At 38.0% G+C, this 72,089-nt stretch overlaps 1 protein-coding gene across 1 annotated transcript; it reads right to left on the bottom strand.

The window, feature by feature from the left end:
- Window positions 1-25,585: 25,585 nt before the first annotated feature.
- On the bottom strand, window positions 25,586-52,232 carry BMP3 (bone morphogenetic protein 3). Its single transcript, XM_011941745.1, has 3 exons — window positions 51,591-52,232; window positions 36,482-37,392; window positions 25,586-29,791 (listed from the first exon to the last, which is right to left on the bottom strand). Exons 1-3 carry the CDS (start codon window positions 51,910-51,912, stop codon window positions 29,600-29,602), a joined length of 1,425 nt encoding a protein of 474 aa, XP_011797135.1. The 5' UTR covers window positions 51,913-52,232; the 3' UTR covers window positions 25,586-29,599.
- Window positions 52,233-72,089: the final 19,857 nt, after the last annotated feature.

The raw sequence follows: 72,089 nt of genomic DNA, 5'->3' as shown, positions 1-72,089 counted from the left end.
TTATTATTATGTAATTTATTCAGTTTGATTTGGTAATGAGATTTGCCTTCCCTCTTTCTACCCAATAATCTTTGAAATATATTTAGGGCATGGGACACATGACTCAATCAAAATCAGTGATAACAATTTGTCTCAAGTGATTTACAAGCAAGCTATAAACTGAATTAGAGCTGGAGCATTTTCAATTCTGAAAGACATAAAACCAAGATATTTTTGTTTATTTAATTGTTGGTTGCTAAATTAAAAGTGGTACAATGAAAAGTAACATGGAATTTGTTTTGATAAGTATAAACTTCCTCAGTAAGGGAAACACAAATAGACAGGCATTTTGGGGGAAGAAGCAGAAGATGATGTGATAATAGAACAAATGGGACCTACTCTTCAGGCAGATGAAAGCAAGCTAGGAGTCACACTGGAACACAAGCTGATATGAGCCAGCCATCCAATTCTGCTGCTTAAAATTCAGAAGGATCCTCAGATTGCTAAGTGGATCATAACATGCAAAAGCTCTAACATTGTGCTCTTCTGAATTCTGCCTGTTCAGCCTCTTTTCCTTTGATACAGGGCCTTGCTCTGTGTTCCAGGCTGGGGTGCAGTGGCACAATCACAGCTCACTGCAGCCTTGACCTCCCTGGCTCCAGCAATCCTCCCACCTCAGTCTCCCTACTTGTAGCTGGGACTACCAGCTACCCCCCCCCCAAAAAAAAAAACCAAACCAAAACAACAACAGCAAAACAAAACCCCCAAAACACAACTTTATTTTGTACTTTTTGTAGAGATTGAGTTTCACCACGTTGTTCAGGCTGGTCTTGAAATCCTAGGCTCAAGCAATGCACCCACCTCAGCCTCCCAAAGGGGCTACAGGCATGAGCCACTGTACCTGGCCTTAGCCTCTCTGAAGGTCTTGTGCTCAGTTTTGCTTTTGGGAAAGATAGTCAAAATATTAAAGTGTGCCTTTTCTCTTTGAGGGCTCATAAGGATTGAGAGTAAGGGAGACCTGTTATTCAAATGGGTGCTGAATGCAAAGAAAATTATTACATACATGTCTTAACTGATTCACTCAACAATTATGAATTTGAGCACTTATGTTCCAGGCATTGTTCTAGGTATTGAGAACACAGCAGGATAAAATTGTAGTTCTAGTAAATGCTTATATTTATTATATAACTATGTTAACAGTAATGATCTCCAGGTGGTATAATCATGCATACTTTTTCTATTATCTATATTTTCTTTGTTCCATACATTGAAATTTTATAATACAAAAAAACTTCATTAAAAAAAGAAATTTGAATCAGAAATGTAGGTTATCTATCAGATATATTATTTTTAAAAAGGGGGGACTGTTGAACATCTATAAATTTTACTACATCACATCAGTTTATTGGCAGCAGACTGGCATAGTCTTTCTCAGTCCTCAACAGCATTCAGCACCTTTATTCACTTGAATCTTTGAGTTAAACTTTTACAGACTTCCTGGTTATGCTCTGTATTAGTCCGTTTCATGCTGCTGACAACGGCATACCCAAGACTGGGTAATTTATACAGGAAAAAGCATTTAATGAACCTATAGTTCCACGTGGCTGGGGAGGCCTCACAATCATGGCAGAAGGCAAGGAGGAGCAAGTCATCTCTTACATGGATGGCAGCAGGCAAAGAGAGAGCTTGTGCAGGGAAACTCCACCTTTTAAAGCTATCAGATCTCATGAGACTTACTCATATCATGAGATCATCATGGAAAAGACCTGCCCCCTTGATTCAACTGCCTCCCACCAGGTCCCTCCCACATGTGGGAGTCAAGATAAGATTTGGGTAAGGACAGAGCCAAACCATATGATTCCACCCCTGGCCCCTCCAAAGTCTCATGTCCTCATATTTCAAAACCAATAATGCCTTCCCAACAGTCTCCCAAAGTCTGAACTCATTTCAGCATTAACTCAATAATCCACAGTCCAATGTCTCATCTGAGACAAGGCAAGTCCCTTCTGCTTGTGAGCTTGTAAAATCAAAAGCAAATTAGTTACTTCCCAGATACAATGGGGGTACAAGCATTGGGTAAATACAGCCATTTCAAATGGGAGAAATTAACCAAAATGAAGGGGCTATAGGCCCCATGCAAGTCTGAAATCCAGCAGGGCAGTCAAATCTTAAAGCTCCAAAATGATCTCCTTTGATTTCATGTCTCACATCCAAGTCATGCCAATGCAAGAGGTGGGTTCCCATGGTCTTCGGTAGCTCTACCCCTGTGACTTTGAAGGTACAGCCTCCCTCCCAGCTGTCTTCATGGACTGGTGTTGAGTGTCTGCAGCTTTTCCAAGCACATGGTGCAAGCTGTCAGTGGATCTACCATTCTGAGGTCTGGAGGATGGTGGCCCTCTTCTCATAGCTGCACTAGGTGGTGCCCCGGTAGGGACTCTGTGTGGGGGCTCCGACCTCACATTTCCCTTCTGCACTGCCCTAGCAGAGGTTCTCCATGAGAGCCCCACCCCTGCAGCAAACTTCTGCCTGGACATCCAGGCGTTCCTATATATCCTCGGAAATCTATGTGGAGGTTCCCAAACCTCAATCCTTGACTTCTGTGCACTTGCAGGCTCAACACCATGTGGAAGCTGCCAAGGCTTGGGTCTTGCACTCTCTTAAGCTATGACCTGAGCTGTACCTTGGTCCCTATTAGTCACTGCTGGAGTGGCTGGGACACAAGGCACCAAGTTCCTAGACTGCACACAGCATGGGAAGCCTGCACTAAGCCCATGAAACCATCTTTTATTCCTAGGTCTCTAGCCTGTGATGGGAGGGCCTGCTGTGAAGACCTCTGATGTGCCCTGGAGACATTTTCCCCATTGTCTTGGGGATTAACGTTCAGTTCCTCATTACTTATGTAAATTTCTACAGCCACTTGAATTTTTTCTCAGAAAATATAATTTTCTTTTCTATCACTGTCAGGCTGCAAATTTTCCAAACTTTTGGGCTCTGTTTCCCTTTTAAAACTGAATGCCTTTAACAGCACCCAAGTCTCTTCTTGAATGCTTTGCTGCTTTGAAATTTTTTTCACAAGATACTCTAAATTATCTCTCTCTAGTTCAAACTTCCACAAATCTCTAGAGCAGGGTCAAAATGCTGCCAGTCTCTGCTAAAACATAGCAAGAGTCACCTTTGCTCCAGTTCCCAACAAGTTCCTCATTTCCATCTGAAACCACCTCAGCCAGGACTTTATTATCCATATTGCTATTAGCATTTTGGGCAAAGCCATTCAACAGTTCCAAAGTCACTTTTTGGGTATATTCTCAGCAGTGCCACACTCTACTATTACCAATTTAATGTATTTAGTCTGTTTTCATGCTGCTGATAAAGACCTGGCCAAGAGTGGGTAATGGATACAGGAAAAAGCATTTAATGGACTTACAGTTCCATGTGGCTGGGGAGGTCTCACAATCATGGCAGAAGACAAGGAAGAGCAAGTCACATCTTATATGGGTGGCAGCAAGAAAAGAGAAAGCTTGTGCAGGGAAACTCTGCCTTATAAAGATATCAGATTTGCTAAGCCTTATTCACTATCATGAGAACAGCATAGGAAAGACCTGCCCCATGATTCAATTGCCTCCCACCGAGTCCCTCCGACAACAGGTGGGAATTCTCCAGTATTTGTTTTTCTGTTCCCACCTTAATTTACTTAGGATATTGGCCTCTGTTTCCATCCATGTTACTGCAAACACGAATGGACATGATCCTGCTCTTTCTTATGGCTGCATAGTATTCCATTACGTATAGGTATCACATTTCCTTTATCTAGTCCACCATTGCTGGGAATTTAGGGTGATTCCATATCTTTGCTGTTGTAAATAATGCAGTGATGAATGTATGCCTGCATGTGTCTTTATGGTAGAATGATTTGTATTCCTTTGGGTATATACCACATAATGAGATTGCTGGATCAAATAGTAACTCTGTTTTAAGTTTTTTGGGAAATCTCTAAATTGCTTTCCATAGTGGCTGAACTAATTTGTGTTCCCACCAACAGTGTATAAGTGTTCTCTTTTCTCCTCAACCTCACCAGTATCTGTTATTTTTTGCCTTTTTAATAATAGCTATTCTGGCTGGTGTGAGATGACATCTCACTGTGGTTTTGATTTGTGTTTGTCTAATGATTAGTGATGTTGAGCATTTTTTCGTACGCTTTTTGGCTGTTTGTATGTCTTCTTTTGAGAAGTGTGTGTTTACGGTCTTTGCCCGTTTAAAAAAAATATTTTTTCTTCTGGACATAGGGTCTCACTCTGTCACCCAGGCTGGAGGGCAATGATGCAACCTCAACTGATTACAAACTTGGCCTGCTGGGATCAAATGATTCTCCCGCCTTAGCCTCCTGAATAGCTGAGACTACAGGCATATGCCACCACACCTGGCTAATTTTTGTATTTTTAGTAGAGATGGGGTTTCACTATGTTGGCCAGGCTGGTCTCAAACTCCTGACCTCAAGTGATCCACCCTCCTTGGCCTCCCGAAGTGTTGGGATTACAGGTGTGAACCACTGTGCCCAGCCTGCCCATTTTTTAATGGGGTTGTTTGTTTTTCACTTGTTAATTTGTTTAAGTTCCTGATAGATTCTGGATATTAGACCTTTGTCGGTTGCATAGTTTACAGATATCTTCTCCTATTGTGTACGCTGTTTACTTTTTTGCTAGTTTATTTTGTGGTGCAGAAGCTCTTTAGTTAAATTTTTGACTGTTTCAAAAAAATGTTTAGTCCTACTTCTACCAGACTTCGTATGCCTTGTTCCCTCACCTTTTCCCTCACCACCAGGCAGAGTATCTCCTGACAATAATTCTCTGTGCCAAATGGATACATATTAATTAATTAATTACTTGACTGATAGAGTCCCTCAAGTAACATTTTTGCGACTACTCTGTGCCAGGCACAATTCCAGCACTGGTGTTCAGCAATAAACAATATACACGTTCATCATAAAACACATAATCTAATTACATGACAATGACAGTAAATAATGAAAAACAGAAGGTATTACAAAATTTATCTCAACGTACAACTTGTGCATAAAAACTTTAAAAGTAGTATCTGTAGCTTATCTCATCTCTTTTGAGCTTTTAGCCGGTAGGAAGGGGAAATGAAAAGTCTCATTCAGTTTAAAGTTGATCTAATCGAATATTTTAAGCAGTCCCCCTAGGGCAGTGGTTTTCAGATTTTGGTGTGGAACTTGATACACGCATTAAGAATCAGGCCACACCCTTTAAGGATCCTGGTTCTCTCTGAGCTTTCTTAACAACCCAGGTGGATCTGACAAGCAGCAAAGTATGAGAATCTTTGCTTTATGAAAATTTGAGTCCCTCTTAAACAAAAATGCTCAGATTATCATTTAGCATCTCTTCTAAATATGTTCCTTACCAAGATGAAGCCAATGTCAGTGCTCTAAGGCAGGATATCTACTTGGTTGCTGTTTGGCTGATACTCAAGGTCAAAGTCTATGGCTAGGGAAGCTCATCATTTGTCTCTCTGGGCTGGGACAGGGCCCAAAGCCTCCTTCATTGACTCAGATTCTGATTGGTTATGCTAGCACTAGAGACCTTCAGGGTTTGACTATGGTGTCTTGCAATTCTAGGCAAGATTTGCTCTGGATAATTCACTACAAACCTACCTCCTCACTACTAAGGGAATCCCCTCTGATCAGCTCCCTAGCTGCACATTCAGCTTTATAGATTCTGTTTTCACAATGTAAAAGCCAAAAGGATTCATGATAATTATAGCTCAGGGCCTCCTGCTGCTCCGCTATGCTGCACCCTTAATGTTACTGTGCTACAGTTGCCTCAGGGAAGCCTGTGAGGAGCCACAAACACAGGAAAGTGGGGATTTTTTTTCCTTTCCCTTTCCATAGTTTCCCGAGGGTAGAAAAATGCAGGCTTTCTCCTCTTTCTGCTATGTCTGGACTTCCCTTACATACATAAACTCTCTTGTCTCTTCCACAAAGCCTGATCCTTTATAAGCTGAAGGAGGAGATATAGGAATTTAGATAACCCTTTCTGAGGACCAAAGCTTGTCCTTTGAATTTTAAAAGCTAAATGTTTCCTAGGACTTTCTCAGAGCATTCCTACTGGAACTAATCCTGTCGGCAGGTGGATGATTCCAGAAAAGAGCCAAGATTTATTCTTGGTAAGCAAAGGCAAGATCACATTAATAATTTAAAAAGAGAATTATTTCCCCTTTGCAAAAATAAATAAAGCAGAAACTTTCATCACTGTGATAAATGCTATTAATACAATTAAACAGGATCGTGGGATAGAATGCTGCTGAGAAGAGGTGAGAATGGCTCTGAATAAGTGGTAAAGAAATGCCTTCCTGAGTCAGTGACATTTGAGCTGAAACCTGAATGATGAAAAAGAAATAGGCTTGAGACAGTCTAGGATAAAGTGTTCCAGGCAGAGAAATCAAATGCAAAAGCTGTGGGGTATTAATGAATTTGGCATGTTTCAGAAACAGAAAGCAGTCCTGTAAGTTTCCAGAATTGTGAGAGCTCAGAGAGGTAGACAGGCCCAGATTGTGAGTCTCATAGGCCACAGTAAAGAGTTTGGTTTTATCCCAAATGAAATATGAAGCCATTTGATCTTTCTTTTTTTCTTTTGGAGCAGAGGAGGGATCTGATTTATGGTTTTGAATGATCACTCTGGTAGCCATGCTAGGATGAAACATAGATTGAAGAATGAAGGAAGCAGGCAGTTGAATTACTTAATTCAGGGGAAAACTGATGAGGGCTGGCTCAGACGAGAGTGTCAGGTGGGTCATGGACAAAGAATACTGGGTAGACTGCAAGTGTGTTTGGAGAGAGAGGTGACGAGATTGGATGTGAGAGTGATGGAGAGAGAGGAAATAAGCAAGGACAATCCTTGGGGTTTTCAAGGTCTTAGCTTGGTATTCGAATGTACACAAATATGTATGTATGTACATATGTATGTGTGTGTGTGTGTCCTGTGTATGTGTGTGTAAAATATCCTTACTTCTAGTAACGTTTGCGAACTGTGGTCTCAGTTATTTTTCAAGTAGAGTTGCAGATATCGGTGATTACAATTTTAAGAGGTAAAACAAAAAGAAAGAAGAATCACATTTTAAGTACTTCTGTGACAGCAGGGCGCTGAGTACTTTATATACGTTATCTCACTTGACATTTTTGCCTCCATTTTATGTAGTTATTATTATTACCATATGTTAAGTTGGTGCAAAACTAATTGCGGATTTTGTCATTAATTTCAATGGCAAAAGCCGCAGTTACTTTTGCACCAACTTAATAATAGATGTAGAAGTTGGAAAAAAATTAGCACATTTCAAGGACTTATTCAACTAACATTTTTAAAGGACCTACTGTGTGCATGATATTTATTGTTGTTACTCAGAATGGGTAACATCATTTCTATCACTATGACCATTTATGGGGAATAAAAGAGTTTTAAATTATCATTGTTGTGTGGTATATTTTTGGAGTCAAAATTGCTTAAAACAAAAGACCTTGCATTTCATGAACTAACTATAATATGTAATAGCTATGATCAAAAATATTCTCACGTATGCATCATACTGGGGCATCAGTCAAAATATTTATATTATGTACAAGCAGTGCTGTTAAGGTTTTAGATGATGGAATGTGATCAGAGTGGGAGAGTTTTGAACTTAGCTATTTATCTCTCTTCATTCAAAGTTCAACTTCTGCTACGTTTCAAGTTTAACAGAGTTGGGAATACTAGCTCTTTCTTTTTTATCCTTTAGCCTATTTTCATTTAATTTTTTCTTACATTGAAATTCAACATTCACTCAATAAACATGTTTGAGCACCTATAGTACATACAATAATCCATAGAGCAACTGAAATCAAATACCACAAAGAATTTCTTGGTTATGGTTGTGATTTCATATTACATATTAATGACTTGGCCTTGATTCAGTACACTTTTTATATTACAGGGGAATATTGGATATCATATAAAAAGAATGATTGTTTAATATTAAGGGGAATAGAATAAAATTTAAACTTTACGGTTGCTACAAATGTTAAATATATTTGCATACAAAAAGAGAAAAAAGACCAAAAGAAAATAACAAAAAAAAAAATGTTGACCTCTGAGCTGCAGAAAAATAGATTATTTTCCATGCTTCCTACCTTCTCAATATTTCTCTAAATTATTGAAAACATATGCAATAAAAATTTTGGTCATGAGAAAGATTTCTTTTTGTGTGTGGTAAGAACACTTAACCTGATATCTACCTTCTCAAGTTGTTAAGTACATAATACAGCAATATTAACTATAAGCACCTTGTCGTACAGCAGATCTCTAGAAGGTATTCGTCTTGCAAAACTGAGACTTTACATTTGTTGAATAGCAACTACTCGTTTCCTCCTTGCCCCAGCCCACGTAACCACCATTCTACTGTTTCTTTGAGTTCAACTATTTTAGATACTTCCTATGAGTGGAACCACGCAGTTTTTGTCCATCTGTGACTGTCTTATTTAATTTACCATAGTGTCTTCCAGATTCATCAGTGTTGTCACGTGTAGCAAACTTTTCTTCTTTCATAAGGCGGAATGATTTTCCATTATATGTACATACCACATTTTCTTTATCCATCCATTCCTCAGTGGACATTTAGGTGGTTTCCCTATCCTGGCTATTGTGAATAATGCTGAAAGGAGCATGGAAATGGAGATATCTCTTTCAGATCCTGATTTTAATTCTTTTGGATGCATATCTGGAAGGGTACTGCTGGATCATGTAGTAATTCTATTTTTTTTTTTTTGAGATATCTCTATGTTGTTTTTCATAGCAACGGCACCATTTTACATTCCCAACAATGGTATACAAAGGTTCACATTTCTCCATATCCTCACCAACAATGGTTATTATTATTTTTTGATAATAGCCATCCTAAAAGGTGTGAGGTGATTTCTCATTGTGGATTTGACTTGTATTTATCTGATGATTAGTGATGTTGAGTATCTTTTCATATACCTGTTAGCCATTTGGATGTCTTCCTTAGAGAAATATCAATTCCAGTCTTGCCCACTTTTCATTGGGTTGTTTGTTTTTTTCCTATTGAGTTGTAGGATTCAAATAAATAAAATCGGCAATAAAAAAGTGGACATTACGATTCATGACACAGAAATAAAAAGGACCACAAAACTACTGTAAACAATTATGCACCAAAAAACCGGTAATCTAGAAGAAACAGATAAATTCCTAGACTCATACAGCTTACTGGAACTGAACCATGAAGAATCAGAAAATATGAACAGACTAATAAGCAAGGAGACTGATTCATCAATCAAAACTTCCAAACACAGAAAACCACAGAACCACATGTCTTCACTGGTGATTCTACCAAACATTTAAAGAAGAGCAAACACCAATCTTTTCCACGACTCCAAAATAATTGAAGAAAAGGGAACATTTACAAATGTATTTTGAGTCCGTCATTACGCTGATACCAAATCCAGACAAAAACCTCACAAGAAAAGATCATCACAGGCCCAAATGTCCTTGATTAACAAAACTCCTCAACAGACTACTGGCAAATCAAATTTGACAGTACTTTAAAAGGATGGTACACCATGACTAGGACCATACATCACGTACCACACATCATGGGGTTCATCTTTGGCGTGCAAGGATGGTATGATATGCAAATCAATTAATGTGAAGCACTACATTAAAATAATGAAGAATAAAAATCACATGATCATTTTCATGATGCAGAAAAGGGGTTTGACAAAACTTAATAGTCTTTCACTATAAAAACTGATAAAACTAGATGTAGAAGGAATTTACCTCTACATAATAAAGGTCACATATGATAAACTCACAGCTCACATTATGGTAGATGACAAAAAACTGAAAGTTTTCCTCTAAGATTAGGAAAAAGATGAAGATTCTCACCCTCACCACTTCTATTTCATATAGTATTGGAAGTACTAGCCAGATCATTTAGGCAAGAAAAATAAATGAAAGGCACATAAATTGAAATAGAAGAAGTAAAATTGTCTCTGTACATGACTTGATCTCATATAGAAAAGCTTAAAGACTCTACAAAACAAACAAAACAAAACAGAAAAACAAAAAACCTGTTAGAAGTAATTTAAAAAGTAAGTATAATTATGATATACAAAATCAAGACATAAAAATCAGTTGTGTGTTTATACACTAATAACAAACTCTCTGAAAAGGCAAATAAGAAAACAATCTTATTTATAAAAGCATCAAAAAGACAAAAATGTTTAGGAATACATTTCACCAAGGAGATGAAAGATTTGTACACTGAAAAAATAGAAAACATTGATGAAAGAAATGGAAGAAGACATAAATGAATAGAAAGAAATTCCACATAAATGGGTTAAAAGATTTAAAATGCCCATACTAGCCAAAACAATCTACAGATTCAGTGCAGTCCCTATCAAAATCCAATGGCATTATTTGCAGAAATAGAAATGAACACTTATAAAATGTATATGGAAGTACAAAAGATCTTGAATAGCCAAAGTAATCTTAAGAAAGAGCAAACCTAGAGGCATCACACTTTCTGATTTCAAGATCTATTACAATGCTACAATGATGAAAACAGTACAATATTAACATAAAACAGACATACTGACCCATGGAACAGAACAAAGAGCCCAGAAATAAAACCATACTTAATAGATTAATTGATTTCTGACATGCTTCATAAGGGTACCAAGCATGAACAAAGGGGAAGAATAGTCTCTTCAACAAATGATGTTGAGAAAACTGGATATCCACATTGAAAATAATAAAACTGGATATAGGGAAACAAATTAGAAATCCATATAAGCCATTCTGAGAAATCAGACTACCAGGAAAATCCTGTTAAATATAAGCCAATCATATCACTTCTCTCTACAAAATCCTGTGATGACTTCCCTTCTCACTCAAGAGGAAAAGCCAAAATAATTCGTATCTAATAGCCTAGCCCATCCACTCTGTTACCTGTCTGACTTGATGTCCTACTTTTCTCTCTCACTCACTCCATTCCAATCACATTGGTCCCCTTGCTCTTCCTCAAACATGGCAGGTATACTCTCATTTTGCATGCACTTCTTTCTCTTCCAGGAATTTAAGTATTTACCTCCAGGTATTTACCTCTTTTTAAGTTTTGACTCAAATCTAACCGTCTTAGTGTGTTTTTTCTTGATGACCTATTTAAAATTGCAACCCCTCTAGTACTCTTTATCCTTCTTCTCCTTGTTTCTTTTTCCATAGCATGTATGACTCTCTAATGTAACATAATATACATTTTATATATTTATCTACATATTTTTCTTATTTTCTGTCTCCCTCCAGTAGAGTGTAACTTTGATAAGGACAGGGTGCTGTATCCCTGGTGTGTAGAAAAATGCTTCACATATTATGGGCAATTAGCAAACATTCTTGGATGAATGAATGAATTTTAGGTGAGGTAACTGAACCTAGAAGAGTTAAACAACTTCACCCAGTGTTGGCAAACTTCATTACAGCCTCCATCTTCTGATTCTATTGTCCAATATATCTTTCAGCATATGGTTTTACTCTTATAATATCTACATACTAAATTAAATATGAATTTTTTGTGGTTGTCTGCTACTTATAAATGCTTACAAATGAATAGATTTGTTTTCTTATACAAAGACCACAGAATTTAGAGTACGGCTTTGACTTGTTGATTTCTCGAATAATCCCTTTGTAGGATTTGACTGTTTGCTTTTTCTTTTTTTTTTTTTTTTTTGAGATGGAGTCTCGCTCTGTCGCTCAGGCTAGAATGGAATGCAATGGCACGATTTCAGCTCACTGCAACCTCCACCTCCCGGGTTCAAGCAATTCTCCCGCCTCGGCCTCCCAAGTAGCTGGGACTACAGGTGTATGCCACCACACCTGGGTAATTTTTGTATTTTTAATAAAGACAGGTTCACCATGTTGGGCAGGCTGGTCTTGAACTCCTGACCTCAAATGATCCACCCACCTCAGCCTCCCAAAGTGCTGGGATTACAGGTGTGAGCCACTGCACCGGGCTGTTTTCGTTTTTTAAATAAATCAATGCTAGAACCTAACATAGGTCCTAAAAATTTCAAATTAGCATGTTAAGCAGAAGAGCACATCAGACCAAATTGTGCACAGATATACAGAACTTCACTTTCATGTATTTAATGTAAATGTCCAATTTACAGCAAATTTAGGGAATGTTTGATAAAAATTTTCAGTGAGACCATTAACATTATCTAACATTCTGACTTTCACTTCAAGCTGCAAGGTCCAACCTGTCCTCATACAATTTTGCCTGAGAATTTTAGTGTTTATCAAGGTATTAGGGAGGGAGAAAATAAAGTGTTAGACTATTTTCCTACCTGAACTGTGTATGTCAAGATGAAACCTATAGGGGTAGGCAACATTATATAATTTTATAAGTATCAAAAATATACAAGGTGACTTAACCTGAGAGCTTACTGTTTTGCAGGTCAAATTCATGGGACCCTATGACTAATTGGTTACATGATGGGCTATTTCCCCAAATCTGTGTTTTAAATATCTCAGTCATTCTCAAGTGAACTGATGAACCAATGTGACTATTGATTCAGGGGAGCCCTGTAACATTTGTTACAAACTTGAGCTGTTTAAAGGAGACAATATTTAGACATATTAGTATGTATCTATAAGGTATTTTCTCTGTTTCAAAATGAGAATTAGGTTTACTTGATTGACGGTAAGCATCCTGGTGAAGTTTGGCAATTCATTTTTTGTGCAAGTGATAAGGAATGAATTTAATTTTAAACAGTGAGTGCTCAGCAATTTTTTAAATTATAAAATGCTGTTCCTTGTTCTCTCTTACTTTCAACCATGTCTCACTCACGTTTATATCTGATGAATTTGCATGGGTTTGTCTTTCTCTTTGCTGTGAATGAATTATCTGTTTGTGAGGCTCTTCAGTGGAATTTTGAAGCTGCACTTAGATAATGATAGACTCTCTCTGTCTCTTTCTCCTTTATCTTTATTGCTTTTAAAGAGAAAGAGTGTTCTAAACATTCCTGTCCTCAGTCAAATATTTCTGGGTTCGATGAGTTTGATGGATTTGTTACAAGCTGTGTAAATTCAAGAAGTATTCAAAGCATAGGAAAATATGACAAATGCTAAATTTCCTATGTCCTCTGTGACTGAACAACAAATAATGTGACAAAAGGTACCCCTGAATCTATTTCCTGAAAAAGTTTTAATGGAACATAAGATCAAAAGGAACTTCATTCTAGATCCACTTGGCATTTAATACTTTAGATTAAAGAGTAAAGCTATTTCTTGATGTTTCCTATTTCAGTGTAGCAACAGCCGTCACCAGACAAATGCAATCGTTCAGAATTCTTTTTGGGCAGAAATAAATGACGCCGAGAACAGGGATGTGCAGATTATTTTCTCTCAGAAAACAATAAAAAAGGAGAGAGAGAGAGAGAGAGAGAGAGAGAGAGAGAGAAATTATATGAACATCTAAATGTAACTTCAAAATTCCACTGAAGAGCCTCACTAATGGATAGTTCACAGTAAAGAGAAAGACAAAACTCTATGATCTTCAACCTTGTCTGGAATCATTGGCAGAGAGGGCTGCCTAAAAACTATTTCTGCACAGTAGCAAGGTCACATTCTGGTTAACCTGGGAGGGGTCACTGGGTCCACGCAGAAGCTAGGATGTAATAAGCAAGCAGTCTTGTCTCTTCAGGCTAATAGCTGCGCTCCCTCTAGTGGTCACAATAATGAACTGAGATCTAGAGGCTTGAATACCTTAAACCAAGGTAGATAGACTGGCACTGTTCTCTAGATGTGGCTGCTGCTTCTGGCAGAGCATCTGAGAGTGACTAAACACAGAGCCTCTGGGCCTCTCTATATCAGATACTTTGACACCTCCCGTTTTGTCAAGCAAGAGTCTGTTGTGGCTGAGGTCTTTGTAGGCCAGGAGTGCTTTTGCTCAGTTGAAGCCAGTCTCACACTGACATCTGCCGTATGGTGCATTTTATTATTAATATTATTTAAAACAAGAGAAAATAGTGGAAAGTGTACTGAATGGAGTGTCAGGAATATTGCCTCTGCTTTGTGACCTCGGCCAGGTCCATGAGACTCAATCTCTGTGTGACAGTTTTTTTCATGTCTAAGACTCCAGGGTGAAATGCAAAGCTTTTCTTCATTCGTTTATTTCATACTAACCAGGTGCTAGGCTGAGCGCTTTGTGGGGCTCAAAGGGTTTCAAGCTCAAGGGAAAAGATAAAATTGTAATGTAAATATCTAAAAGACATCATAGCAAGTACTAAATTTCATACCAGAAGGCCACAAGAGAATACTAAGGGTATGATAAGTACCTGAAGGTGGTAGGCCTGAGGAGGTGTCATGAATATTGATCTGTATCTATGTGAATATTGTCTCTCTGTCTATTCTCTGTTTGTGTATACACGTTTAAACACAATATATAATTATATTAATGTATGCATATATAATATATGCATGCATAGTCAATAAAATGAAACCTATAATTGATAAAAAGATAAATGACCACTTGGAGGAAGAGGTTTAGCAACATGAACAGCAGATAAAACTTCTGTATTGTTACTGTAAAAGTAACTCTTACAAATGAATAAAAAAGCTCAAATGTTTTGGTGACAAAATGAGAAATGGATGTAAACATGCCCTTCTCAAAAAAAGAACTACAGATTCCCAAAAATATGTAGCAAATACATCTAAGCATACTAGGAAATAGATGATTTAAATTAAATTTTAGTTAAATTATTTTAAAATATTTATTATTCAATTGAATAGATTTAATTGTAACTAACAATAAAATTAAAAATTCTGATTAAAGCAGTAATATTTGAAAAGTTTGATGATCACTAGTATTGGCAAGGCTATGGAGTAAACAGGCTTTTAGACACTGATGAAGGGCGTATATATTGGTACTTCATCTGGAGAAAAGGCTGGTGATGAGTCAAAATGTGAAAGATTTGATTTTTAGGGGTATATCTAAAAAAAAAAACAAACAAACCTGAAAGAACAATTACACAGAACTGTATGCGTAATCATCTTCATTTTAGCAGTTTGTATAATAGCAACAGAAACAGAAAACCACCAACCAACCCTAAATAACTTGCTCTTTGGCAGTGGTGAAGTAATTGGGGAAGGGCCACATGATAGAGCACTTCACTATAAAGAAAATTTCTGTAGATCTACATTTATAACATAAAAATACTTATAATATGTTATGGAGAAAATAGCTTATAAAAGATATGTATAATATGCCACTATTTTATTAAAATAGTAAACTGTGTGTGCATGTGAATTAGCATGGAAAAACATCCAGAAAAATACACTTTAAAAAACATTATTACATTGCTCACTCAGTGCTGAGATTACAGGCAATTTTTACTTTCTTTTTACACATTTCTCTCTTGTCTGTATTATCTACAATTATGAAAAATTACTTTTATTACTAGGCAAACCAATTAAGCAAATTTTATTGAGGATGAGAAAGCCTGAGTAACTGGGGCAAATTCCCATGAAAATCCCTAACTACATCTTCCACGGTGCAGTGTTTCCTAATCTGAAAGTACAATTTCCTGCTTCAGTTTATAGCACTGCAGAGGTAAATAAAGGGACTAACAAAAGAGATGCATCTTTTCACAGACCATAAAAGTTCCATTTCATTGGTGAAAAATTCTCTTTTCACGTCCCTTAGGCACTATATTAAGTCTCCATATGGATGAAGGTAAAAAGGACACTTGCAAACACACAAAGACCCTCCCTGAAGGAAGTATAATGACAGAGAGCTTACCTGGTCAGGACACATTGCCCTCTGCCAATAGTCAGCCCCCTTGCCCTCTGCCAATAGTCAGCCCCCTATAAGCCTGGTGTGTGTGCTGTCATCAGCATCAAGGTGTGAGAGCTAAAGAAATGGCCAGTGAGAGTTAAGCCTAGGGGAACTGGGTATGACTGGCGACTGTGCAGGCGTTTCATGGGCTCAATGACGGTCATGACCGCTTATCTTAGAGCTCACATCCTGATGTCTCCCCACTAGGCAGGTAGCACATTATCCACAGCCCCTGTAAGGATGCCCTTCTCTACTCTTGAATGTTGTTGTCAAACTTACTCTATCTGCTGCCACAGCGGAGGAGCCAGACAGCCTTGTGCTTGAATCCTAGCATTACCATTATGTGATCCTTGGGCAAGAAACTGAACTCTCTAAAACCTCAGTTTCCTCACCTATAGAGCAGAGATAATCCCATTGCATTAACTTCTTGTGAAGATGAGGGGACATAAAGTATAGTGCCTAGCACACAGTGTTCCAGAAATGAAAATGAAGCCATTTCCTGTATATTAAAGCAAAGTGGTTATCTACTTCCATTAGTCATAAGTTGAGTGACCAAATAATTTATTAAACAAATGAGATCACCTGTGACAGTGAAAAGGTGTGCTTTGGTTATGCTGAGGCAAAGTGTAATCTGAAGCTGGCGTGGGCAAATTGAGCTGGATGGTCATTCTAGTTATAAGGTTCTTCATTTGATTTTCTGAAATTGTACAATGTTTACAGCAGTCGTGCTTTATTATCAGCACTGAATCTACGTGACTTCTCTAGGGGACAGAGGTTGTGAGAACGTGAGAATTCCCTGAGTACATATCCACAGTGCACTTTATTGCTTTACTATTATTTGCAAACACAGCAATGTTTCCATGGTATGTTATTTGACTTTGTGTCTCTAGTGCCTAGCATACTGTACATGCTAAATAAATGTTTAGTGAATTCATGACCAGATGCCCTGGAAATATTAGGCTCAGATGCCAGGAAATGGCCCCAGCACTTTCTGGGTGGTTCGTAGCAGTGAGCCCAGCTTTCTGGTGGCTGGATAATTGTACTCTTATGATCAGCCTAAGGCAGCAACAATCATCGTGGCTGTCTCTTCCGTGAAGAATAGAGGTTGCTGATTGCTGCTTTTCTTAAGATATTCTGGGGATTTCCAAAGGGACTGGGAGATCGCCTGGCTTCCTTGACATCCTGTGGTGTCACTCTGCTCTGCTTGTTGAATCACGTTATGGGTACTGGGCTGTGAATTCTTTGAGAGCAAGCATCAAAATTGTTTTGTTTATGCTTGTGTTCCCAGCCCAGTTAGCATACTGAACACGGAACTTAATAAATATTTGTGGAAAAAAATAAATAAAAATGGTAATCATGAAATAATTATGAACTAAAAAATCAAAAAATAAATGGGCAGAGCATTGTAATTTTTCCTATAAATTCACTTATCTTTAGGCATCATTTTCTTATCTATAAAATGGGAAAAATAAGCTCACAGAATAACATAATGCATGTCTATCACCATGAGTCATTAGCACTATTAATAGTGGCTATGCTATTAGCTTTGGATTCAGAAGACTGGAGTTTGACTATAACTTTTATTAACTGTTAGATCTTGAAAGTTACTTAGCTTTTCTAAGTCTCAGTTTCTGCTGCTGTAAAGATTAAACTAGATGTTATGAAAAAATTAGTATTATCTATTGCTCAATAAGTGGAAGACATCAATATTGTTATTCATGTCTAAAGTTGTTTTAAGGTCTTAGAATTTCATATTTTTGTTTCTATTATTTACATAACATCTGTAAAATAAAAGAGTACCATTAACATTCTTATTCACAATGAGAAAGCCAGGAAGATTTATTAAGTTTGGATTATTGGGAATTGAGAGTGAATTGATAGATATGATGCGTAGAAACAAACAGTAACTGAAAGTTGTATTGTATTTTAAGGTGCACAAAATATTTTCACAACCACAAGGTTCACAACACAGGAATAAGCTATCTGGTGTTGGTATGTTTGTGTGCATGACCATGGATTGCATTTGTTCCTCATCACATTATTAGGGAGCTCCCATGAACACTAGAAGCCATGTGTAACTCATTTACCTGGCTGACTTAAGAGGAATTTGATAGCTTCCAAAAGTTTCCACTCTCCTCTCTAGCCAGGAAATCAGAATGCAGGTGCATCAGAGAGACTGAAGAAAGTGTAATGTAGATTTGTCAGGTGTAGGGGGGAATATTTGGAGAGAAAATTTCTGTAACTGTGTGTGTGTGTGTGTGTGTGCATGCTCTTTCTGCATTCAATGACAAATGCTCTTTCTGCATTCAATGAGAGAGACAGTGGAGAAAAAAATTGTAATGACTCATTCTGAGCCATGGAAGAATTTCGAAGCAAGTGCTAGAACTCTTTACTCTCCCGTCTTTAGAAGTCTCTCATTTATTTATTTACTGGTTTCTCAAACAGAATTTCTGAACACTTGTCAACTCTAACACTTTGTGTATCATCTTCTTGATTACTTATTGCTCACAGTTTCCATTTCAAACATCTTATTTCAGTTATTAAGTTTCTACTTAAAACTAGGTTGGAAGCAAGAATGAATAATTCAGTACTCATGTTCTTTATCCATTTCTTTCTGTAGATAAGATATTGAGAAGAAAATTCTAAAGCATCCTACACATTTTGAAAAACATAACTAAGATATATTTCATGCACATGATCTGTGAGTTCCATTCTAAGTGCCAGATACATTAACACTTCTGGTCAGTTGGCAGACACTTCTGTATCTTGAAAAGCTAAAAAAATTTGTTTTTAATGTTTTAGAGGAACCCAAGTTCTTCAGAATACAGAAAGCAAGTATATCCTGTGAGCTATAGAGACTAAATATTTCCCTTCTGAAACTGAAGCTTTTCCAGACAAACATTCATCAAACAGAGAAGTAGCTGGAGAGGCTAAAACTGACTGCTTTTGTTCAGTTTATACCCACAACTTCCTATGTTAGCCTTGAAAATGGTGACCTTTCTGACTTAATCATGTTTAAATATTTATTATTTATTTTAATAACAATCTACTTATCTCAAAAGACTGATAATTTACATTTTAGAATACATAAATATATGATGCAATTTAAATCAAATCTCTGTAAAGTAATTGTGATGTTTTTCTACACCATTGTACATGGTTGTAAATGATTTTGATTTGCGAAGTGATTTGCCTGTATAGAAGAATTACTAAACTGAATTATTGTCAAACAGTTGAAATATTTCAATTGTTTCATCAACTATTTCAATTGAAATTGTTGTTCAATTTCAATTCAATAAAATTTTTTTTCAATTTTTAGTCATCCATGAGGGCACAGTCCTTTACTGCTTTTCTGGCCAAGTATCTCCCTGTTTGACAGTGTCTCTTATTCAGCTGAGGGACACACAACAGGCAACATTTTTTTCTGAAGGGTCAAAATCTATCTGTTTCCTATTTATCCCTTAGATTCATGCCATCCAAGAGGACTGTCTGTGGTAATGCAAATGTTTGATATCCAGCTGATCCAATAAAGGTAACCATTAGTCGCACACAGCTATTGAGAACTTAAAATGTGGTTAGTTGGACTGAGAAACCGAATTTTAAAATTTTATTCAATTTTAATTAATTTAAAGTTAAATAGCCACATATGGCTAGTGGCTGTGGTTTAGCAAAGCCTCGGATTCATGCTCTTCCAACTCTTTCGTCTACTAAGGGAATTTTTCTGGGTGGTTTAACATTATTTTTGCTAGACCTTTAAACCTTAGGCCAAAATGAAATTCCGGTCTGCCTGTCATTCAAACTACTGAACAATTAGTCTTTCCACTGTCAGCCACTGCTATTTATGTCAATTAATAGATAAATTACTCTTCAGGACCTCTTGTCTCTGAGGATGGTCATGGTAATACTCTTCAAATTCCCAGTGGTTCAAAACAAACACTATTTTTTGAGTAAAAGCTTTTACAGTCCAAATAATTACTTTTCATCAATTATGAAAGTCTAGGATTTGGCTTTGTCATTTTACCATAAATTCAGTAAATAAAAAACTTCAAAAAATACTTGATAGATAAGTAACTTTAATCATTCCATTTTTTAAACTTACTTTAGTTTTACTTTTTATACTAATTTAGATTTGTAGGCCATCATCTATATGTGCCTGACAACCATTCTAGAGGCTACTGAGCCTTCTCTCAAATTCAAATTTTATTCCAGAAAGCTGCAAAAGAAATAATACTAACAAAGTCCAAGATTCTTTAAGATTTTTATGTAAGTAAAATATGACATTTTAATCTAAATCAATATACTCATGTTTAGACGATTTCTTCCCTGTTCTCAAACCTTGAGGTTATTTTCTCACAGGCAGTTCAAAAAAATGTTGTAGAGGAATCTGCCTGCTACAAGACAGAGATCCCATTCACGTAATGATAAATTACAGATCTCAGTTCTGTAACTAGTTAGAGTGAGATAGAATTAAAGTCAACCCCATTACACTGTGAAAGAAGAAATGGGACTGCTGATGACAACAGAAGCAAATGAACTTTGAAATGCTCTCAGCCTATCCTATCATACCTGAAGCATCTCTGTATCATATGTTGCTATCCCTTGGATGTGTTAGAAGGTGGCTTTCAAATCAAATGAAGTAGAAAGCAGAGCTCCAAGGGACCAGTTTTGACACATACTCCCTAGCTAGGCAGGTCATCTACCTCTGCATTACAAAATCATCTGAAGATTACTAACAGTTCCAAGCTTCCATGTATTATCACCAGCCTATGGGCACTGGCTTCCATTCAGCATTTGTCTATGTGACTGTTTCACCTGCCAAATTTTTGATATTGTACCATTAATTTTTTTTCATTTCTAATAAATGAGATAATTTAGTGAAATCACATATGCTAGGCCCATTTTTAAAAATCCATGTATGTTCATGTGTGTATATGTCAGTGTTTATAGTGATGGAAAATCTCCAGAGAACAGGGCTGAAGTCCTGTAAACACCAAATGTTCTCCTTAAGTGAGTTCATTTGGGGGAATGCTCTTTCACATGATTCTTGCACATAATTTGCTCACCTCTGGACTGCTGCATTCACATCTGGTCTGAGCCCCCATGAAATGGGGGTTGGTTTTCATTGCAGCTTGATGGCAGTTTGCCTATGTGATGAATCTGAAAATGTAGTTGGCTAATATTTTGAACAAAGGGTTGGATCATGACCATATCTCTCTCTCTGCTTCTGTGATGTTCTGGTAGAGCTATGCATCTCTCTCTGTTTCTTTCCTTCTCTCCCTTCCTTCTTCCCCCATCCCCAGTTCCCAGTTGTGAGCAGGTTGGAATGAAGGGAATATGACGGAGAAACACCTGCTACCTGCTGATTTAACTTTTTCTAGGACATGTGTGTGTATGTGTGTGTGTGTGTGTGTGGTGTATGTGTCAGAGTATGGGGCTGGGATCAAGGGAATAAGGGGAAGGAAACACCTGCTACTCTCTGATTTAGCTTTTTCTGGGACTGGATTTTTTACTGCCCTTAAGGCAGTGTTTTGATGAACCAAAAAGAAATGAGGAACAAACTGAAACCAAGTTGCCACCAACTAAAATGATAACATTGAGCTGGGAGGGTAAAAATAATGCTTCTTGGGCATTCTGACCTGGTTAGTTATCAACAGAGTAGCCTCCAATTGTCTTGCAAATTAGAGTTCTCTTTCTCTAGGGAGGTATCTCAAATACTCAGACAACTTATGGCCTTGGACTTGAAGCAAACCAAAGATGGATTTTCTTTCCACATCTTCTGATGGACCTAGAGAAAATAGGCATAGTACATAAGGCAGGGAAATTCATACCAAAAAAATGAAAATAAAATAAATCCCAACTACCTAAAATGATTACTGTATATAGTGTTTGCTTAAATTTCATAATTTATGTTTATTTTAATTTAAAAAGAGATAAGAGACAGTTCATATCATAAGATATGTTAGGAAAGTCACTTTTACATCATTTCTCATTTTTCTCTAAAGGGAGCTCAACTTCCACCCCAATGGCTAAGAGAAAACAGTGCTGGGAGACACTTCTCGTTTTTTTCTTCCTCCTCTCATGGCTTTTCCCCAGGGGAGGAGGAGCAATGATCCTACGGATAACAGGGTAAAAGCTGGCGATTTGACCATTGGTTCATATTTTTAGTGGGGCCATGTTAAGATTTAAAGTTTCAGTCACCTGTGCTGTTGTTCTTTTGGGCTTTTCAAACTTAATGGGATGTAGGGAAGGCCAGAATTTCCTATTTAGTGGCATTGTGGAGATGAGAGGGAGGCTCTTACTAATATACTACCTCTATTCTCCTTAGACAGGAACAGGAATTCCTTTGTACTCTCTGGGTGGAAACAGTTTGGAAGTAATATTTTCTGCTCTTGTCCCCATCCTTTCTCTTTAAGGGGAGAAACATATCTGATTGATGATGATAAGAAATGGGAACTGAGAGCACACAGTTCAGCCCCACTTTGACTTTCCCTTTTTCAGAATTTTTTTACTCAAAACATACATTTTTCCATCTTCCAAGAATTTAGTTCACTGAGACCATCTCTGTAGCACCCAGGTTGACCTGAAATTGGGCAGGGAAGTTCAACTCCGGGGAAAGTTCTCAGATCCAAACACTAATCAAATATTACCGTTATTAAAACTTTTTTTTGCTTTCTTTATGATGCCATAGTCTATTTTCCTCAAATTTCTCAGAACTCCAAGGAAAGATGGGTAAAATTACTCTGGCAGCTTTCTTTAAAAAGAGGCATCTGAGATGAAGTGCAAAAGAATAGGACAATTGGGGTGAGATGATCACTGCTGGAACCCCAGCCCTGACGTTACTAGCATGGTTCTGACCTAAGGTTTATCGGTTATTCTCCTGGGTCAGTAAAATGAGGATACTACTCACCACTCCTTCTCAGGGTCAGATGAGGACTCAATCACGGAAGTGTATAAACTGCTGTTTGAAAAATCAAAAAGCTAATTTTGAAGAATATTAACTTTGTGCTATGAACATTTATAAGTGTTTCATGTATAATGGCTCAAGTAATTTTCACAGCACTGTAAGACAGGCTCTGTGTTTTGTTCTTATTTTACACATGAGGACATGGAAACAGAAAGAGGTTTAATAACTTGTCTAAAGTCCCACAGTAAGTGACAGAGTTGAGATTCTAATGTAAATTGACTCTAAGCCTACATCTATAAAATACAATATGCTTAAAAATGAACTTTCATATACCAGAAAAACACATATATATTATTTTAGTCTATTTTTTACAATTCCTTCGGCTTTGTTTTTTGTTAAGGTATTAGATGCCTTAATTATTTGTTCAAATATAGTACGACGAATAATAACATCTACTTTTTACCACTAAAGTAAGAGGAAGAATACTCTAAGTAAAACGGAGGTGTGAAAAGTAGAAGAGTCTCACAAACCTTATCACATGATAGAGGTAAGATAGAATCAGCAATCTCCTAAGTTGAGGGACAAATGATCTATTCCCCTGGTCCTTTCTTGCGTTCTTTTCTTTCCCTTCCATCATGACTTTTGTTGTTGTTTTTTTCCCAAGACGTGATCAGGAGAAAAATGTTGGTAAGTTGTGATTTAATATGGATGTTTGACTCATGGATTCTGGTATTCTAGAGCAAAAGGGAATTTTAAGGACCACCTGGAGAAAATTAGGATGTCCAGGAGGTGAAGGAACTTAGGAAAGTGCTCAATCCCAGAGCTTAGCATTGCCATGGATTCTGATGTTGCTTCAAGTGCAATTGAAAAAACAAATATTACCCAAAATAAAATTTAAATATCATATTATGAGAACATCCACTTTTTGTGAACAAAAGAGTATGAAGGGAAGGCTCATGAGTTCTTACGTTTTGTGTGTTGTGGGTGTAAATATATAACTCTGTAACATTGTGCTTTTCCTATGTGAATATATTTCCATTTTACTGGTTGATATTCACTTGTTAATAGTTACATATAGATAACTTCCAGTTCTGAGACTGCAGACAATGTAGGCATTAATGCTTTATATCATCAAGCACATCTCTACCCATTAAAATAGAGTTTTGTAAAATGTGAATAATCCTTGGTAATACTAAGTGGATGTGTGCTCAACGTTCTTATTCTCAACCTTAATGCGCACCATATCTTCTAATAGCTACAAAGACCAATCTAAGTGGTTTTTCAAGACAGTCCTCTGGCACGAGAACTGGGGAAACTCTTTTGTAACTATTCATTAGTCACAAAACTGGCTACCCTGAAAGTATGATGATTCCATCAATATTCCTCAGAGGCATACATCACTCTGCTAGTAACTGATAGAACCAGAATTCAAACTCAAGATGGTATAATCTCAAGGAAAATGCTCTCTCCATAATGTTATAAAGGATTCTAATACCAGTTTTTCCAGTAGCTAGTCTTATGGAACTGGGATACTTAGTCCAGTATATCATAGTCAATACTGTTTTGGTTGCAAGTTACAGATATTGGCTTAAACCAGCTTAAATACAAGTGGGTAATTTGCTGAGTTTTCAGGGATGGCCTATGCAATCCAAGGACAGAAAGTTCAATTTATGAGAAAAAGGTACAGGAACTAAAATATCATCAGGAAACAGAGCAGCCACTCTTTTTACTCTGCAAGGCCCAATGCTCTCTCTATCCATGGCCAATTTATTCTTCTCTCTCCACGACTAGTTTTTACAACTTTTCCACATGCCTGCTAAAAACCAGTGGCAGCCTCCGTTGCCAGTCATGCTGCTAACTAACCTCTCAGCTTTACCAGCATTGGTCCAATTCCTGACTGATGTCCACTTTTGTCATATGTCAAGGAACCCATTCTTGTTGGTGGGGGCCAGTTCCAAAGGGAGGCATGATGGGTAGACATCCAAACTTACAGTATAGCATGTCTACAATTCCTCACTGGAAAATGGGAAGACTAGATTAGATAACAGTAAAAATAATAACAATTGACATTTACTAAATCTTTATTCTGTTTTAGACACTTGGCTAAGTCATTTATATGTATTATCTCATTAAACCTTGTAACAACCCTATGAAGCAGAAAGTTTATTGTCCCATTTTATAAGTGAGATAAATGAAGCACTGAGAAGTTAAGGAACTTGTTCAAGATGATCTTTAAAATTTCCTTGTAGTTCCAAAATGCAAACATCACACACAGGGTTACAAAGATGGATAAAAATAATAAAAATAATATAAAAGCATATTTTATTTCTTAATTTCAGGTCTTTTTTTTTCCTTAAAAAACTATGGACTAAACAAAAATGCCTAGAATATATCTCAATGATATGATTAATTAAATTTAGATAGTTATCATTCTAAAAGAATAGGACATGATAAGAATGATAGATGAAATAAAGTTATTGTCAAAATAGAGAGTCAGATATCCAGAAAGAAAAAAAAAACTCTAACCTTAAATGTGGAGTTTTTGGTTAGAAAGGAAAAGAAAATATGAAACAAATTAAGTTGAGTTTCTCAAGCTTGAAAGATATATTTTTCGTGATGGGTATTTTTCAATATTGTTTTACAATGTTAATCATGTTCTGTTAAGAGGAAGTTACGATGCTCCATTTAGAATACCATTTGAAAATGTTCAACTCTATGCTTAAATTAAGCCTTATTACCTCTTTTCAAATGCAGCACACTTGAAAATGTCTGGAAATACAGTCTTTCCCAGTAAGTAAAAATGAATGGTCAATGAAGCAATTTTTATTTCCATACTGTATAATGAATAGCTTTCATTACTGAAAGAAAATGATACAAATTCAACAAAGCTTATACATTGGTAGTGAAGTATCCTTCACAGTTTCACTGCAATATACCCTCTAAGTGGATTTGACTAAAGAACCAAACTACATTTTGCGTCTAAAAGCTGTAGTAAAAAGGAATTTTTCTTGCTAAAATTATTACCATAATTAAGGATGAAAATTATTATCATTATAGGAAGGCAATAGTCATTAAATACATTAAAATCATATTTGAACTTTCTCCATATACATATATAATATATATTTAAAATTGCCATTGACTGTACAAGTATTAAACATTTACAGCAACTGTGGAAAGCTGAAGGGAAGGACTGGTTTTTAGAAAACAAGGATCATTTTATCACTTATAAACTACATTAAAATACAACTCAGGGGAAAAAAGAGCTACACAGAAAAGTCCAGCTTACCCAAGATTTCTTATCTAATCTGTTCTTTAGTCTTACGTATCAGGTATGCATAACTATTTCCTAACCCAACTTTGATTCAATAAGAAGTCAATGCCCAGACATTAGTTACTTGTTAGCATAGAGAAAAGTGAAAGCAGAAAGGCCAAACTGAAAGACTAAACTGAATGAATTATACAAACATTTTTAATAAATCAGACTCTTAGCAGTATTACTCACATTTGATTGCCTATGAAAATATTAAATGGACAACAAGTGTTTTATTCAGAAATATTAAGGTAAAAAATCTTAACATATAAATGTTCATCAGTTAATATATAGCAAAGGGAATGTAAAAATTTATCTGGAATGTTGTAGTCCTGAGATCTGAGGAATCCAATCTTCCAGTGTAAGTTCTACAACTCCAAATCCTGTAAATTGTGTATTATTTACACAGGTTACAACAAAGTATTTTAAAAATATTCTATTGACACTGGCAGTCCCTTAATTTGAATTCAAGAGAACAGTTATTGAAAAAAAGAATTCTTTTTATCAAATAAAAAAGTAGCCGGGCATGGTAGCAGGCACCTGTAATCCCAGCTACTCGGGAGGCTGAGGCAGGAGAACTGTTTGAACCTGGGAGGCGGAGGTTGCAATGGGCGGAGATCACGCCACTGCGCTCCAGCATGGGTGACAAGAGCGAAACTCCATTAAAAAAAAAAAAAATTCTTTTTTTCAGTAACTGACTCTGTGTGTGTGTGTGTGTGTGTGTGTGTGTGTGTGTGTGTACATGCTGCATCTGGAAATAGGGGTAGAGAGATTACTTGTAGGGGAAGAGAGAGAGAGAGCATTATGCATGATTTAGCAAATGGCATTTATAATTGTAGCTTCTCTTCTCATGAGTGCCAATTTAATAATTTAATATCAGGAGATTTCTAAAACTTCTATGTAGGAATTATACACAAACTAGTACCTTACACATTGTAAAACAGGTACATACTCAATTTTCTAACTATTATTAGTAAATCTGTATTAATTAAAATAGTAATACATTTACTTCAATCTCCACTACTGAAAGATAATCTTGCTTTATTCTTTGGGGATAAAACTCTTCCAATTTATGCCATAATACATCCTCAATTCAGTAGTAAAATGATAGTTACAAAGCACCCAGAAAAACTACTGGTTAAAACCTATTTTCATTGCTAAGAGATTACCCAAGTTCTTTCATTGTGCTGTAATTTTATATCAATTGCTACTTAAAATATAATCTTCATTAGTTGGTACCTGTAAATTGTGTTATGTAGTGGGTTTTTGGCCATTGTGTGGTGCAATATGTAATAAGTAGGCATTGATTCAAATTAAGAAAGGTAATAAACAGGCATTTGGTTATAAGAAGGCTAAGAAGTGATACTGGGAATAGCCAGAAGTTTTGGTTGTTACATCTCTAGAAAAAAAGCTAAATTTAGAATTTCACCAAATCTACCAATGAAAATGTGCTCTTTATTGAAAAACAGTATGATCAGGATGGTGGCCACACTCTGGCCCACTTCTATCATATACTTTTATTTTCAAACGTTTGAGGACAAGTATTAAAAAGTAATTTTATCCTCCATCTCACTTTGAGTCTTTAATGTTATGCTACTGTAAGAAAAAATGAACTAGAAGAAAGCATGGTAACTTAGGCACCAAAACTTCACTCATTTTTTTTTAGAACTGGTGTGTCTCACTCACAGAATTAACACACACCCACACCAACATTTGTGTACCCCAAGGTGTCAAAGAGCTTCTTTTCATGAGTTCTTCTTTTAATGGGTTTTCAACAAAATACCACTTAAACCAAAGCAAATGCTGTACTGATTTACTAACAGCGAAGTATAGGATGTTCTTGCATTTAGTTTATTAAAAGAGGGACTTACAGTGTTTTTATATCTATCACTATCATTTCCTTCAAGGAAGACGGGTATGAAATAGCCGGAATTATAAACTTAACCCTTCCAGCTCATGACCAGCCTCTCCATTTTACCAGTGAGGACACTAAAGACACACAGGTAACACAGTGCCTTTCACAAAATAGATGCTCAAAGCATATTTATTAAATGACTGAACCATCATAATTAGCTACAGGCAGAGACAGAACAAACTCCATGTCTTCTGATACTGCACAGCCTCCAAAATGGCTGAGATATTTCTAACTATCAGGGAAGACTGAACTAAAATGAGGATTAACCACAGATTACCACCAACAATGATCTATGGCCTGAATATATTTCCATCACACAAATAAATACAGTGAGAAGAAGGATTTTGAAATAATTTTCAAGAGTAAAGGTATAAGAGGACACGTATATGTATGTGACACATAGAAATGGAAAACAAAGTCAAACAAGTGTCTGTATTTGATTCCCTTACCTGGTGAGTAATGTTTAGTAAGCTTTGCTAAATTGTAGATTTCATGACTGAGCCAAACGTCCTGATCTATGTGAAAAAGTGCCTGACTTAGAAGTGACTGAAGAATGATATGCAATATTTGGTTATGGTTAAATTGATCATTTAAGAAAATCTTCAATAGTCCATCAGTTTTTGGGCCTCAACATCTATCAATAACTTCATAGTAAGTAAAGGCATATCAGGAGAATTAAAAAGTCAATGGCTTTAGGAAGGATTTTTAAATTCAATTTAGAATAAATAAAAGCATTTGTGAAAAAGAAGTACAAAAGAGGAATTATACTTGTGTTTTCAAAAACTGGGTTGCTGATTCCCTTTTCTGGTAGGAAATGAAATGAAAACAACTGTATTTGCAATTAAATAGCTGGGTCAAGTGGTAACTCTCTGTATATGCTCTTGAATTATTCTATCATATTTGGCAAAGTTCTCATAACCGAATGGTGTTTGCCAAAATATAAAATTAAAAAAATAAAGAATCCGGTGTAAACTAAATTCTAAAACCATATTAAGCAAACCATCCTACAGAGGGCACAGGAATCTGGTACATGTCCACACATACATAGATACTAACGCTCAGCAGAACTTTCCATTACACTTCCACAATGACTTGTGGAGGAAAAACAAGGGTAAACAAGAGCCTCAACAACGTAAGCAAAACATCAGAGTTGATTATTCAGCACTTTCTCAGGAATCTAAGGCAATAAGCCTAATTCGAAACATGAAATTGTTCTCTATTTCCCATTAGTCATTAAATGAGACAAATGACAAGCTATTGCTGCTTCTCCATTCTGTTTTCAAAGAACATTACAAAAATAAACCAGTGTGTTCTCTAACAGTTCTAAAAACAGTTTGATAAGTTGTTGTGTTTGATTACAAAAAGAGAAATAGATGTCCATATTTACTAAAATCTCGCTTTAAGTTACATTCAGAAACAAATACAGTCCTTTTCCTTGGTGGAAATCTTCAATCTATTTGCTCATTCCCCTCTGACTATAGAAATAATCTTTTGAAACAAAATGCATTGGCAGTGCAAAAAAAAAAAAAAAAAAAGAAGTCCATAAAAATAAACTAATGATTGAATTAAGCATTCAAATGAGTTCTTTGCCAGGTTATCTGCAAGCGCAAGACTCTACTGTCATGTTAGGATATACTTTAAGCACTACATTCTTATTTTCATCAAAGAATAAAATACTGAGCGAGGACATCTTTTCTGGTACACAGCAAGGCTCAGGAATCCCGGGAACGACCCCCACAGCTCTCACTATACTCTGGATGGTAGCATGATTTGATGGCTTCAAAGACTAGAAAAAGAAATGAAAGAAGAACACATATGTTAGGTGGAACTACCTTTCCACTCCTCAGTCCTCATTACACAAAATGCTTATCTAAAGAATTTGTTTTAACAATTTAATAAAACCTCTGGCATAATTACACATTAAGCCCAATCTCCTATCCCACCACTATCAAAATGGTTATTATTTATTAAGTGCCTGCTGCATTCCAGGCATGTTATATGTAGTATCTCTGATTCTTACAACAAAGCTAACATTTCTTACATCTTACAAAGGCTCAAAAAGCTTAAACGACATATCTAAGGTCAAATAACTTGTAAATGGTAGAGGATTTAAACCCAGTTATCTCAGCGAGAATCATTTAATTACAAACAACTTAGTCACCAAACATGGAATTAATACATTCTACGATGTTTTCAATAACAAGATTGCAACAAAAAATGATTTGTTATTGACCTTATATTAATCAAAATCCTAACAAGCACTCTATTTAACAGAGATACATTATTGCCACTGCTATAGTGATATTCAGGGACTGTTGTTAAAATAAAACCAAGCAGGTGAGAGGTGTATTGATTTATCTACTTTATTTAAGAGTTGCCAAGATGGATTGGATGGTGACTATTCCACTATGTAATTATTCAGCTCTCCTTAGAAGCACAAACGGGGGGGAAGAAGACCACACCATTGGCCACTGGGGGTCACTGTTGCTCCACTGGTTTAGAATTAAGCATGGTGGAGTTGTGTTCCAGGAGTGGGCCATGTCCTCTGGGAATTCCCTCTGGTAATTATGAGGGCCTAAAGTTATCCCATGGATACCAGAATTTTCACCAAAGAAGCCTGAGTAAGAATCTTTTCCTTGCGAAAATGTCAAATGGGACCACTAAATCCATGTGAAGCATGTGGTTTCATTTAGAGAACCCCATACAGCTCTGCTCTAGCTAAAAGTACTAAAGAACAGTCATTTTGGCAAGTCCAGAATGTTAGGTATTGCCGGAGTGATCAGAAGAACTTTCTAAGAGATGCCCCACTGTGCGACACCTGTTTTTCGCGATGCCTCTTTTAGGCAGGTGAAAGTAGTTTTGTTTTAAACACACTGAGAAACAGAAATTTGGTAACTTGCCAGAGACCAATTCGGGAGTAGGATTTCGACCAAAACTTTTGCTTTTTAATTTCAGGACTTTGAGCTATGTTTCTCATGGCTCAGAGGAACCCCTGCCCCAATGAATTGGTATTTTAATTTCAAACTCCTAAAACTCCCAGCATGGGAAACTGGAACAAGTTAAAACTTTAAGGGTATATACAAACCAAGAGAGAAGCAAATAATATAGAAAGCAGGCATACTCTAAAAAAAAAAAAAAAAAAGGATTCTTTTTGGCAGAGAAAGGTTAAATCTCATCCGATCTTTTAATATCAATGAAATAAAATCCATACATCAGACTTCAACTTTATTGTGATTAGGCATAAATAACTAAATAATTAGACTTAATGATGGGCAACTGTTCTTACTTTTTTTTTTAACTAGAGATTTTCAGTATATGTTAAAAAGACTGGTTAACTTTGAATTAATTAGCTTTAATTCATTGTAAAGGAAGTTATTCCTCCCTTAAGGAAAAGAAGTCCGCGCTGTTTTATTTTGCACATTGTATGCCCTGCATCACCAATAATATCTGTGTAACTTACATAAACTGCAATCAGTATTGTACAACAAATGTCAGTAGCCATTGCTTGTTATTGCTATTGGTAATTTCTAAAGAAAGCTTTTGTAGTCATCCACTTTTCTCTACTGATTTAAAGTTATTTTTATGACTCAGTCATCTAAACAGCTTGTCATAAAGCAAAAATAATTTTTAAACCGGATTTTCCAAAATTATTCTGCTATTTTAATGTTTAATGACTCCTATAATATTTGAATTTTATATAAAGTGGATCAACTTAATTAGATGAGACCTTGGGTGCTAAATTCTGCTGTGCATTGCTGTTCCTGAGAGCCTAGTATAATCTAGGCATGGAATAAATGCTTGTTAAATGGATGAAATATTTAAAAGAAACAGCATACCCTCCATTTTATCCATTTCTGTGGAAATAATTCCTATCAACAAAAATACAAGTTTCTGTGCAAATGACCTGGTGTAGATAAGGAAAATATTCATGGGTGTTTCCTAGGAAAATTCCTGTCTTTTTTTTTAAAGCTTCAACTAACAAACGATAGATTCAGAAACTATGAGTATATGAGTAGTCTCTAGTGGGCTCACTGGAATTTGGACAGAAGCCCCTAATTCTGCATTGGTGTATCTTATCAGGAACTTCTCAGATTACTAGGGAGTTTCCCCTGCTTTTTTTTTCTCACTACGAAATCCTCTGATCAATGTGCCATTACCAGAAATAATTATGTCGTGTACAAAAGATCCATGTGGTAGTTTGCTAGTGTAAAGCATACTGACAGTCTGGAATTTCTGTTTGTTTCTGAGTTCAGGTCATGTTTCTCATGACCCTTTACTAAACAAATTAAAAAATTAAGAAATATATCAGCTACTAATGCATATCTGTGCTATTTCCCTTACCATCTCTTTCTAATGAGGGTGAAGCACGACTTCAATAGCAGTTAGGTAATTTTTTGCTTAAGTAACTCAGCATATCAAGATTTAATGTTTTTGGAGTTCATTTTTATGACCAGAGATTATAATTGGAAGATTCAGGAAATTAATTGAGGTTGTATCATTTTGAACTCATTAAATGTGAATTTCTTCTTTGTGGGGAATACTCGGTTCAAAGTGTTTAGATTCTTTGCTGCCTAATTCTATGTGTTTGCTATTTCTAGCTTTTGCACAATTCCTTGAAAACAAAAAAAGCAAAACCAGTTTCTCTTGGATCTTTGTCATTGACAACAACTCAATCACTTTCATTTGAAATTTCTGTTTTCCATCTCTTCTAAGGTGATGAGGAGAGGCAAGGGTACAGAACTTGGCGCTAACTGTATGGGTATGTTTCATCTCATGGCAGAATTCCAAGAATGTCTCTCTGGGGGAACAGATTGGCTGTAAGGGCTAGAAATCAGAAAAATCCAAACTGCTGTGTCTGTGAATGAAATCTACAATGGTCAGGCCTGCACCTGCCAAGCTGTGTATGATGTCCTCGAGTTGAATTTGATTACAAGTGCATTAGCAGGGGAGAGCATGTCATCAGCTAAGAGCCTTCATTCCTGACCTGGGCCATGGAGTTTTACTCCACAGTTCTTCCAGTCCAGCCCACATGGGTGTGATAGCCCAGAAACTATCTAATTGGAATCAGTGAAAGGGCAAAGCCTGGAATTTGGGAAAGGCAGAAAGAACACAGCTGTTCTGAATTAAAGAACAGGTTCTCAATTTTTGCAGACAAAAAGCCCCACCATATAGAACAGTCTTTGGCTCAGGAGGCCAAAAGAAAGGAAAGCCAACAAAACAGTCTAGCCTGGAGGAACTTTCTCTGGGGCAAAAACTGTATCTAAAGTCTGAAATGTCTTTGGCACCTCAGTTATTCCACGTATTTTGTACTGATCTGACCAGTGGCCTTGATTCTCCTCTATTGCTTAGACTATATTTTTATTTACAAAGTTCACTCTGGTTGCAGTATTGGACACTGTGCTGATAACAGGGATGCTTATTAATTACCCCTAATGCAGCAACTTCATTTGGCTTCATGCTTCCCATCTTTTTGGTCACTGTACCACTTGAAAGACAAAAATCTGGAAGGCTTAAAGGGAACCACTAGAAAGCTTTAAAAGTTAAACAGATCCACACAAGGTGATGAGAGATTGAGAACTCTATGTAACAGCCAAACTTCCACTCTCAACTTGGCAAAAGGAAATCTGAAGCTCAGAGAGAAAGCTCCACACTTATCCCTGTTATGTCTCCCTGGAGTTCTGATGCCATTCCAAGTTTTGACAAATATTATGATGAGTTCAGTTGCTGCAACTGATGCTCTCCTGGTTCTCTTACTCTCCAAAGAAACCTCCCTGGAAGAGCTCACGGGCGGTTGAACCCACAGGGAGAAACTATTTTCAGCTTTGTGATGTTTGAAAAGGGACTAGAAACATTGAGAAAACATTTTCCTGCCTTACAACTTTTATTCTCTTGATCTTGTTTCCTATGTAGTCTTTCTTTAGAGTCCTACATTTGCCTTTCTTTCTCCTCAGTCTCAGAAATGGCCGTGAATAATAATGTCAATAACAGGTATTTATTGAGAACCTACTATGTGCCAGGTGCTCTACTGTCTCATTTTCCACTGTTTTTGCTATATAGAAACTATTATTTTTATTATTTACTATTTGACCCATTTCAGACTGTAAAAATAACTTGTACAGAGTCTGAGTAACTTCTCCAAAGAGTTATAGCAGGTAAGTGGTAGAATCAAGATTCAAGCTAAAAAGATTTGACTCTCATTTTTGCTACTCAAAGTGCAATTCGTGGATCAGCAGCATCTGCATCACCTAGGAACTTGTTAGATATGCAGATTCTTAGGCTCTACTCCTATACCCACTGGAGCAGAACCTACATATTAACTAAATCCAGAGCAATTTGCCAGGACATTAAGCTTTAAGACGCCCTGCTATGACCAAGCATGTACATTTAATTATTCTCCTGCACTAACATACTTCTCTCCTTAAATTTATTTCTGCCATTTTTATTTTTATCTTATTCCTCATCAGTTCTTAAATTATTATTCTTTAGATCACTGAGAACCACGATGGAGCTCTTCTGAAGTAACAGCAGGTTTCTGAACAGTAAAAGCAGGTAGAACCAACAAATGAGAGGGACAAATTGGAACTAATTGTGGTGGGGTGGATACCAAATCAATTCTCCAGAGCTAGGGGTTCAAAAGCAAACCAACAGAGTATCTCTGCATTATCATGGCTTCCTGAGTCCTGAAGATTGTAGTCAGGAGAAAAGGGAAAAACTCCTTCCCCAGGCTACCCAGAAGATATTACTCTTTGTAAGTGAGAGGGATTATTTGGAAAACTTCAATACCCAACTAAAGTCAGTCATCCTGGGTTTAAAGACAGATTTTAAAACCATTCTTGCCCTCAGTGCCACAAGGCAAGCCGCACTGTAACACAAAGGCTCATCACTGCTTGTTACATTTGTCATCTTTGTTGTGTGTGTGTTTTTAAATGTTATCTCAGTTGAACAAGTTTTGTCTGATCAGCAAAATATCCTTTATGAATATTTAGACAAGATATGGCTCTTCATATAATTGCAAGTGTATAGAATTCATACTTGGGTTTATGAAACATAAAGTGATCAAAAATCCTTGGGAAAGAAAGGGTCTTAGAGAAATATTATAACAAGAAAACAAAATTTCAATCAAGTCTATGGCCCTGAAAAGGCTAACCCAGCCTTGTGCTGTCAGCCTTTGCTTTTTTATTTTTTTCTCTTCAGAGTCAGGGTCTCGTTGTCTCACTCTGTCACCCAGGCTGGAGTGCAGTAGTGCAATCAGAGCTTACTTCAACTCTTGGACTCAAGTGATCCTCCTGCCTCAGCCTCCAGAGTATCTGGAACTACAGGGGCATGCCACTGTGCCGGACTAAAGCCCTTTGGATTTATGTGTTTGTTATGTTTGGCATTCCAACGATGAACATGGGATCCCAATAGAACATGAAAATGCTATTTTAGAGATGCATAAGCGGAAGTTGGTCATTTGTTGAGACAAAGGATTTTTTTCTTCATTATCATACAATAGCAAAAATTGTCTCATTTCAAATTTTGAAAAAAAAACTGTATTCTTCCTCTAAATTCTGTTCCTTCAGCTACTTTTTTTTAGTATAACAGAATATAAACTACTACAAGCTGAGAATGGAAGTGCACCAATAAGCTTAACTGAAGGCTAAAGAGTGCCACTGTATTTTACTATAGAGGGTACTACTTAAACTTTAAATTCAAAGAGAACAGTCACTTCAACTCGCTATGCAAGTTGGAGGTGGGGATTGGAGAGAGTTCTGCAAATATATTTGTCAGGAGACTGAGAACTGATATGATAAAGTACAGACCTTATGGATTTTTGAAGAGACACAGGTAAGCTCTGGCAGGTTGAAATTAGTCTTGGCAAAAGTTTACAGAGTCATCATATCCTATTTTGCTTTCCTTTTCTGATGTTTAGCAGTAAAGCAAATGAAATAAATGTGTGGTGGATTTCATGAGGCCAGTTTACCTGAGTCAGTCCTGATCCTGACCTCTGTGGGGACAACTTAGCTCACAAGAGGGTATTTATTAAAACATGTTCTGCCTTAGTGCATCAATTCCATCAGCTCTTCTCTGTGCTCCCATGATATTCATTTATTCCTTGAATACTCTTCCAAGATCAGCCTTCTACCATTTGGGGCTTGCTTACATGAACAGGTTCAGGTTCACATGTAACCATGTGGCTGAGTATGCACCGTGTTGAAAAGCAACACAAAAAGTATGTTTTACACATACTTTTTTTCTCATACCCTTCTTTATACCAATATTGACTTCATATTACTTTAACAACTATTAAAGAAAAACCAAGAATAACCATATCACCTATTATACTTTAGAATGTAATAAATAAGGGTCCCGATGGATTTTGCAAATGGAAACACAAACACTTACACAAGCCCACTATATGCACACTCAACTTAGTCAATGTGCCTTTCTACCAATGGAAATAGGAAGTAAGTACAGGACAGAGAACAATGGCTACCTTTGGCATGGGGAACTGGCATGCTCCAGAGCAATAATAGGCATCAAAGGACTTGGGGGAGATAATCCATTCACTCCAGCCAATATCTGCAAAGTCTACTTTAAGGTATCTCCTGGCGCAATTCCGAGGTTCAATCCATTGCTTTCTCCTTGCCTTTTTCAGGGTCTGCTCATCAAACTGGAGTGTCTGGCTCTTCTGGTGAGGTCCCTTTCTCTGTTTCTTTTTATTCTTACTCTTTTCAGGGGGCTGAGTCTGAAGGGTCTTGTAAGGCTTTCTCTCCTCCCACACCTCATCCTTTTTATACTGGTATTCTGCCCCAGGAAGTTCGTTGTTCTGCAGAGGCAGCAAGACCCCAGTAGAGCGCTTCTTCCTCCGTTCAATGGAAAGGGCAGCTCTGATGTGGCTATCCCATTTGGGAACAGTTCCAGTGGGAAAATTCTGGTGTCCCTGTAAGCTTGATACCACACTTTCTGGCTCAGAAATGGCAGCATCATTGGCATATATCAAGATATAAGGCTCCGGAAAAGGTAACATCCTCTTTGGCAGCTGGTGTCCCTTGGAGGTAATGTTAAATCCTATGAGGAACTCTTCGTTTTCTTTGGCCTTCCTCAAGAATTGAGTGATATCTTTAGACAGCCAGGACATGATATCTTGATGAGATTTGGCCATATCCACTGACAGATGGCCAAGGAGTTGACTTTGGTTTCTGTTGAATTTGAGGATCCATGCAGAAAGATCAATCTGAATGTGTTTCCTCGGAGCATGATGGGAGCATCCTCCAGACACTGGACAACTCAGGCTGATGTTTCCTAGCTCTCCAATATAGAAATATAGTGTGGCAGACAAAATGTTTTCAGACTTGGTTAGCGATGTCAGATTGAAGATATACAGTCCTTTTCTTTCAAGAGTTTCTAGGAAGGAAAAAGAAAGAGAGCAAACAGGAGTAAACAAGACCATTACTTTACTATATGACAATTAACTCAAAATGAATCAGAAACCTAAATATAAGAACTAAACCAATGACATTGTTAGAAAGAAACCTAGGGGTAAATCTTCATGACTCTGAATTTGGCAATGGTTTCTTAGATATGACACCAAAAGTATAAGCAATAAAAGAAAAAGTAGATACATCAATAAAATAGGTACATTTATAAAATAAACTGGACTTCATTAAAATTAAAAACTTTTGTGTATCAAAAGACATTATCAGGAAAGTGAAAAGACAACCTCCATAATAAGAGAAAATAATTGCAAATCACACATTTGATAAATCTAGTATCCAGAACATGTAAATAACAGTTACAACTCAACAACAAACAGACCTAGAAATCAAATAAAAATGGGAAAATGCCTTGAATAGACATTTCTTCAAAGAAGATATACAAATGGGCCAAGAAGCACAAGAAAAGATACTCAACATCATTAGTCATCAGGGAAACACAATCAAAATCACAGTGAAGTACTACTTGACACACACTAGGATGACTATAACAAATAAACAAAAAAACCCAGAAGGTTACTGAAAAGGTGGAGAAATTGGAACACTCTCAAATTGCTGGTGGGAATGAAAAATGATTCACCAGCTGTGGAATATTCTTTGGCAGTTCCTCAAAAAGTTAAACATAGAATTATTATGATTGCACAGATACTGTCCTATGTATACACCCCAAAGAATTGAAACAAGCACTCAAATAGCTACACGGTTATAGCAGCACTAGTCACAATAGCCAAAAGTTAGAACAGCTCGAATGACTACCAATGGATGAATGGATAAAGAAATTGTGGTATATCCATACAATCAAATATTATTCTGCCATGAAAAAGAATGAAGTACTGACACATGCTACAATGTGGATGAACCTTGAAAAAATCATGCTAAATGAAAGCAAGACATGGAAGATCACATATTGTTTGATTCTATTTATATGGAATATCCAGAATAGTAAAATCCATAGAGACAGAATCAGATTGGTGTTTTCCAGATGCTAAAGGGAGGGGCTAATGAGAAGAAACTCCTTAATGGTTACAGGGTTTTACTTTAAAATTGTGGAAATATTTTGGAACTATATAGACTTGGTGATAGCACAACATTGTGACGGTATTAACTCTCATTATATTGTTTACTTAAAATTAGTTAAGTTTATACTATGTGAATTTCACCTCAATTATAACAAAACAAAACAATTATGTAGTCTCTTGTTTTTGAGAGTTCCTGGAAGTGGAATAAAAAGAGTAATAAACAGGAATAATTTTAAAAGACAGAGAAAGGTTAGCAAGAACCAGCCATTTTAATTAAGTTGCTCTTTCCTTTACTGAAGCACCATAAACGTGTGAAAATTTTAACACAGAAGTAAACTTAAAGGGGTGAAAGCTCAGAGTTATGGAAGACTACCAAGACTTCTTCCTACAAATTTGGCAAAGTATTGTAATAGCTTTTTATCTGAGGCATGTATAGCCTACGGGCTACAAACACAGGGTTTGGAATTACACTCACCTTGCTTGATTTGAGTACTCGCTCAGCCACTTATTAATTTCACAACATTACACAAGCTAATGTTCTCATTCACAAAATGAGACAATATCTACCTACCATGTCATCAGAATTAAATGAGACATGTATAAAGCAGTTCATAAAGTGTCTGTGAAGTGTTTCTTAAATATCAGTTATTATTGTTATTAGTTCTGGTATTAACAGTCTTACAGGGATTAAATCTACCTACTTCAAAAAATGTAGGACAAGGTCAGGTGCAGTGGCTCACACCTGTTATGCCAGCACTTTCGGAGGCTGAGTCAGGTGGATCATTTGGGGACCGGAGTTCGAGACCAGCCTGGCCAACATGGTGAAACCCTGTCTCTACTAGAAATACAAAAATTAGCAGGGCGATAGTGGCACACACCTGTAACCCCAGCTACTCTGAGGTTGAAGTAGAAGAATCGCTTGAGTCTGGGAGGTGGAGGTTGCGGTGAGCTGAGATCATGCCACTGCACACCAGCCTGGGCAACAGAGTGAGATGCTGTCTCAAAAAAAAAGGGATACTACAAAAATGTCAAAAAAGAAAAAAAAAAGAATGTTGTTGTGGAGCTTGTTTGAAGTTTATGACATTCCATAAATTTAAGAGTTAACTTTCTATATAGTGCAACAAAAATGATTAAAATTGTTCACCCATACTTCCAATTCTTCAAATCCAGAAATGAGAGAGAAGAAGAGAATGAGAGCTTTATTAATAAGGGCAGAATTTGATTCCTTCCCTTTAGCTCATAAAACGAGATCCACAAGACTGAGGTTAGAACTCAGGAATCTCCCATCCTGGGATCAGTCACCAGAGCCTAAGCCCTTCTCCATGCACTTGTTCCATATACATATTTGTTTCAGAAACACACATGCAATCGTGAAATTATGTTTTTGATCAAAAACATGTTTCAGTAAAAACAAAACGTTTTTATAAAGATGTGGAAACTTAAAATGAGTTCATTGAGTCCCCAAGCACAAGGGAAGTGCAATGGGAAACATATTTTATTCATTTTTAACATTGTGTGAAGGAAAAGGAGGAAACTGCCATTGGTGCACATTTGTATAATCCATGACACCAGGATAATATTTTACAGACCTTTATAACAAAGCCATGGATGGCATCACGACTTTGCAGAGACTTGAGCCTTAATTCATACCAGTCACCGGAGCATATACTTTTACCCAAATTTCGTGTAGCAGATAGAAGTTTAAAGTGGAAGGAAGAGAAGCCACTCTGTTCTAGGTATGTGGCAATCCAATGGTTGCCACACAAACATGCTGCCAGGGAATAAATGATCTCCAAGGGATATGGGCAGCAGTACCTTAATGGGTAAACCAATCCTGCCCCTTGTCCCACATTTTGCTTCAAAATATTTTCTTCTTTCAAACGTGTTTCCTTCTAGTCACCTTGTGACCTGCTGTTAATCAGCTTCTACCTCTGTGTCTAATGTACAACATCATCTTGTAAAAGTCTCAGAATCTGTCATACTGCCTCTTCCAATGGCTCTCATTTTAAACCAGTGCTTTATTACGAAGTCAAACCCCATTGGCCCAGTTGCAATTTCACTACACCCAATAGCGGCCCTCAGGCAAATAACCTAAGCTCTTTAAGTTTTGGTGTGCTATAAAGTGGGTCTAGTAGTAACAACTATAGAGTTGTTGTGAGGATTAATTGAGAGAAGGCACATAAAACACATAGAAAATATTCAATAAATGTTAGCTAACTAGAATTGTGGTGTCCACAGTATGTAGCCACTTATATTCAAATTGAGATGTGCTGTAAGTGTAAAATACACACTGAATTTTGAAGACTTAGATATCATAGCAATACATTTTATATTAAGTCAGCCTGTGTTAAAGTGACTTTATTTAACCATATCACATTAAATATATTACTAACATTAATCTCACTTGTTGCTTTTCACACTTTGAATTGCGGCTACTAAAATTTTTAAATTATATATGTGACTAACATTTGTGGCTCCCATTAAATCTCTATTGGATGGTCGTGGTCTAGGATAATCACTAGTTTTGTAGTCAAAATGAAAAGTAAAAAAAAAAAAGACTGTGCTATGATGATAATATAAGTAGCTATGCCATAATGATAATACAAGCTGCCGAATAGGTGTTAACTATGCTTGGAGCAGAATTGGGAGCCATTAACTTTACCCAGTTAGAGGCAAAGAAACACACAGGTAAGAAGTAAGCTTTGGATCAGACTTTTAAACATGAAGGAAGAAGGAAATTTTGGCGAGGGGATGGAAGGAACACGTTCTAGCAGTATGCAATGCTGTATATCTGGAAGTTTTTGCAAAAGAAATGTTGCCAATGTTTTAAATAGAAAATATAAAAATACTTACAACTAACCTAGTTATTGAAGTTCTAGTAGTTCTATAGAACTGAAGTTATAGCAAATGTCTAAGCCATCCAAGTTGAGCAAGGAATGGCCAATTTGAGGCCTAACCAAAGGTGTTATGTTATGCCCAACACTTGATGTGTTTGCTCTTGTCATTTCCACCTAGGCTAGGGATCTCTGCCTGTTCTAGATTCTCTCCCTCCTGGGCTAAAAAAGAAAACCAAGAAGCTAAACAATAAGCTAGAATTGTCAGCCATTTCACAAAGCATTCATAGAAAAGACTTTGACTTTTCTAACCCATATTTTATTTTTGTCTTCTCTGATTCTAAAACATTTTATTTTTGTGTAAGTTAATGATCTTCTCTCCAACCAACTCAACAAATAGTTACTGAGAATTTATAATGGACAAAAAAAAAAAAATAGTAATAAGTGAGCAGCATGGGGTCAAGTGAATGAATATAGAGAAGTAAATAAGAATGAGGTAAATGCCTTCCTGCAAATAGCAGTGCATGATGATATCTACTCAATTACTTTCATGCTCTTTTACTTTTTAGATTTTATATTAACTTTTAAGGTGAGTAACTTTCCATAATTATGAACAGAAGATTTGCATTGTCTCTCTCTTCCTCATGAGTTGTAGCACAGCTTTATCTATGCACACAAATATCTATGTTTGAATATCAGTAAATAAAAAATATCTTAATATTCACCTTTTCTATTCTCCTGAAATATTCAGATACTTATCTATTGGGAATTATTGAATCAAAAACCTGAAGTGTACTTCCTGATTAATAAGAGCAAACTGATATAATAATGATACAAAAATAAGGGTGGATTTTTTCAGGCTACAAAAAATACTTATGCGTTTTTAGGCTGTGGATAGTATTCGGTACTAGAAAATATTAATTGTATGCTACACTGATCATCTAAATGTATCTGGAATTGCATGCCTAATTTTGGGTGCTCTCATTCTAACCAGTTTATTAATTCTGGAGAGAACAACTTGGAAAGTAACCCAGATGATGAGGGGTCTGGAAACTATCTCATACATTTTAGTTGAATCAATAAGAAAACATGACCTGGAGGGAGAAAAAAATGTTTAGCAATGACAGGAGAATTATTTTCCAATATTTGAGGGAGTGTGGAGAGATCAGGGTTTTTCTTTCCAGTGTCAAAGATGAGAAAAAAGTCTAACAGTGATAGTTAAATGGAGGCCAAATCCAAGCCAATGTAAGTCATGACTTTCAAGCTGTTTTACTTAGTGAGACTCATCTGTGGGACTGGGACAACTGGAGATAAGTCAAGACTATTACAGGAGGATGTTTTTATGGTAGGGTAGAGTGTGAAAGGTGAACGAGAGAACCTCTCATCCCTTGCAAGTAACTATAACCGGCTTTGTTTTCTATTTTCCCCAAATAAATATTTTGATGCCAAAATGTGACTACCAATAGGTGGTGCTATTTTCTTACTGTTTGCTGGCACTGGCACATGGGAATATACTTACTGCAGTCTAGTTAGGGTTTACCATTAGCATTATAATCTTATATTTTGGATTTTCTAGAGTTTTAACACCTGAGTATTGAAAAGGAGGTTGGAAGTCAGGCGAGTTTCTGAATAAGCCATATTCTCTTTTACACACTTGTTGGGACTTTTCACCTGTTGCTCCTTCTCTCTGCAGTGTCTCTACCCACCCTTTTTCTCCTTGATAATCCAGATTTGTTTTTTAAGGCAAGGCAGAGATACTATTCCTGGATGCAAACTTGTCACGACAACCCATTTCCTTGGCTAGGACTCTGCCTCTATTACCATTTTCGTTACAACTTTGCTCCTTCTTAAGGCCATAAGTTTCTTAAAGACAGGGCTCTAAATTATATCAGACTCTTCAGCCTCCAACACAGAGCTTAACTCTAAAGCTTTTTTTATATGAATGAGCAAATTTAGTTCAACCTACTCATTAGAGAAATGCAAACATGAAGGACCCTAGGAGTTAGCCAGCTAGCTAGCAATTGACTTTGGAGAGGAAGCCAGATAGGCTTTTTAAAAGGAGTTTGATTATTAAATAAAGGTAGAAGATTTATTTCTGTTTTTATCTAAAAACAAAGCACTTGCACCTGATGAAACCAAGGACTCATTTCAGGAAATTGGGTTCTGACTTTGAGACTTAAGGCCAGCCATGCTATTGCAACAATTCAGTGCCTCTCCAGGAGTAGCTGAGCCTGTGTCCAGGGAGTGGTAAGGGGAAGTTCACCTTTGTGCTGGCCCACACAGAACGTTTTCAAAGGGAATTAGAACACACAATGGAAAGCTTTCTATGTAAAGTCTGATTTTAAAACAAATAGACTAAATGAAATCTTGATGATTAGCTAAATCCCCAGGAAGCAGGGAAAACATTTTAGTCATACAGAAAATATGTAAGTAAGAACAACCACCTCCCCAACCTCCCCCTGCCCCAACTTCTTTCTTCAAACAAAGTACAGCTGCTAGAAATGCCAGGGGTGCCTAGGACAGGGACACATCCACCCTCAGTCGCTGGCTGAATATCTGCTGTGGATTACTTAGTCAAAATTGAAGCGTCCCTGTGCTGCCTTTAACTTTCAGGCACAGGCAAAAGGAAGAATTTCTACAGAGAACGCAAAGTCACACAATTGTGTTTCTCCTGCACAGTCTCAGTCAAACAACTGTGCTTTATGGGATCTCAAAACAACCATTCTCTATGTCCAAAGTAAAAGCATCAAAGATGATATGATGTATGTTTTTCTAGAATAGTAAAATGTTCACTAATCAGTTTATCTACTCCTAGCCTCCGCCCAAAGGCATTCCTAGACTGTGAGCGCTCGGAGGGCAGACCTATGTTCTATAGATATTTGAGTTCCTAGTATTTCACATAGCCTAGAGCACTTAAATCCCAAAAGGTATTTGTTCAGTGTGTTAAATGAACAACTCTGTAAACTTAACAGATTTAAAAGTATTTCCTACTTAACACCAAAGAGTAAAAACTTTCAAGTAATTTCAAGTTCCCAAAGTCAGCAAGAGCCCTTCTTGGGTATAAATACCATATGATATTTCCTTTCAGTTCATTAGAAAATAAGAATTATTATAATCATTGTATATGAAGTAGAATAGTATTGCCATTTAATATATAAATGATAAAATGCCCCATAAGAAATTCCTTCAAGGTAAGTTTATTTTTAAAGGATATTTGCCTAGCTGATAGCTTTTGAACTGTCTCATCTTTTCTCCTGAATACCTAATTCAACTCAACTGAAGTATTTAGTGAGTGTCAACTACATGGCAAACTGTGCTAAGTCCTCAGAACACACAGATGAAATGAAAGAGACTCTATGTCCTCCAGGGACTTGCTTTGTAGGTCCCTGCTCATACCATATTTTTCTTCTAGCAAATTTATTAAATCATAAACTCTCTGCAGTCATGAGTGAAGGGTAAGCAGTCTTGATTAACTTATTTTGAAGACTTCTTTATGGCAAAACCATTGTAATATGTTTTTAAATTTTTATATTTATTTTTTAATATATACTTTCTAAGGTATATATTTCTAAGGTATATATTTTAAAAAGCTTACCATTATATAAGTCAATAAACCATTTGTCTATGGATAGGCCCACTAAAAGGGCCAGATGAGATCAGGAATAACAGGATAATCAATTCTAGATTTCAAAAGGCTGGTTTTGATATAAAATACTCAAAACTCTAGGGACAGAAGCTTAGAGCAGTGTTTCTCAAATATGGATCAGAATCTTGTGGATGGCTTTTTAAAACACGTATTTCTGAGCTCCACCACCAGAGTTTGATTCAGTGGGTCTAGTACGGGCTGGAGAATTTCTAACAAGGTTCTAAGTAATATTGATGCGGCTAGTCCATGAACTATACTTTGAGAACAACTAACTTCAAGAAATCTCTCTAAAAGAGCATAACCCTACACCCCTCAGCCACCATGGTCAGGACAGAAAATAGTACATTTGTTGAATATAGGTTTGGGATATCATAGATTGCACAGATGATTACCAACCATTTTTACATCATCACCCAAATGTTTTCTGTGCTACAGACAAGTGTGTATTATCAACATTTGAGATATGTTTAACTCTTTGTGGAAAGCCAGAGGGAAACAATCTCAAAATATTAAGAATATAAGAATACCTAATTTATATAGAACTTCTAAACTTTTAAAGCATCTTTACATTCACTTTGCCAATTGAGTTTCACCATCTTTCTGTGAGACAGGCACAGGAGGTGTAATTTAACCCATTTGATAGATGAAGAAACTAGGAGTAACAATATTAAATGACTTTACTTATTATCAGTTTAGCCAACTCTAAACTCCTAACTCTCAGCTTTAGGTAATAGAAAAAACAAAACACTAATAACCTTTTCTTTACTTGAAAACCATTTCACTTAACACCAAGTACAGCAATTACCCTTAATTCAGTCTTTAGAGTAATTTCATGCAATTAAAGAAAAAAGTTTTTAAAGGAAAAGAAAATAAGAGTATGTTGGACAGTTGCTTTAACTGTAAAATGAGGGGGCTAAACAAAGAACCTTATACTTCTAAATTTATTGAATGTAATTATTTTATAAAAGAGATATTTAACAGTACCTTAGTAAAGTAAAACTAACTGAAGCCAGTAATAAAGTGAGATCATTTTGCACACACACTTACATTCATGGTATGCCCAAATACAATCAAGGTACTGCATTTACCATGGTTCTACCACCATGAAAAGATGGCTTTTAAAGAAATACAGATCATTGAAAGAGTCAATAAAACCACTGTGGTCATTTGATTCTCTGATCTATATGCTGATGTTTTAGATAAAGAGAAATTCATGCCTTTAAAGTATTATCCCTTAAAATATGTGTTATCCAGGAGTACTACTGTATATGCCATTATGCTAAGACACAACCACTGCTAACATGTAGATAGACTAGTAATTTTATTGACTGTTACATATATTCCATATATGAATGCTTTTTGGTTACATTTCATCTTTTACTGCTGTCAAAAGTAGATATGATCCTGGTACACTTGTGTTACTTGATTAATATAAAGTCAATATTTCTATTAGAAATTCTATTTTCATGGATTCATAACACAATCATAAAACTTTACTCAACTGAATAGAGAAGTTTGAGTTAAGATTATTTGTGATACCAAATGTTTTCCCACTACTACCCCCAAAATAAAGGCATTAAGACACTGATTATTAGTATATACAAATTTAGCATAAGGGAGAATCATGAAAGTCTGGGGAGATATGTTCTGTTATTGAAGCACAAAAATCCTGACTAGCCAATAGAAAATATATAACAAGTTGCTCAAGTATTTTCATAAGGTTTTTTGATAGGTGTGATTTTTTTATTATGCCTATTAAACAAACACTGGGGATTTATAATATAAGGAATTTGATTGACATCTTGAGTAAACATGTCTTTCATCAAGGTAGTAATGGTGATAAAACATTAATAAAGTGATCCATATGATCGTTAGTGAATTTTTCCACAAATAAACTAGCTTTTCTTTTTAAAGCATAATACCTGTGTGAAACAATGAATATTACTCTTATAGATGAAAACAATGAAGGAAAATTAATAAAGATACAGGAAAAAATAAAATTTAATGAGAGAAGAATTCTAAAATTACATTCAGAGGCGTTTATAACATAAAAGCAGGAAGATGGTACAATGCCAATTGAACCCAAGTCCAAAAAGCAATAATATAAGTAAACATACTGAGATAGGTACTGCATGGGAGATGAGAAATGAGACAGTGTTCAGTTGAACCACTGTTTTCCCAACTAGACATCTTAGAAAGACATTTCTGTAAAATACTTTCTCCAGGAGAAAGTATTCCCCTTTTATGGGGACTCATTAGCATTTAAAGGCCTTGAAAGGCACCACAGCAAAGAAAATTGATCACATTTTCCAAGTTTGACTATGGAGCTCAATTTTATGTAGTACCTGTTAACATCTTGCAAAGACCTGTTTTTGTGAAATTTTCTCCTAGAAAATTAGATTTGACCATTAAAAATAATAGGTTTTGAGATGAGCTCAGTATGTTTGAAAAGTTGTCTGGCAAATACATCATGGTACTTGTTTCTACTTCCATTAAAGAAAGGACTTGTTATCTCAAATGCTTCTTCCAAATATAAAATTATATGATACAAAAATACTTAAAAGCAGATTTGACATTCATATCCCTATTTAATTTTTAGAAAAATCCGAACTCATTCGATCATGTGCTTACAAACTTTCACTACTTAGGTAAAATGTATGCACCTCTTCTAATTCATTCTGAATTATGTATATATTTATAGTGTGCAAATATTCCTTGAGTGAATTATTTGCTTAGGAGATGTTTTCTTCATTGACCCTCATGGTCTCTTGGTCTCTTCAAGTGTTTCTAGCTAAACAACAAAGTTAAATTTAAATGTTTTTATGTAATTCATTCCCTTTCTCCTTTCCATTAGCATGAATAATCAAGAATTCATGGCGTTATGATTTTTTTTAAATGTCAGAGATTATAAAGCTGTCTTGCTTGTCACAGCAAAAACTTCATTAAAGGCTATCATGTACTCAGAGTAGTATATAATTCAAAGCAGCTCACACCCAGCTCCTCTTCCCTAGATGTACTATTGTCTTTTAAATGAAAACATCAGATTATCTAAGTACTTTTAAATTTCAAGTCTAGTTTCTAGGTGCCAGGCACTTCAAGGTAACTATGTATTAATAGTTTTATAGTCCCTTAGCATCAAACCCGTCACAAATGATGTTTTCCCTCTGGTTCCATATATTTTGAAGGAATGGCTCCCATTGGAATCATCGTTCAACACTTAATTATATACTATCTTTGCCAAAGCCTTATATTTTAACCTTATACTTCAGAAACATTTCAATATTATAATTACTTATATTAAAAGTACTTTGGTCATAGGAGGAAAGAATCTCCTCTTCCTCATGGCAGGAAAATATTCATTTGTGGGGCTGGATTGCCTCAATTTTTTTTTTAAATCTATGAAGTATGTGAGATTTTTTTTAAAGGTGACAAATACTCACTAAAATGTGCTATTTTTGTACATGCATGTCATAAATAGTGATAGTTTCCAAATAACATGTGTGCTTTAATTGTTTTTCCTAAAGAGATTACATTTGCCATTAAGAAAAGTAAGATTAAGTAACTATGGGAATCACGAGAAAGTGATGATCCTAAAGTATCTTAGAAGTTCAAGACAGAAGAAAACTTCATGTAAAATACTCTTCTTTATCATATAGCAGCCAGAGACAACTTAAACCAAAATCAAAATAAATGCTAATTTCATATCCTTCTGTCTTCCTTCACATGGCATGTTTTTATGAAGCTGAACTTCTCCGTCATTAATATGTTTTGTGAATTACCTTTTGCAAAGGGAAAGATAAAACCTATCTTTATGTAAACCCTTCCACATCACAAAAAAACTTACAAGCACTCCAAACTTACGGTTTTGGCACACCAACTACATAGCATTCAGGGAGGAGAAAAGGGGTTAGCAGAAAGTGTATTTAGGATGGATGCCACCCACCATCAAGTAATGGTTTAAGTAGAAAGTAATCAGAGGGAGACCACAGCAGCTACATTTCAACCAAAGATATTCTAGGTTTAGAACAATAAACAATTTTAATCAGGTATGTTCCAAGGAACAAATAGGACTCTAAAGCTGTAACTCAGCCTGAATAAGCACTCAGAGGCTGTTGGATCAGCAGCTACCCCATACACAACACACCACCTGATCTTCCATTAAAATTTCTAACGTCTTCAGTACAGAGAAACCCATATGTTCTAAAACTTAAACTCTCTGGACTGGAAAACATATCTACTATATTAATTTAGACAGCATCTTTCACCTACAAGGGAACATATGTCACGAGGTGAAAGGCTGTTATGGAAATGCTGATATGGAAGACGAGAGAGGGACACACATGAAAACCTTAGCACCTTCCTGGAGTCCGGCCTTATTAGAGCCAGAACTGCCTTATAATAGTCTTTTTAGTGTGTTAGTAACTAAACACTCTTGGAAGGGGTCCAACACGAACCACCTCTCCAGGAGTCTCAATGAGGTAACATGACACTTAAGCTTCCACAAAAACCAGTGTCTACATTTGATGAATAAGTCATTAAGACAGTCTCTAGGATGTTAAAGGGATTACTTTTCTTATCAGGGCACACAGTCTTGTATATATGCATCAAGTTGCAACTCATCATTTCAAGGGAATGTCTGGCCTCCATATCAGAGTTTATTATTTGATGCTATGAGACTACAGTGAGGCTGATAAGGGACACTCTGGAATTATATTGCAAGGAATGGGTTGAAGCCAAAAAGAACATGGTGCCTGAGTTATTAAAATCTTTATCCATGGTTAACTTAGCCTAAAACAAATAAAAGCTGTACAATATGTGAATGAAACAAACTCGAATTCTACCTCCAAACCATGTGGTTCATACTATAAATGAAACTTGTTAATACAAAAAAAAAAAAGTTTTTTTTTTTATTTTAGGGGCCTCAGTTATTTCCTAGCAATATAACCAAGAAAACAAATATCAAGATGAGAGTGATTTGAGTACCTTCATTTTTGCCACCTGCCTAGCTCACCCAACTTGCTTTCAATCTTTGCAACTCTCACACGAGTTCTTCATTGAGTTATGCCCCTAGAGTTGCACTAAAGTAAACAGAGTATTCACTGGTGTAGTCAGCTGTCAGGACAGCCTCCTCCAATGGCTGGGATACTGTGGATAACACAGAGCAAGTTTCTTTTTCCTTACTGGTGGCCATCTCCTCACAGATCATGCTCATGATTTTAAGAAAGTAAAATCTGGTTCAGTTCAGTCTCTAGCTAAATACTTCTGCATTAGGAAGCATAACTCACATCTATTGTAGATGTCATCATGCCTATAAGCTCTAGAATATATTTACACAGACAATGCAGAGCTTTCCTTGATGAATGCTTTAGTTTTCCCTTTTTCCAGGAGTCCTACATATCAGACTTTTGGGAGATTTCTTTCTAGTGATTCTGACAGTATTGATTGGGGCATGGCCTCATTTTCTTGAAGATTCTTGGCTATTGTTCAACAGTTCACTGAAGATAGGCTTTGCAGTTACATTTCCCCTTATCATGAATGTAGTGAACAAAAAAGCCTGGTGAATCCTCAAAGCATAAAAACAGAGTTAGTGTCCAGGAAGCTTTCCTTCAAGCTGTTAACACAAGGGAGGGAGGCTGTTAGCATAAGTTATTCCCTTCACCACAGGGGCTAGGAGAAACCTTGTTAAGCCATGAATTTCAGTTCCAAGTGATCTGTGCTGAAAAATGGGATGAGCAGATTTTCTTGGGCAGATTCCAAGAGGTGTTTACATCCAGGGTTGCTCCCTCTCCTCGTCTCCCAGCTCCTCCCAGGATGGATGGTACAATCCCTATTTACCCAGAGGCGTTTTAAATAATCGAAACACCCAAGCACCTGTTTCTTTCCTTCCTTCCTTCCTTCCTTCCTTCCTTCCTTCCTTCCTTCCTTCCTTCCTTCCCTCCTTCCTTCCTTCCCTCCTTCCTTCCCTCCTTCCTTCCTCTCTTTCTTTCTTTCCTTTCTTTCTTTCCTTTCTTTCTTTGCCACTAAGAACTATCAAGTACAGTGTCAAATATAGTACAGTAACACAAAGGGCGCGAATTTACAGCGGGTGCAAGATCTGGAGAAGCGACTATTTAAAAGGAGAGGGGAAGGCGTCTTATTCAAGTGTGATTTCTCTCTCGGGCCCTGGCACTGGCATAAAATGGCATCTGCCTCTTAGTAAACATGGCTAAAGCCCAGTCCAAAGGAATTTCCGCTGGCCGATTTAGGAATCAACAGAATAAGTTACCCTAGAGGTGCTCCAGTCACTCAGGGCAGGAGGCCTCACAGGCATGGGGTGTCACCCCTTCCCTTTTTCCACGAAGTTCCTCCAGCCTACCCCCTCCACTGCTCCGCGCCCTTCATTCTCTCTACTTCCCCCTCTCACTTTGGATTTGAAAACTGGGCTTACAAGAGATGCAGCTGGTGACACGCGGGGTGTGACTGGAAGGAGGAATCCAGAGGGCAGCTGCGGAGGGTGGAGAAAAGTCCCTGGGCAGCGCCACCAAGCAAGGGGCAGACAAGGAACCTGTGGGGGGTCCCGGGAGAAAGCTGGGAAGGGACCGCGGGAAGGGGTCTCACCTCGCACACTCACCTGCTGCCGCCGCCCGAAAGCTGCGAACCGTGTTGCCTTCACGCAGGGACTGAGGGCGCCAGGGCTTCGAGCCTCCCTCCAGGGAGCCAGGTGTCCGCGCTGCCTGGACCGTGCTGTACCTGTCATAGAGCCGCAGCATGTGTTCAGAGACTTTGTCTTGCGGCTGCAGCTCGGAGTCCGGGTCGCCACCTGCCGTGCGGTCACCTGGCACAGCTTTGCGGAGCTCCGGCAAAGGTGGCTTCGGTCTCTCTCCCTGCGCTAGGCTCACGCAGAAGCAGCCCAGCCACAGAAAGAGCAGCCTGCTCGCCCCAGCCATGGCCATGGCGAGGTACCCGCGCGGCGCGTGGGCTCCCGGCGTCGCTGCGGGACACTCCGAAGGCGCAAGGAGCCGGCGGCGGAGCCGAGGGTTGAACTCCAAACCAGCTAGGGCGAGGGCGCACGGAGCCCGGGACACGGCCGGGTGCAGCGAGACAGCGGCCAGCCCCACTTGCTGCGCGGACCCAGCGCAGCCTGACAGGTGGGCTCTTCCCCAGCAGCCGCGCGAACCTCACCCGCGCAGGACGCTGCGGGCGCCGTCTCCACTCCGACGCTGAGAAAGAGCCGTAGGTCGCGGCGTGTGTGGCCCGGGTGTTTTCAAGATCTGTCTGTACCTTCCCTCCTCGCTTTATTTTTGGGAACACCCGGCCAAACTGGCCGCGCTAAGGACTAGGACTAGCTCTGCTTTGGGCGCCAGGTCGGAGCCGGGGCTGTGCGCAGCGGTCGGGAGAGCGCTCGATTGCCTTTTCCAGGGATTGGAGCAGCTGCGGCGCCTCTGGTCCGAGTTTTTTAGTGTACACGTGTGTGTGTGTGTGTGTGTGTGTGTGTGTGTGAGAGAGAGAGAGAGAGAGAGAGAGAGAGAGAACTTAGTTCTTTCGCTCTCTAGCTGATCTGTAGAGTCCTCAGCCAATCTCTCCCACTCACTCCCTGGTCCTCGCCCTCTTAGCTTGCACCAGGCTGGGATAGAAGCAAGGCGGGGAGTAACCAGAGAACTGGCAGCGGGAGGGAGAGAAGAGGAAGTAGGGGTGGGGATGGCTGGGGAGAGGAAGGGAAAGGGAGACTTAGGACTAAAGAAATGGTCGGAGGGACAGCTGTTTTTTTTTTTTTTTTTTTTTTTTTTAGATGGAGTAGGCCTCTGTCGCCCAGGCTGGAGTGCAGTGGCCGGATCTCAGCTCACTGCAAGCTCAGAGTGACACAGCAGAATGAATTCTGGGAACTCAGGCTCTTTTTTTTTTTTTTTTTTTTGTAATTCTCCAAGAACACTGGCTGTATGGTGGCTAGCAGGAGTAGCAGGAGGGCAGAGGAAAACAGATCTTCTTTCTGGGTTTTCGCTCTTCTGATTCCAAACAAAGTCACAACGTGAACACCATTCTCGCTTACTTTCCTGAGCCTCTTCTGATGGACACTGCGGGCCCCTGCACCTGTACCCCGTCATCGTAGCTTCCTGTCTTTCTGAGCGCATACCCATCATAACGCCCCTCTCTCCCGCATCATCTTCTCTAGAGGTGAGAAATATGTGCGAGTCAACATCATGTTAAAAACAAATAAGAAAACAAGCAAACACACCACAACCTCACCTATAGCTTTCCCCAAAGGTTTCCTTCCTACAGGTCCCCAAAAGGTTTCCCAGCAGGAGGGTGCAGTGGTGGTTAAAAACAAGGGTGTCTGGAAGATCCCTGAATCTAGAACAGAATATGAGAGTTGCTAGCTTTGTCTTCCTAATCCTTTCTTGTCATGACTGTACAATGGAGATTAAACCAGGAGCAGCCTGGCGCTGTGGCTCAGGCCTGTAATCCCAGCATTTTGGAAGGCCGAGGCGGGTGGATCACGAGGTCAGGAGTTCGAGACCAGCCTAGCCAACATGGTGAAACCTCATCTCTACTAAAAATACAAAAATTAACTGGGCGTTGTGGTGCGCACATGTAATCCCAGCTACTGGGGAGGCTGTGGCAGGAGAATGGTTTGAATCCAGGAGATGGAGGTTGTAGTGAGCCAAGAGTGTGCCGCTGCACTCCAGACTGGGTGACACAGCAAACTCTGTCTCAAAACAAAAAACAAACAAACAAGAAAACAACTACGAGCTAACACTTTTCTCCACACTTATACTCTAGACATGCCTTGTTATTTATATTTCACGTATATTACCACATAATTTTCACAACAAAACCCATTTTACAGATGAGGAAACTGAGGCAAAAGGATACATAGTAAGTTAATGAACTGAGATCCAAACTCAGGGAGTCTGATTTCTGGCCTCAGGCCAGACCACCACACTGTTAATAATGAAATTAGCATTTAAACTGAAGTTGCAGTGTGCAATCCATGTAAATGTTCTTAGTGCAGTTCTTGGCAAGATGCAGTAAAATCCTCAGTCAATGTCTATTACATTTATCCCTCTTCCCCTCTGTGGGGCAATGGAGTTGATTGAAACGAAGATAGACTCCTGGAGTCACACCATGTCTCCAAATCTGAGTTTCTTCTTTGATGGTGAATAACAACACATTCCATTTAGAGTTTTGTTTGGATGACATTAGAAAGCAGTGCTAAAGTGACTGGCGCACTCACTAGCCTTTAGTAGGGGCTCAATCCCTTTCTATCCTAAATTTATCCCAAATCCAGACTACATTCTCCCCACTCAGTCACTTCTTAACCCACTGCGGTTTGGATTTTGCCCTTAGCCGCCCCGGGAACTGTTCTGCAGATAATAACACGTACTTCAAGAGTAGCTGTGAGGATTAAATGAGATCATGTGTTTGATCTTTGCTTGGCATAAAGAACATAATAGCTTTTGTGATTAATAATGAAGATCTAATTGCAAAATTCAATAGGCCCTGGAAACTCTCTGTCTTTGATTTTTTCCCTGTGAACTATTGGTTGTTTTTCCATTCCTTTCTGCTCTCTCTCAGTTCCGTGATCTGCCTCCTCTTTCTAGGCCTGCCTCAAACGTTCCTGACATCTTTACTCTGCCCTGGGAGAATGCCAAATCCAGAAGAAAATTCTTCTTCAGTTCTTCTGCCTTGGTGGTCAACTCTGGCCTTTAAATATATAGCTCTGGGTCCCCCCAAGCTCCAGTCCTCATTGCTAAAAGTTCATCCTCTTCCCCTTTGAAACCATCTTTGTGACTTCCCTCCCTTTAGCTACAGTGCATATTTCTGTCACAACATTTGCCACTCTGTACTCCACATGATTCTTCATTCATAGATACTGAGGACTGACAGCACGTCTGCAATGGCTCCCTTCCCTTTGCTGTGCCTCCAGTTGGTTATTTAAGCCAGAACCATAAAATAATAGTGCCATCTCACAGGGTTGTTGTAAAGAATAATTGGATAGTCCATGTCAAGAGATTAGCATAGTGCCTAGCACATAGCAAATGCTCAAAAAGAGTCGACTGAGACCTAAGAGAATCGCTTGTCTGTTTTTGTCTAAGGCACAGATAAAGGCATACCCATCTTTATATTTTAATGACCAGCCATTACATTCAGAATAATCAAAGTAACAGGGGGTGATAAGCAAGTAGAATAATCCCTAACAGATTTCCAGCTGTAATTCCAGACTAGAATAGAATCTGGATATGGAAGCCAGCAAACCAGAGAACACTAGCAGCAACCAAATTTTGGACTTATAGTAACTCATTTGCAACTAACATACACCCAAGAAGAGGGAGCAATGGATGAAATGGATGAAGCCAGCAGCAGCATTTCCAACAATGACAAATAAATGGCACCCCTGCCAGACTCTTGGAATGACTTCTTGGGAAACTGAATTGAAAGCAAACTAAATGGGAAAGAAACAATTCCCTCATCTGCACACCTGGAGATGCCATCTTGTGATATTCAAGACAGTAGCACAGTGTTTCCTTTATCAAAGGCTACAGAATCCCAGCCTTGGATGGATTAAATTGTTTCAGAATGCTGGCATCTTGAGATGCCTCTGCTCAAATGGTTTAAATCATAGGATTCATATTTCTGGCTTAGCATCTGATTTCCTTGATGTATGGAGGGTTTGCAGCTTTTCAGGAGGAACTGAGTTAAACGTATTGGTGGTAGTACATGTGCCTTGTATTTGATTTCTCTGTTGCATTGCATTAACTAAGAGTTGTTTTCATTTTTAAATAATAGGTCTTTCCTATTTTATGTTAGAGGTTGTGACTGTTGTAGCCAACTACTGAATCAGAGGATTCTTATCAGTCTTTTCTCCTAAACACAAGGAGAGTTAAAGGAAGGCATTTCTAAAATAGAAAACAACAGCAAATTAGTGGATTAGTGGATTCTGTTGCATTAAACTCTACTTTTGACTATAAAAACCCTGTGTATATATATGAATACATGTGTATTATGCTTGTCTTTATTGATATTCTTGAGTAATATAAAATTATTTTCTAAAAACTTCCCATCAACCATTATTATTGAATACTTATGTAAGACTATATTAGCAGTTGTGAAGTTTTGGTTCCTTCCTCTTTTTATTACTACCATCTTTGATTCATTTGCTCAATACTTATTTAGTATCTATTGTGTTCTTGACAATTTAGGGTTGAAAATACAAAGATAAAATGAAATGGTTCCTGTCCTCTGAAAACTTAGTCTACTTGAGACATAGGAATAACCACTTGAAAAACCTTAAGGTGTTTTTTTTTTTTTTTCTGGCTGAGTAAGGCAGAGAGTGCTCCATGGAAGAGAAGGTAGTTGAACTGAGATTTAAAAGCAAAGTAGGTGATTTTCCAGGGGCATTTTAGATAGGTTATTTCAGACAGAGGAAGAATATCATCTACACTTAGGTGGGCGAAGTCTTTCTTCTGGGGTCTTCTTCCAACTTCATACCAATCTTTCTCTCCATTATTTCTCCAGTTAACTCACTTGAGTTATATGCTTGTATTTGGTTACCAATAACTCCACAAGTATTTCCAACCTTAAGTCTCTACAGAATTTCAGCTCCCCTGCCCAGTTTTTATAAACTGTGTTTATCCTATTGGTATCATAAATTCAGTGCATCTAAAATGAAATTGGTCATCCATCTTAATTTCTTGGTTTCCGAACCTTTATGTTGGCACTCTTACCATTTTAGCTATCCAGGTTCCAAGTCATAGACTTCTATTCACCTTCTCCTTCTCTCTGAGCATCATAAATTAATTACTAAGTCACATAGAGGTTATCTCTGCTATTTCTTTCATTTATTCTCCTTATTTCTGTTGCAACCCCTTTCATTTAGTTATTAATTTATTTTAATCTAGGCTACATTTTTAGTCTCCTAAATAGCTTCCAGTTCTTCCCCACTCCAGATAAATCTGATTTCTATTGCTGCATAACAAATTACTACAAACTTAGAGGCTTAAAACAACACCCATTTATTATCTCATCATTCTGTAAGTTAGAAGTTCAGTGGGGCTCAGCCGGGTTCTCTGCTTAGGGTCTCACATTCAATGTGTTGGCCAGGTGGTATTCTTATCTGAAGGCTGTGGGTATAAATCCTCCTCCAAGCTCATTCAGATTTTGGCAGAATCCAATTCCTTATATGTAATTGTAGGACCATGGTTCCATATTCTTACTGACTTTTAGCCAAGACTTGTTATCAGCTACTAGAAGCCACTTGCCATTTTTTCTGTGTGCTCCCCCTCCATATTAAAACCCATAATAAATAATTTTTTTGCACGTTGAATACAGTACTTCTAATTTCTTTCTCCAGAAAGAAACCCCATCTTTGTAAAGGGCATGCCTGAAGTGAGGCCTGCCAAGCATAACATCCCATTCTTAAAGTTGACTTGGCCATTGAACACAAGTGAACCATGTAATATACCATCATATTCATAGTTTCCTTCTACATTCAAAATAGAGGGGATCATACAAGATCATGGGTCACTGGGAGTCATTTTAGAATCCTGCCTACCGTAGTAACCATGTAAATACTGCCACTAGATTTATGTTCCTAAAACTTAGTTCACGAATGTTATAAACTTTCTCAGAAAACAGTAAGTACCTGTTCATTGCCAACTAAATTAAAAAAAACCCCAAAAACAAAAAACCCCAGACACCTCAGTTTGGTACTCATAGCCTTGCCCAATTTGTCGTCAACCTAGTTTTCTGTATCTCTCTCCTTTCTCACGTTATCTCCTATGCACCAACCACACTATGTGCTTCTTTTCCAGTTTCCTTCACTTGGCATATTCCATTGCCTGGTTTGTCCTCCTTAAAATGCATCTGAAAATGCTGCCTTTCTCATGATGTGATTCCTAATTAGTCTGATGTGTTGTGAGCTCTTAATCCTTTATCTTTTCATAGCATTTAGTACTTATAGCATTAAGAGATTCTGTTATATGTTTCCTTTGTTTACTTTTATAAAGAAATGACTGTTTCTCTAATAAAATAAAACCCAGCTCCTCCAGACTTGGCAGTACTGGGAGAACATCCACCTGGAGAAGGAGTGGCTGGACCTCTTGTCTGACTCCTTGTCCAGAAATTTTCCATCTACCGATCCTTCTCTGACTGATTCCTGTTTCTACTGCGCTGCACTGAGGGATTCTGATACTCTCTTCTCACTTATTCTGCCCTAAGCTTGAATACAGAAATCATCTTTAATTTTTGTCTCAGATTTGAGACAAGCCTGGAACTTGCTGACAGTAATTGACTACAGGCTCATGGGAATAAACACAGAGATCAGTGCACACCAACATGTTAGGTTGGTGCAAAAATAACTGCAGTTTTTGCCATTGCTTTTAATGCCAAAAACCGCAAGTACTTTTGCACCAAACTAATATGTCTTGCAAAAATTTTTGCTCTTGATTTTCTGCTATTTGGGTCTTTTTCTTCCTGGCTCCTGTCCTACCATCACTTTTGCTAACAATATTTTACTGAATATCTACTACGAACCAGACATTCTTCTAGGTGCTGGAGATGCAATTGGGAACGAAGTGAAAGTTTGTCTCTTTTTTTAAAGTCTAGGGTCAAGACAATAAGATCAAGTGAGGCAGAAACAGACGTACCCTCTCTCATTTGTTCATACACATTCATCAAATGTACATTATGAACCACACACTATTCTGGAAGCTGAGGATATAGCCATACAGAAGGCTTGTGAAATCCCTGCCTCATGGAGTTTGTATTAAAAAAAAAAAAAAAAAAAAAAAAAAAAAAAAAAAAAAAAAAAAAAAACAAAAAACAATTTTCTAGAAGTACCATGAAAACAGTGAAACAAAGTAATAGATCAAGAACGGTGTGGATGTGGATGTGGTAAGTGGACTGATTCTCTGGCTGAGAATGGGCGGAGTGGTGGTATTCTAGGGTGGTGAGGTGGTCAGGAAGGGACTCTCTGAGGACACGGCATTTGAACTGAGACCTATATTATTTGAAAGACAACCATAATAAAGTCTGGAGGAAACATGTCACAGACAACAGGAAAAGCACTTGGAAAGGAGGGTTGCCTGTGGGGGACTGTTCAGTGACTAATGATCTCCCATTTTCTTAATGATTTACACTGAGAATAATCAGTCATTCAGGGGACTTTACCCAAAGGTTTGGTCCTGTCCTGTGTCCTAAATCGGAACATCAGACAAGAATCCAAGGGATACAATTGGGGTTGGGAGGAAGTGGAAGAAGAATTACATGAATTTACTCCTTTTTAGATGCAGGGACCTCGAAGGCAGGATTGTTATTCAACTTTTACTACTCCTGCTTTTCCCTGATTTCCTTATATACCATTACCTGCTTAATAGATATTTGCTGAGCTGAATCAAATTGAATAGTGACAAGCTAAAAGAGTGTCATATCAAATATCTCCTGCCATATATATTATATAAGAAAACATTTGTTTTCTTATATAATATACAGAATAAAAAATACATAATCATATTCCTAAAGCCCAAAATAATTTGATTTTAGCCTTTACTTATTTCCTCCTTTTTGAACTTCATTTCAACTGCCCTAAACTAAGACATTCCATAAAATTGCAATGATATGAAAAGTGAAGATGACTAAACAAATATAATAAAGAATAAGAACTAGTCAGCTTCTTAAGGGCAGAAACTGTGTTTTATGTATTTTTGCATCACTCATAGTCACAGAACCCAAACAAAGTGAAAATTAACATTTGATATATATCTTCCCAGTGTCCTGTTTTCTATGCCAAGAGTATAGAATATTTCTGTGTGATTATATCTGTATAATCATATAAAGCATTTTGATTTTTTCTATTTAATTAAAAATAAAGAAATTGTATTATGAGAGCAGGAATCCCTTTTTATACTGCCTGCCTTACATCCTTGTTCATATTAACTTATCAGAACAACAGGCACACTAAGGTTTTTTTTTTTTTTTTTGAGATAGAGTTTTGCTGTTGGTGCTCAGGCAAGAGCGCAATGGCGTGATCTCTGCCCACTGCAATCTGTCTCCTGGGTTCAAGCAACTCTCCTGCCTCAGCCTCCCGAGTAGTTGAAATTAAAGGCACGCATCACCACACCCAGCTAATTTTTTTTGTATTTTTAGTAGAGACAGCGTTTCACCACATTGGTCAGGCTGGTCTCGAACTCCTGACCTCATGTGATCCACCCGTCTCAGCCTCCCAAAGTGCTGGAATTACAGGCATGAGTCACCATGCCCAGCCCACGCTAAGGTTTTATAAGTAATTAACATAATCATATTTTCCTTTGTATTATTCAATTCCACTTTTACGCAAAATTTCTGCTGATAATGATGCTATGAGAATTTATCACTATGCCTCTCCACACCAAAAAAAAAAAAAAAAAAAGAGTTAGACTATTTTGAGTCACAGCATGACAAATTTTGTGAGCCCAACTTAAAGGTTTTCTTTGCACAGGCTGTTGATTTATTCCTTGTGATCTGATATTTGGAGAGTCTGCTCAGGTGCCCTTCGTACTGTTTCCCACGTGCAGCCTACATGCTCTGCTTGTGGAATGCTACCCACTGTCCTAATCTGTTTCTTTCTGCAGGCAGTTCAGCTGGCATCCTTCCTCTGTAATTTGTGTTTAAATTCTTATGGCTTCAGAAAGGTCTTATTTATACCAGCAGTTTTCTCTCTCTTGGTCTTATCAGCCATTTCTGTATATAGCAGTTTACCAGTCTGATTTTTGTCTTTTGGGAACAGTTGTTACTTTAAAAATCATTTTCTTCTTAAAACTTATCTCTCTTTTTTCACTTAATTCCTTTTGTGATTGTTTTGTGAATTGAGTTTCTAAGAATGTAAAAATATATTTCTTGCCCTGGCACTTGTGCCCTACACAATGCATTGAATATTTCCATTCATTTTTCTATAGTCATTTTCTCCCAGGTGGTCATGTCTCCAAGCCCCCATAGGTAAGGATTAGCTGCCAATGCTGCAATATGTGCAGCAACCTCTTTCCTTCTCCGCTGTCCGGCTCTTGGGTTCACTATCCTCTCTTTACCATCTTCCACTTTCTTAATTCTTCCTCCTCTTGTCCCTCTTCTTTCCCACCAATCCTACCCTTAAATGCAGTCCAGGAGATCTTGGCAATGGGATTGTGGGTTGAAGAGGTTACTGACCCTCCAGTATCTGGAGCTGAAAGGCATTTAAAGGAGGTGATCTCATTTGTCACCTCAGCAACTCAGAGATTCATTCATTAGCATGGTTGCTGGCATCTGCCTTTTCACCCTGAAAATTTCCGGGTGTAGCTGCTCAGATGACCCATGTAAAACCTTAACAGGATCAATTAAAGTTGCTTAGGTATGGTGATGAATGCTTTAAAAATATGGACAAATGGGGGTGTAGAAATGATAAATATCACCACTGGGGACTAATTTTACTCTTTACATGTGCTTCGGGGTTTCCAGGTGTTTTTCTGGCGTTTCTTCCTTGAAGGAAGTAGTTTAAAACTGCCCCTGGATATCTGCCCACGAAAAAGCAAACAGCTTTCTTTGACCACAAATGATCACCTACCAACAACTCCTCCACCCTGTTTTTCAATTTTTGAACTCTGGAGTAAATTCTTGCCTTATAAAATTAAGATCAAGATGACTCTGGCTATGAGCCAAGTTCTGCAAACCAGTTCTTTTACTGGGCAATGAAAAGTGATTGCATAAATGCTATATAAATATTTCAAGTATCTACGTTGTCAATCCTGGTAACTATTGCTGAGCTGTAAACAGAGCAGGAGTGTCTGGGTAGTGCTGGGTGAACCGAGAAGGATTTGACTGGACAGGAATGAAAATAGAATGGGAGCTGACAGATCCTAAGCAAGAGCAAGGGCTGCTGCTTTGCTATTTTTGTAATCCCACATCTATACTAAGTATGCAATACATTTTATTGAATTACATACTTTCAAGGAAATGCAAATAATCAAATAGAGATTCGTGATTATCTTTGTAGCTAGTTCATGATGTATTTTTGGATTCCCAGGCACTGACAAGGAATATCCCCAAGGAATCTTTTGCTGTCTTGTGACAGTTGTCCTTGCTTTAAAACATTCTAGAGCAAATTTCCTGGTGATGTGACACACAACCAAAACCAAAATGTTAATCCACTCCAGATCAGTGACTTTCAGATTTCATTCCTTATTATGATTTGATACATAAACATATGAGAAGTTAAATAACAATATTAAATGGGCATTTGAGTATGTTTGTATCTCTATTTAGATTGCAGGTTTTTAAAACTTTTATTTTAGAGATGGGCTGTCTGTCACCCAGGCTGAAGCGCAGTGGCTCCATCATAGCTTTCTGCAGCCTCTGACTCCTGGGGTTCCTCCCACTTCAGCCTCCCAAGTAGCTGAGACTATCAGTGTACACCACCATATCCAGCTAGAATGCAGCTTTCTAAGGACAAGAATCATGCCTAGCACGTGGAGAGCTTTTTGCCTACACTAGATATTCAGTAAATACCCTTTAGGAAAGCAGTTGAAAGAAGAATATTGAAGAACAATTAGTGATGTCCTCATTCTGTCATCTAAGATGGTGGAGAAATGAAAAGAAGAGGCTTCATTTTTTAAAAAAATTTTAAGTTGGCCTTACTCGAGACCTCAACAGCCTCAACAGGAGCTATACAGAGGAACTACATGTGGATAGCAGAAATTTGCTTTCTTCTTAGAAGAAAGGCAGCACTATTTTTCTTTCAGTGATGATTGGTTAAAAAAGAAAAAAGAGTAACATCTACAATTTTTTCCTCTCTACATTCAGCACTTGCTTATAGTGTGTGACCACTTTCTCCAAATCGTTTAAATGATGGATGCCATAATACATATGCAGGTAATCCTATAGCAAACCTCCGTTCCTGAGTTCCTAGTTCCCACTTTTCTCTTGAATCATAAGTAGTAGACTAGCTATTTAAATTAATTCAGGAAATCAGATACAAGTCCCAACAAAAGGCAGTGGGGCAACCAGGCTTTTTCCTGGTGGTTTCAGATTGTTCCATTTCCCTCCAGCCCTCAGGTAGGAAGAGATTTCAAATGTTGATCTCCTTGGAAATGCCGTGGTAAATGTCTCTCCTGTTAGGTGAAAGAAATCCCAGTGTTTGTAGTCCCAGGAAATGCCAGGAAACAATTCACTTACTAACAATATTTTAGGCACAAAGAATGGAGCTACAAAATGTTTTCAGGGATCCTGCCTCCTCCTAATACAGAGATGGTTCAGACAGAACCAGACCCATCTTGATGTCAGGTAGTTCTGGGCATAAAGGAAATTCCTTCTGTTTCCACTTAGCCCTTGAAACAAAGCAAAACCTCAGGGTACTGACTGATGTAGGAGGAGAGGAGGTTTCTTTCTGGGGATGGTCTCTATGGTGGCAGGGTACAGGAGTTAATGGCCCCCGGGGCAGGACACTTTGTGAGCTATGAGATGGGAACAGTCTTTCCATCAGTGATTCAAGAAGTCCTTTCTTTGGTTCTTGACATTCAGCCAGACTTCAAGAGTCCCCTAATAAAATGTAGATATCCCTGGGAAGGCTAACACCTTGAGCATTATCAACTGGTATCAGTTAACACCTTAAGAGGAACTTAGGACAATTGCCAAAAGTTGGTAGAGAACAAAAAAGGGAAAGCAGAAAAAGGGAAGCAGAAACAGCATGCAATATAAAGTATTGCCTACCACACCACTTTGCTGAGGAGCAGCCCTGCTTGAGCCTCCAGAACAAGTGGACTCTCTCTCTTACCTCAGTGGCCTTGGGCAGGTTCTTGTGCTATGCTAGTTTCTAGTTTACCTGTTAATTGGAGAGAGTAATTCTTTTTCTCGTGAAGGGTGTTGGGAGAATTTATGGTCTATAAAACATTTGATATTTTCAGTGTGAGGCAGTTCATAAGTACAAAGTGTTATTACTGGTTTTATTGCAGGGTTGTAAATGGAATCTAAGTAGCATCATACTGGTGTTATTTTGTGGAAGTAGTTATCTCCAGTTGTGTGCAGAGAGGTGGACCTATCTGCATCTATTTACCCAGCCATGATGGAAGTCCTACAAAATATTGATAAATATAGATTAATTCTTGATACAAAGGAAATGTTGTTGACTTTTATTACCTAACACAGGTGTTTTGTCTGAGAGTAATATCCGAATGCTATAACTAAGCCTGGCTTAAAGTCAGTCTCGGTAGGGATTTTTAAAAAATCTTCTGAAAAGGTGGGAAGCCTCTCTTTTACACTTCCATAGATACCACTGTTACCCTACTCTTCACTGGCAGGACATACTCATATTCATGCTGGTTTCAGGATGGTATTTGTTTATATCCCTTGTCTCTTTCCACATAGAGACAGGACTGGAAGAGCCAAGGATGACCTTTCACTTCATACTTGTTCAGAAATTCATGTTGACTCTCCAGGGCCTAATGCATTTAACATTTGAACTTCCCAGTCCACAATTGAAGGTTTTCCATGAATCCCCTCCATCAAATTTATTTCCATTTTCATTTTTTTTCCATAAACTCAATACATCTATTTTATTTGCTGCTAGTAACCTACCTACTCTGTACTGCAAACTCCATGACTCTGAGGACAGTTTTTGCCTCAATACTATGAAAAGCATCTGGTACATGGTAACTGTTCAATAAATAGTTGTTGAATGCATGAATAAATGATTTAAACCCTGAAACCCTTTCCCTCATTCTCTCTCCTAATGTGTTTCTTAGTTCTATAAAGTTCTGCCCAAAACTCAATTCCTTCAGGCAAGCTTTTAATTCAATGTGCCACATCACTGGAAATACAGTACGTGCTTGACATGACATTATGATCTCCTTGACTGAGCCCACTTGATTGTACTCATCCTTCTATTAGACTTCATACTTAAATGTGAATTTCACTCCGCTGATTTGCTGATTAATAAAATGAGTGTTAATGGTTTTGTACATGTCATACACATAACAGAATGGGCTTAGATATCAGAGCAGAGCCCTGGCTTTGACTGTATCTAAATTATGATCTTGGGTAATTTACTGATTTTCCCTAAGACTTAGTTTCTCTGTGTATCTGTCTCTCTCTCCCTGTCTCACTCTCTCTCTCTCTCCCTCTCTCTCTCTCTCTCTCACACACACACACACACACACACACCCTATAAGTGCCGTAGGTGATCAGAGACTATATGGGCCACTGGCACAGGTGGTAATGTGGTTTGACTGTGCCTCCACCCAAATCTCATCAAGAATTGTAACTCCCACAGTTCCTACATGTTGTGGGAGAGACCCAGTGAAGGGTATTTGAATCATGGGGGCAGGTCTTTCATGTGCTGTTTTCACAATAGTGAAGAAGTCTCATGAGATATGATGATCTGAAAAAGAAGAAGAGTTCCCCTGCAAAAACTCTCTTTGCCTGCCATCATCCATGTAAGACATGACTTTCTCCTGTTTGCTTTCTGCCATGACTGTGAGGCCTCCCTAGCCATGTGGAACTATAAGTCCATAAACATCTTTTTCTTCCCAGTCTCAGGTGTGTCTTTATTAGCAGCGTGAAAACAGACTAATACAGTAAATTGGTACCAGTAGAGTGGGGTGCTGCTGAAAAGATACCCAAAAATGTGGAAGCAACTTTGGAACTGGGTAACAGGAAGAGGTTGAAACAGTTTGGAGGGCTCAGAAGAATATAGAAAACTGTGGGAAAGTTTGGAACTTCCTAGAGACTTGCTGAATGGCTTTGACCAAAATACTGAAAGTGATATGGACAACAAAGTCCAGGCTGAGGTGGTCTCAGATAGAGATGAGGAACTTGTTGGGAAGTGGAGTAGAGGTGATTCCTGTTATGTTTTAGCAAAGAGAGTGGTGGCATTTTGCCCCTGCCCTAGATATTTGTGAAACTTTGAACTTGAGAGAGATGATTTAGGGTATCTGGTGGAAAAATTCTAAACAGCAAAACATTTAAGAGGTGACTTGGGGGCTATTAAAGGCATTCAGTTTTATAAGGGAAGCAGAGCATAAAAGTTTGAAAAATTTGCAGCCTGACAATGGGATAGAAAAGAAAATCTCATTTTCTAAGGAGAAATTCAAGTGACTGCAGAAATTTGCGTAAGTAATAAGGAGCTGAAAGTTAATCCCCAAGACAATGGGGAAAATGTCTCCAGGACATGTCGTAGATCTTTGTGGCAGCTCCTCCCATTACGGTCTGAGAGGTCAAGAAGGAAAAGTGGTTTTGTGGGCCAGACCTAGGGTCCCCATGATGAGTGCAGTCTAAGGACTTGGTCATCTATGTCTCAGCCACTCTGATTGTGACTAAAATGGGCCAAGGTGCACCTCAGGCTGTGGCTTCAGAGGGTGCAAGCCCCATGCCTTGGCAGCTTCCATGTGGTGTTGAGCCTGTGGGGGTACAGAAGTCAAGAACTGAGGTTTGGGACCCTCTGCCTAGATTTCAGAAGATGTATAGAAATGCCTGGATGTCCAGGCAGAAGTTTGCTGCAGCAGCAGGGCTTTCATGGAGAACCTCTACTAGGGCATTGCAGAAGAGAAATGTGGGGTCAGAGGCCCCACACAAAGTCCCTACTGGACACTGCCTAGTGGAGCTGTGAGAAGAGGGCCATAATCTTCTAGACCCCAGAATGGTAGATCTATAGCTTGCTCCATGCACCTGGAACAGCCACAGACACTCAGTGTCAGACTGTGAAAGCAGCCAGGAAGGAGGCTGTACCCTACAAAGGCCACAGAGGCAGAGCTGCCCAAGATCATGGGAACATACCTCTTTTATCAGCATGAACTGGATGTGAGACATGGAATAAAAGGAGATAATTTTGGGGCTTTAAGATTTGACTGCTCCACTGGATTTTGAACTAGAATGGGACCTGTAACCCCTTTATTTTGGCCAATTTCTCCCATTTGGAATGGGTGTATTTACCCAGTGTCTGTACTACCATTGTATCTAGGAAGTAACTAACTTACTTTTGATTTTATAGGCTCATAGGCAGAAAAGATCCCTTGTCTAAGATGAGACTTTGGACTTGGACTTTTGAGTTAGTGCTGAAATAAGGTGAGACTGGGAGACTGTTGGGAAGGCATGACTGGGTTTGAAATGTGAGTACATGAGACGTGGGAGGGGCCAGAGGTTGAAAGATATAGTTTGGCTGTGTCCCCACCCAAATGTCATTTTGAATTCCCATGTGTTGTGGGATGGACCTGGTGGGAGTTAATTGAATCATGGGGGCAGGTCTTTCCCTTGCTGTTCTCATGATAGTGAATAAGTCTCACAAGATCTGATGATTTTATACAAGGGAGTTTCCCTGCACAAGCTCTCTCTTTGCCTGCTTCCATCCATGTAAGATGTGACTTACTACTCCTTGCCTTCCACCTTAATTGTGAGGCCTCAGCAGCCACATGGAACTGTGTCCATTAAACCTCTCTTCCTTTTGTAAATTGCCAAGTCTCAGCTGTAGGTAGAGACATGCAGATTTATTAGAGAAAGTGTGAAAATACATTGCAAGGGTGCAATGGGCACATCAGCAAGAAAGGAGCTAACTGCCAGGAAACAAAGTCTTTCTGGGGATTTTATAGAATGGTGCTTGTGCTGTGTGCTGAAGAGGGCTTTGTGAAGCACTGATAATGCCAAGGTTGCAGTGAGTTAACTTGCATTTTTCTGTCAGTCTGGGGTCTGTTGATCTTTGGGTGCAGGAAGATTGTGAGTTATTTGCACAGCAGGGCTATGTGTCCTGAACCATAAAGGAAGGTAGAATTGTAGCTTATCTGCGTTCTCTTTTGCTTTACCTTGATCCCGCCAACCTGACTTCTTTGTCCTAATTAAGACTCCACAAGTTTGCATATTTGTATATAATATTATTTGGATATTTGGAAGATAAAATTAATAAAGCCATTCTCCTAAATTTCTAAGCTTCCTTTGAAAGTGGAATAGGGTTCTTAAGTGGTTTCTGAAAAGACTAGTATATGGAGAGTACTGCTAATATAGGGAAACTACATAGTTAGGAAAGAACTTTGGCAAAATTTACCACGTGGTCCAGAATGAACATTTTTTTTTAAGTTTTTTTTTAAAAAATTTTCTGTGTACTCCTTTGTAAAACTTTGTGTGTTTATTATGTTTTCAAGGTTCGTGCATATTGTAGCATGTATCAGCAGTTATTCCTTTCATTGTCAAATATGATTCCTTGTATGGATATACCACATTTTGTTTATCTCTTCATCAATACTCAAACGTTGATGGACATTTGGCATGTTTCCTTGTTTTGGCTATTACAAATAGAGCTGCTATGAACATCTGTGTCAGTTTTTCCTTGATCACAAAGGCCATATTTTTAAAAATTTAACTTATATAAAATATTCAGAAGAGGTAAATCCTGGAATTGGAGAGAGTAATTGTTTAATGGGGACAGTTTTTCCATCTGTGGTGTTGTGAAGCTTCTGGAACTACCTTGCTTTCACATCATTGGTACACACACACACACACACACACACACACACAACCTAGTGTAGTGCTAAGTTAATATCATTTGACTTGTGATTGGTTGGATCACTTGTTCCAAAAATAATTGGAATAATGCTGAAAACCTATGTGCATAATGTTCCTTTACACCAGGCAATTTGCTGCAGAAAAGAACCACTTTAGTGTGAGCAACTTGTCTTGGTTTGTTCATGACTATCCTGGTCTTATCACTGAAATGTTCCTGTTCCACACAGCCCCCCTTTCTTGGGCAAACCAGGATGGTTGGTCACTGTATTTATCAAGATTTTCCAGAGAAACAGAACTGATAGGCCACATACACAAACATACAGAGATATCTATTTCATCTATCTATCTATCTATCTATCTATCTATCTATCTATCTATCTATCTATCTATCTATCTTCTATCATCTGTCTATCATCTGTCTGTCATCTATCTATCTAATCTACGTACCTATCTAAAGAGATTTATTTTAATAACGTGCGTCATGCAGCTATGGGAACAGGCACATCTGGGATCTGTAGGGCAGGTTTACAGGATGGAAACAGTAAACATTTGTATGTTGCAGTCTTCAGACAGAATTTCTTCTTCCTCAGGAGGCCTCAGTCTTTGCTTTTAAGACCCTTAGCTGATTAGACAATGTGTCTATTCACATTATAGAGAATTCCTGGTAGAGTAGAATTTTATTGTGTATATACACTACATTTTCTTTATCCATTAGTTCACTGGTGAACATTTAGGTAGATTCTATATTTTAGCTATTGTGTATGAATAGTGCTGCTATAAATGTGGGAGTATATGTGTCTCTTCAATATACTGGCTTTTTTTTTCCCTTTGGATAAGCATCCAGGAGTAGGATTGCTGGATTGCATGGTAGTCCCACTTTTTAGATTTTTGAGAAACCTCCACACTTTTCCATGTTTATACTAATTAATTTAAATTCTTACCAACAGTGTATAAGAGTTCTCTTTTCTCTGTCCTCATTTGAATTTATTTTTTATCTTTCTGTCAGCAGCCTGTATTAGTTAATTTTCATGCTGCTGATAAAGAGATACTCAAGATTGGGCGATTTACAAAAGAAAGAGGTTTAATTGGACTTAGAGTTCCATATGGCTAAGGAAGCCCCACAATCATGGCAGAAGGCAAGGAGGAGCAAATCTCATTTTACATGGATGGCAGCAGGCAAAGAAAGAATGAGGAAGACGCAAAGCAGAAACCCTGATAAAATCATCAGATATCATGAGACTTATTTACTACCGCAAACACAGTTTGGGGGAACCGCCCCCATGATTCAATTATCTCCCACCAGGTCCCTCTCACAACACTTGGTAATTATGAGAGTAATTCAAGATATGATTTGGGTGAGGTCACATTGCCAAACCATATGATTCAGCCCCTGGCTCCTGCCAAATCTCATGTCCTCACATTTCAAAACTAACCATGCCTTCCCAACAGTCACCTAAAGTCTTAGCTCATTTCAGCATTAACTCAAAAAAGTCCATAGTCCAAAGTCTCATCTGAGACAAGGCAAGTCGCTTCTGCTCATGAGCCTGTAAAATCAGAAGAAGCTAGTTATGTCCTAGATACAATGGGGTACAGGCATTGGGTAAATACAACCATTTCAAATGGGAGAAATTGGCCAAAACAAAGGGGCTACAGGCCCCATTCTAGTTCAAAATCCAGTGGAGCAGTCAAATCTTAAAGCTCCAAAATTATCTCCATTTATTCCATGTCTCACATCCAGTTCATGCTGATAAAAGAGGTATGTTCCCATGATCTAGGGCAGCTCTGCCTCTGTGGCTTTGCAGGGTACAGCCTCCCTCCTGGCTGCTTTCACAGTCTGACATTGTGTGTCTGTGGCTGTTCCAGGTGCATGGAGCAAGCTATGGATCTACCATTCTGGGATCTAGAAGATTATGGCCCTCTTCTCACAGCTCCACTAGGCAGTATCCAGTAGAGACTTTGTGTGGGGCCTCTGACCCCACATTTCTCTTCTGCAATGCCCTAGTAGAGGTTCTCCATGAAAGCCCTGCTGCTGCAGCAAACTTCTGCCTGGACATCCAGGCATTTCCTTACATCTTCTGAAATCTAGGCAGAGGGTCCCAAACCTCAGTTCTTGACTTCTGTACCCCCACAGGCTCAACACCACATGGAAGCTGTCAAGGCATGGGGCTTGCACCCTCTGAAGCCATGGCCTGACCTCTCTGTTGGCCCCTGTCAGCCACAGCTGGAGCAGCTAGGACACAGGGCACCAAGTCCCTAGGCTGCACATAGTTTGGGTCCCTGGGCCTAGTTCACAAACCACTTTTTCCTCCTTACTTCTCCAGGCTTGTGATAGGAGGGGCTGCCATGAAGACCTCTGACATCCACTGGAGACATTGTCCCCATTGTCTTAGGGACTGACATTTGGCTCCTTGTTACTTATGCAAATTTCTGCAGCCAGCTGGAATTTCTCCTTAGAAAATGGGATTTTATTTTCCATCACATCATCAGGCTGCAAGTTTTTCAAGCTTTTATGCTCTGCTTCCCTTATAAAACTGAATGCTTTTAACAGTCCCCAAGTCACCTTTTGAATGCTTTGCTGCTTAGAAATTTCTTCCAACAGATACCCTAAATATCTCTCTCAAGTTCAAAGTTCCACAAATCTCTAGGGTAAGGCAAAATGCTGCCAGTCTCTTTGCTAAAACATAGTAAGAGTCATCTTTGTTCCAGGTCCTGGCAAGTTCCTCATGTCCATCTGAGAACACCTCAACCTGGGCCTTACTAGTTCATATCGCTATCAACACTTTGGGCAAAGCCATTCAACAAGTCACTAGGAAGTTCCAAAATTTCCCACATTTTCCTGTCTTCTACTGAGTCTTCCATACTGTTCCAACCTCTGCCTGTTACCGAGTTCCAAAGTCGCTTCCACATTTTTGGGTGTCTTTTCAGCAATGTTCCACTCTGCTGGTACCAATTTACTGTATTATTCTGTTTACATGCTGCTGATAAAGACATACCCAAGACTGGGCAATTTATACAAGAAAGAGGCTTCATTGGACTTACAGTTCCACATGGCTGGGGAGCCCTCACAATCATGGTGGAAGGCAAGGAGGAGCAAATCATGTCTTATGTGGATGGCATCAGGCAAGGAGAGAATGAGGAAGATGCAAAAGCAGAAACCCATAATAGAATTATCACATCTCGTGAGACTTATTCACTATCATAAGAACAACATGGGGGAAACCACCCCCAGCATTGAATTATCTCCCACCAGGTCCCTCTCACAACATGTGGGAATTATGGGAGTACAATTCAAGATGAGATTTGGGTGGGGACACATAGCCAAACCATATCACAGCCATTCTAACTGGAATGAGGTTATCTCTTGTTGTGGTTTTGATTTGTATTACCCTGATGATTAGCAATGTTGAGCTTTTTTCAATATACTTCTTAGCCATTTATATGTCTTCCTTAGATAAACGTCTATTCAGAGTCTTGGCCCACTTTTTAATCTATTTGTTTTTGTTTCTGTTTTTTATTTTTATTTTTATTTTTGTTTGTTTTTTTGCTGTTAAGTTCCTTGTTTATTTTGGACATTAATCCCTGGTTGGATGAATAGTTTGTAAATATTTTCTCCCATTCTACAGATTGTCTCTTCACTCTGTCG

Source organism: Colobus angolensis, unplaced genomic scaffold (assembly GCF_000951035.1).
Source record: "Colobus angolensis palliatus isolate OR3802 unplaced genomic scaffold, Cang.pa_1.0 Scaffold200, whole genome shotgun sequence".
NCBI classification, from domain to species: Eukaryota; Metazoa; Chordata; class Mammalia; order Primates; family Cercopithecidae; genus Colobus; species Colobus angolensis.
The sequence above is the reverse complement of the archived record's forward strand: the minus strand, read 5'-3'. Positions and strand labels throughout refer to the sequence as shown.

Excerpts from the sequence above, each read along its gene's own strand:
- BMP3 (XM_011941745.1), bottom strand. The coding sequence starts at position 51,912 with ATGGCCATGGCTGGGGCGAGCAGGCTGCTCTTTCTGTGGCTGGGCTGC. Across the intron at positions 37,393-51,590 it reads CTTTCGGGCGGCGGCAGCAG|AAACTCTTGAAAGAAAAGGA; the intron begins GTGAGTGTGCGA and ends TTTCCTTCCTAG. Across the intron at positions 29,792-36,481 it reads GCCAGTTCCCCATGCCAAAG|TCTTTGAAGCCATCAAATCA; the intron begins GTAGCCATTGTT and ends TTCTTTTTCTAG.